The sequence below is a fragment of the Protopterus annectens genome, chromosome 4.part1 (genome assembly GCF_019279795.1).
Source record: "Protopterus annectens isolate FY-2018-M chromosome 4.part1, PAN1.0, whole genome shotgun sequence".
Taxonomy (NCBI): domain Eukaryota; kingdom Metazoa; phylum Chordata; order Ceratodontiformes; family Protopteridae; genus Protopterus; species Protopterus annectens.
In genome coordinates, this window is record NC_056734.1 from 41,307,952 (window position 1) to 41,380,040 (window position 72,089).

Genomic DNA, 72,089 nt, shown 5'->3' on the forward strand with positions numbered 1-72,089 from the left:
AAACGTACGAATCACCGACACACACATCCCCGACCCCAAACAACCGACAACACACCACACCGACACCGCAACATACCGAACAACAAAACACCGACACAAAATACGCCAAATACACAAGCACACAACAACACATCCACTAACCTAAACCTAAACCCTAACCCTAACGTCCGACACTATCGCACACTTCACCTACCTGCACCCTAACCCTAACTCACTTACCCACCCCTAACCCAAGCACCGACACCATCGCACACTTCACCTACCTGCACCCTAACCCTAACTCACTTACCCACCCTATCCCAAGCACCGACACCATCGCACACTTCACCTACCTGCACCCTAACCCTAACTCACTTACCCACCCCTAACCCAAGCACTGACACCATCGCACACTTCACCTACCTGCACCCTAACCCTAACTCACTTACCCACCCCTAACCCAAGCACCGACACCATCGCACACTTCACCTACCTGCACCCTAACCTTAACTCACTTACCCACCCCTAACCCAAGCACCGACACCATCGCACACTTCACCTACCTGCACCCTAACCCTAACTCACTTACCCACCCCTAACCCAAGCACCGACACCATCGCACACTTCACCTACCTGCACCTAACCCTAACTCACTTACCCACCCCTAACCCAAGCACCGACACCATCGCACACTTCACCTACCTGCACCCTAACCCTAACTCACTTAACCCGTCCCAAAACTACAGTCCCTCACTATCACACACTTACCTAACCCGAACCCTACCTCCGACACAAACACACACTCACCTGTCCCACAGCCTAACCCGACATCCCACAATTTCGCACACTTACCTGACCGCTCCTAACTCCGTCACTGTCGCACAATCATCATGTAACGATCGCACATTTCCCTTGTCGGTCTTTCTGCTGTCGGCGAATCTCCCTGTCGGTGAACCTACCTGTCGGTCGTTTAGTCTCCTCTTCCCGCGTGTCGGCGAATCGTCGGTTCGGTCTCCCGAAGTAGACCCCCCTATGTATATGATGTATATATGTGTGGGAAATATCAAAAATGGATAGTCAAAATGTACATCAGACAAAATTGCATGCCAGCAGTATTGTATGATGACGTCAGCAACAGGGAAAATGTATCAGCTGTCATGTCGAAATTACAGTATGATGTATTTGTGCAAGCATAATGTATCATATTATGTGTGCTTCTTCCTGCAAACTGCCACACCATACACACTGAAATATTTAATGTCTATAAAAGTACACCTGTAATTGCAGTATAGCATCATATTGTGCATCACATTTAACCTTGAAACCATGAACCGAGCCTTGTTAAGCACACTAGTAATACCTGTATGACAGTACAGTAGCATAAATCACAATCAGATGAAACAGTAATATGTATTAACAAGTGAACTGTTGAAAATTTACATTTCACATACAACAACTATACACTGGCCTGTAACAAATGTTGTTAACCTTCATGTGCAGGTCAAAACCTCCTCTGCGCGGATGATGGCAAAGCCAACCTTCCAGAAGCTAATTCTATTACTTTCTGAAGTAGAACAAATGACAAAAAAAAATTCATAACATTGATTACTTAATGTGCTTGGTGCTAAGCAATCAGCATCTACTACATCATTATACTGGGCATACTCATACAGAAGTATGGCAATGACTACAGTAACATCAACTACCTACCACAAAACCACAAGAAAGCATCATAACACAAGTCTGCTCACACTTTGTGAGAAATTTGCATCATGATACACATTATGAAACAATTAATAAGACATTATTGCTTTTAAAGCCCTATATTGTAAACAAAATAATAAAATGTGTACATAAATATTTGCATGAAGTCATGGAATACAGATCAATATTTTTGGAAATAATAAATAATGCCTGTAAGCATTGTCTGACTTACTCAGCAGTTACATCTTGCCAGACTTAAACACATGCTTGAGGCCAGACCTCAGAGAGAGGTATATCAACCACTGATACCACAGTAAGAAGCATATCTGTTGTGTCATGACAAACACACTTGAAGGAAGTATATCAGTATCCTTTTGGAATGGTTATGGCTCCCCTAACAAGGAATATGAGACCTAATAAAAAATGCAGCCCTGTTACTGTGTCATAACACCACTTTCTGGTTAACTACTCCTGTCTGTTGCAATTGTCTGACAAACATTACTTCCCAGATTCAAACCCCTGATTATTATGTTCCGTATTCTACAAAGAAGTATATTAACTGATAATGCCACAGGGGATAGCAAAGTACAGGTATCAGTAAGGACACACTTCAAGGTATCAACTAAGAAAAGGTTTTGATGATCATGTAGCCACTCAAAATTATTCTGAGGGATTGAAAGGATGTAGCAATGTTACTGTTCACACAAGTGTGAGTTAGCCATATCACTATTTGTTGGGTAAGTCACTCTAATCTGTTAATATTATTTTGCACATACACAATTCTAGATTTGAAGCAATGTCTATCTGACTATATATGCTATACACGTCAGCACTAATTGCATATGCCATGTGATACCTCTTACCATAAGGATCACAGAATGGCATGAAATCATAAATTTGTGGAAAGGACTATGTTAGACCTAAAAGGGATAGAAAGATTTTGATGCATTGTCACATGCATCATTGTTCCAAGTCACTACACTCACATTATGTTGTTGTTTGCAAGATTTGAACATCTGCATATGTAAGTCCACATTCTACAAAATTGTGCATTAAACACGTGTGCCACAGGCAAACTACTACCAAAAATGTGAGACAGAACATATATGAAGGCATGACATCATCATTGTGGTGTAAATCAGTTGTGTGGGTTGGAAAGGACAGAAACAAACTGAGGACCCATTTCCCACTGTAACTGTACACATTAGAAATGTGTGGACATCATTCATCCCTAGCACTAGAGTCACAAATAGTCATACTATGCAATCACTGCTGGTTTTGAACACTTTCCTATCTTATTACACAAGCTATATGATATTGTGTTGCACACGCCACAGGAGAAATATTACTACAAATGTGAGACAGAGCATAACTGACAGCATGACACCATCATAGTGTTGTAAGGCATATGTGTGGCTTAAAAAGTGAAACAGTGTTGTGAGTTGTCTCTTCATGTCATCCCTGTGAAAAGTATACACACTCACACACACACACACACACACACACACACACACACACACACACACACACACACACACACACACACACACAATACTTAGAGATTTTCAGATTAAATCTCATGCCTAACTTAAGTGTACAAGCTAGAGATATTTGTATAATTTCCTGACTCTACAGGAGAAGGCTTACTACAAGGGTGAGATTAAGCACATTTTAACACATGGCCTGATCAGTGTTTAACAAAGCAGTTGTCTGGACTAAAAATAGTCAAAAAGTAGTGAAAGATCTCTCAATGGCTATATAGCAAATCTGTCAGTGATGGCATTCCTACCTTCATGTAGATTCATATACACACTTTTACATTTGTGTCTATGAATTAATGTCTTGAGTTCAATCACCTACCCATCTAAAATCTCAGGCTAGAGAACGTTTCATGAATCACAAATTCCACATGAGAAATTTCACTATGAGAATGTGCACATTTAAAGAATGACATCACCATTTATTGATAAAGGAAGTGTTTGAGCTAAAAGGGACTAAAAATGGTTGGAGAGCCATCTTCTAATATAAAGGTAAACATCAGAGTTGTGGGTGAAGCCATTCTGACCAAGCACTAGAAACACATACACACACTCATAGCAGTAACTCATTTCTGGATTTAACCCCCCTATCTGTCTAGCTACACCATCTAGAGTACATAACATTAACCTCCAGAAATGTGATTAAATCTGAAAGGATAACCTCATCAGTGTGTTACAGAGATGATGTTTAGGTTAAAAGGGGAAAGGATTGATGGGGAATTCCTCTCCCAGGTTTAATGTTTCTATTGAGTGGAGATGTTTACTTCTGATCAGTAGGTGAAGCCAGTCCTAGCTAGTGCTACACACACACATGCACACACACACACACACACACACACACACACACACACACACACACACACACACACACACACACGCACAAACGCACACACACACACACACACACACACACACACACACACACACACACACACACACACACACACACACACACACACACAGTCTCTCTCTCACACACACTAGACAATCACTGCTGAATTTGAACACCTATCTATGTAATTACATAATCTGGAGTACATTGTATCAACCACAAGCACCACAGTAAAAGTTTGACTTTGAGTGTGGGATAATGCACATTTGTACAGATGACCACATCAGTGTGATAACAAAAAGATAGTGTGCATCACAGGTTTTGGTGAAAAGGGATATGTCTTGACAGGCATAAAAAACAGCAGTATTTATCACAAGTAATTGCACATTATTCAGATAAGTTATTTACCCTTTCAGTCCTGGACAATGAGATAGTGTGAGCAAGATGTAGCTGTTTCACATTATGGTGTTTTGACCATGTCAGTTATGGATAATAATCCCACTTGTGAAACAGTGGAGTGACAATCAAGCATTCCTGACTGTTTAGCTCATGATGACTATATGCAAATCGTCATCATTGTGTGTGTCATTCTCAGTATTTCCTTTTTCTTGGATAATGTGCAATGCAAATAAAAGACATGCAGGTGAAACATATGAAAATACATGACTCAGAGAGCATGCCTGCAAAGGTCCTACACCACTCTATATCATTTGAAAGTATAATGGGGTGGACTGTGAATAAAATTTACCTAATGCAGTGTTTAGATTGCATCACAGGTCAGGAATAAAACGATACATAACAAAGAGCTACTAAAACAAGCACAAGTCATATAAACCATTACTTGTAACAAGAATTTGATGAATTTGGATAGTCACCACATGAGGGTTGTGTGACAACAACTGAATATTGTTGTATGACTAATTGGACCATATCAAGAGTGTCTAGCAGATACATTAATGTGTAACGCTATGTATGGGGTGTGACTTTTTGTGTGACAGGTGCCCATTTCTTTTTTTTTTTTCTCTTGTTAAAGATAGAAATGTTGGGGAAGGTGATTAGGTGTTTGTGGGTTAGGTAGGTAGGGTAGGTTAGGCAACAGGTACAGACAGACAGGATATATGAACTAGACAGGGATGCTGATGGACACAAAAGGTTGGGTGACACAGTGACTGGGGATAGGTGAGGGACATGAGAAGTACATCTGTGTCCAGCATGAGCACAGCAAGAATCTTGCCACCACCTTCTCCTGTCACAGATCATTGGGTCAATGCTGGATGGGGCATCAACTTGGCTGTTTGACTCAGGACTTTGTCTGACCTGCCAATTCACAAACTGAGGCCCTATCCATAGTGTCCTCCACCAGCTCTGCCAGCTCTTGATGGGTGACAAAATCACCACCCTACTCCTGTGGATACCACTGCACCAGCCAGGGGCAGAACTACCTGGTCCAGGTGGAACAGGTAGTGCAGGAGTTGTGACAGTAACATTGATGGATTGTGACACAGATGTGCTGGGTGTCTGTGCTGTCTGTGGTGGTGCCATGGAGGCTACCTATGGAGTTATGGTGGGCCAAACCCAAGCAGTCAGTATAACTCCCTGTGCTGATGGTCATTTGTTTTGCAGTAGCAATGTTTCCAAAAGAAAAGAAAAAAGAAAGAGAGATTGGATTGTTGGAGAGAAACCTTTTATAATAACATCAATTCCATGTCATTTTAATATTTCAAAATAGAACCAAATTTACACATGCATATGGTAAACTTTGGCACATCCAAATATGATGTGAAAATATGAATGTGTCATAAAATAAATCAGTCTCAATGCTTATATACACACTAGGCAAACAGACTTCTGTTTACAAAGATGGAAGGTTTAATGTTATTTAATGACAATAGAAAACAGATTTAAATATTCTGTTACAAAACCTGATTGATCTTGCTTGGAACTGAACCCACACCTCACACACAGCTAAGCTGATTTACACATATCCTAAGGAAATGATCATGTGCTATTGGAATAGGTATGTATGCTTGATATACAGGTAAGTGATGCCTACCCATGTGTGTGTGTGTGTGTGTGTGTGTGTGTGTGTCTCAAGCTCTATGTTTTGATAGCCTGAAATTTTATAAAATTAACAAAATTTCAGATGTATTATGATTTTGCTTGGATTCATACCTGAGTCATACTTACCCCATGCCTCCCTGTGGTATGGTAATTGCTCCTGTTGTGTCTCCCAATTTCTAGCAATTTCTTCAGCAGATGTACAGACCAGAAACAGAGAAATAGAAGCATAATAAAAAAATGTATATATGATATTGTATTAGTGATAGGTCAATAAACTAATGCAAATCAACCTTATCCTGAGACCCAGTACAGTCTTCCTGATAAAGCTTACTGCTATTGCACTTTACGAGGAGAGCCACAAAGATCCTGGACCACTTTTGACACCACCTTTGGGCATTAAATGGAGCACCATAATCAAATGTATAACTTAAACATGAGGGAGAAAGGATTCTTCATATTCTGGGTGTCCACAGACAACTCAGATACTGTCTTGACAGGACTAAAGCCTTCATAAATTCTGACCAGTTATTAATTTCTTATGAAGTTAAGAACAAAAGACAACCTGTGTTAAAGCCGACTGTTTCTAAATGGCTGCCACATGCTATCTCTGTTTGCTATTCCCAGGACAATTCAAATCCAAGAAGGGTCAAAAGACATTTTGTTTGGGACTTGCCATCATCAGAGTTCTTTTGGTCATAAGTTGTACATTTCACTTTAACAAGTTACATATAGAATTTGGTGAGGGACAGATGTACAATTCTTTGAATGAAGGAATGAATTCTTGTGCATTGATATTTCACAACATGGTGGCATTATACCCAAGCCAACGACTCTGCAGTTCTACATTATAGTTTGTTAAATGCTTTTGCTTTGTGTATCTTGGTTTGTATCTGTGTGGTTTGTATTTGTTTTTGTATCCACTTCAGTCATATGTTTATCCATGTATCTCAATTCAATTTGTATTTAACTATCACTCTCCAAGGATAAGCCAGAAAATGCTCAGTGCTCAAAAATGACATAAACCTAAGTCTAAGAATTCAAGAAGCATAGGCTTTCCTGTGAGAGAAATATTACTAATTAAATGAGAATGCCCTGGCTAAAACAATGGGATCATTGTCAGCAGTATATGACTTTTAATAATCATGACTAGACTTCAAAGTCCTTGTAGTGGAGCAAGGGTCATGGGACTATGAAGATGAAGAAATCAAACATTCACATCACAAGGCAATCACATTCTTAACCCTGTGCCTACAGTTTAAGAATAAACTCATGTAGCTGATATATCCTGCACTGCCCCCCCCCCCAATGTTACAGCCAAACATGTTCAAAAACACAGACTTGTATGCAGTGTCATGATGTAGTCAGACATGGATGTCCTTCAAAGCTGAATGTGGAGAAATAGTGTCAGATTCCAAAAACACCACTGAGATGCAGATTTGATAAGACTTTGAAAGTTTGCATAAATGTTTCTCTTTCTTCCTTTATCCAAACAAATTAAGGTACAACCCTTGGTTGAAAGTTTTGGTCTTTACTGAATCGTCTTCTTCATATATTTAATTACTTTGGCTGTTATTAGCTTTTTGGTTTTTATTTTGTCTTGTTTCATTTATTATCTAGTTGGGCTCAGGCTTATTGTTCATATTAGAAATAGTTACATTGTTTGTTTTTATAGCATGATTCATTTTATATATATATATATATATATATATATATATATATATATATATATATATATATATCATTAGAAAAGACCGTAACTACCAAAAAGGGAGGAGGGGTTGCAATCCTCCATAAAACCACACTACAAATTGGTACCTTTGACCACAACCCACCCTTAGACAACAAAGCTGAAATTCTGATCACTAAACTTCAGGTCAACCCTAATAAAGCCATTAATGTCATCTGCCTATACCTACCACCTGGTAACAATATTAACACCCTCGAAAATATCCTGAATTGGCTTACTATCAACCTCCCACTGGAAACTATAATTCTAGGTGACCTTAATATTGATTGGCAGTCCTGTAATAGTTCACACCCCTCTACCCATATCAACCTATATGGCTTTACTCAAACTATCAACTCCTCCACCAGAACTCACAAGCCCAACAACAAAGAAACTATCCTGGACTGGATACTTACTAATAATCCTCTACATTCCTACAAAGTAGGAACCCTCCCAGATGATCTAAGTGACCACTCCCTAACCTATTTTATTAGATCTAAAACCAACCTTACACATCCCAATACTGCCAGAACTGTTTGCTCCAAAAAACAATTTAACCATGATCTATTCCTTACAGAACTTAAACAATGCAATTGGACACCTCTAAAATATTTTCCACTTGATGAAGCAGTATCATATTTTAATTCCACATTCTTATCCATCCTGAACCACCATGCCCCACTACGTTCTATTAGATGTAAAGCTAAACCAGCTCCCTGGCTCTCAAACACTTCAAGGCATAAAATCCATCTGAGAAAAAAAGCTTGGGTTAAATGGCGTTCTACAAAAAACCCATTAGATCACTTAATTTTCAAACAACTAAGAAATGACACTAAAAAAGCCATTGTACTAGATAAAAAGAACTTTTACCTCCATATACAGCAAACCCATGTTAGTAAACCACAAATGTTCTGGAAAAGCATTAACAAACTTCTTCATCCAGGACAATCAGTCACCCCTAACCCTCTAGGCTCGAACCCAAATAATCCCATCGACAATGCCAACTCCTTTAACTCCTTCTTTACCAATGCCATCCAATCTCTTGCTAGTCATCTTACACCAGACATTGCAAACCTTCCTAATTCATCAATAAATCCTCCACCTTCCTTTCTATTCCATCCAGTGCCCACATCCACTATTTGCTCTCTACTACATAACCTTAAACCTTCCACCCCCTCAGCTGACCAGCTCCCAGCAGAATACCTTCAAATAGGTGCTAAATCTATAGCCTACCCTATATCCATTCTTATCAATAGAACCATTAGTGAAGGAAATATCCCGTCCATCTGGAACATTTCCTATATCATTCCTCTACACAAAGGTGGGAACTCTAATGATTTCTCTAATTTTTGTCCCATAGCCTTGCTATCTCCCCTCGCAAAAAATATGGAAAAGTGCATTCAGAAACAACTACTCAACCATCTGCTCCAAAATAAACTTCTGGCTAACTGTCAACATGGCTTTAGACCTTACCATAGTACCACCACTGCCCTGCTATCTTTTACAGATTGTATTAACAATAATCGTAACAACGGCCTTCATTCCTCAGCAGTATTTGTTGATTTATCCAAAGCCTTCGACATGGTTTATCACCACCTGCTCTTACACATCATGCAATCTCTGTCCTTAGACCCATTACCTATGAACTGGTTCAAATCTTACCTTGATAACAGGAAACAAGCAGTACTCTGGCACAATAATCTATCAAATCTCCTACCTATATCCCTTGGTGTCCCTCAGGGCTCCATATTAGGACCACTCCTATTTTCCATCTACACTAATGATCTTCACTCAGCAATTCCTTACTCTACCTGCATTCAATATGCAGATGGCTCCACCATTATCTGCTCAGCTACCTCTCAAATTGAACTGCAAACCTTGACCCAGAATGCATTTAACACTGTGGAACAATGGTTTACTAACCGTGGCCTCCTTTTTAATCCCAAGAAAACTAAACTGCTACTCTTCTCCCCAACACGTAAGTCCACCCCCATACAATTTTCACTTACATCCAACAATGGTACTGTTATCTCTCCAGACCCAACTACCAAGCTCCTAGGAATAACTATTGACAACAACCTCAACTTTGACACACATATTAACACCACAATAAAAACTGTCAACAAGAAACTTGGATCCCTCTATAGAATCAAACCTTTTCTCACTACAACAGCCAGGACTGCTATAGCCAGAACTCATCTCATCTCTACTCTACTCTATGCCTCACCCATATTCACAAACCTTTCTAAAACCAACATTAACAAGCTCACTGTATCATATAATAACATTGCTAGATTTGCTGCTGCCTCCCCTTACCATGCTCATCACTGTCTAAACCTTTTACAACTTGATTGGTTAGAATTTCATCAGCATCTTCATCTTTCTCAGCTTACTATTGCCCATAACAGCCTGTATCAACCCACAAATACTCCTATTATCTCAAGACTACTTACCCCCTACCATAATCCTAAAAACTTATGCTCAGCTAATAAACCACTGTTTAACACCTGTAGAGTTCATAACCTAGCAGGTGACTCCCTCTTCTGTAACACCGTTGGTAAACTATGGAATCTACTACCTACTGAACTTACAACTCTCTCCTCTCATACACTTTTCAAAAAGAAGCTCAAGCTTCATCTCAAAAAACACTGGTTATGTTCCTGTATTACCCCTGACTAATTGCTTTATCCTCTAGCATTAACCTCCTGCATCAACTTCCATTCACTTTCTAACCTTTTATTTATATTTTCGTTTTTCTGAATCCTGGGACTTAAGTCTTCACAAGTCTTCTTAAGTCTTCACATATATTTCCTTATTATCAACATTGGTAACTGCCTTCCACACTATACATTGTATATATTCTATGATGACTTTTTTTTTTTTCAAAACCTTACTTAAAATGTTTTTATCATATTATTCTCTAGACTTTTTACATGACCTTATTTAAAAATGTGTATCTTTTATTTTTATTATTATTATATTTCTCTTCTTTTCTACTTTGTCATTTTATATGTTGTTATTGTTTTTTATCTATATTGTTTTGCACATGGAGCTTTTCTCCCCGGGCCTCTACTGAAAATCGGCATGTATCCAGCTAGACTAGCCCGGTCAACAAATGTAAAATAAATAAAAAATAAAAAATATAGTTTACCTTTATAATGTCGATGGCCACAAAGGCGAATGTACACAATGCCAAACCATTTCCGTGAAACCCATACTGCCAAAACCTCAAAAAGTCGACAAAATATCAAAAGTCGAAATTTCCAACTGTACCACACCTACAAACAAGTGCTAATATGGATCAAAAAGAAGGTGAGATTTTCTGGTTCGATATATCAGTGTTCGAGGTTTTGTGAAGGTGCAGTTTGGAGTTTGGAGAAGTGGATTCGCCGTTATGGCCATCAACATTATGGAGATAAACTATATATATATATATATATATATATATATATATATATATATATATATATATATGTATATATATATTCAAACATGATGATGCTAGCTATGAGAATCACAGCTGTCAAAAGCATATGACTAGAATACCTATGCATGCAGCATGCATATGTCAAAACTACAATGGTGCAGTGCTGTGACAGTGTTTTAGTGCCATGCTGCAATATGATGAACTTGTATTAACATCAGGTTACAGTCCAAAACTGTGCAACACATGATTCATGAACATGCAACTCTGCAAAGAGGCCTACCATATTTTTCCTTGAGCAGGCCTGAGTAGAGTGGCTATGGCTACTTCAATATCTGAGGAATGGAGGGATCACGTATAGTGTGCCACAGGGAGTGAGGCTTTCTCATTCTCCTATATAAGAAATGTATGCAGCACCTGCGTGGCAGGTTTGATTGCCTACTGCTTATGGTGGATGCTTAGTTTAAGATCAATCATATGTTGACTGATGGAACTGGAATCTCTCTTCTTGAGAGCAGTGCCAATATCAGAACAGTGGCTTGTGGGGGTTATTCCCAACCTGTTTTGTCAGTGCTAGGCAAAGGTTCAGTATAGAAAGTCTGAAATGTACTCTAACCTTTTTTTCTGTTGTGCTGCCTTTTATTAACCTAATTACTCTGCATGCATACTTAGGAGAACAGTCTTTCTTTGCCAGTGGAGGATGAGTTATAACTAAATATGGTTGAGTATCACACAGGATGGGAGCTCCTTTACAAACCTTGGGGTATATATGACATCCAAGCTTCTCCACTGTGCAACTGTAATTGTGTTTGTAGGATATATGTACAATTATTTTTTCCCATTGTGTCATCCATCCACACGTCCAGTTGTGTAAAAAGAGGAGGTGCAGCTGCATTCACTTCCAGCTGTGCCAGCAGATGCCTTCAGTGGTAAGTCACTTGTGGCCTCCAGGTCTTCCTCCCAGCAGGGATTTATGTAGGTGACCTAGTGCATCCTTGTCTGCCAGGAGGGACAACATTCCTCTTCTGAAAGTGGACCACAGGGGATTCCATTTGTTTCCAACCATAGGTTACTAAGGTTTGTGGCTGCTGAAGTGTGCTGGAAACAGGATGCCTGCCTCAGAATTGTGGATCACCTTTTGGCACAGACTTTGGAGTCATCTGAATGACAAACCCCATCTATCGGGCCATGGGGGGGGGGGGGCAACATTTCCATATCATAGAGCATTCTGGTGAGTGATGACTGAGTTTTCACTCTTTTGGCATGCCTATCATCCCAACATACTGAGACACTAACTTAAACCATTCTGATGTTTCCCCTTCCCCATATGCATTTCCCTATTCTCTGTTCAGTGTTTAACTATCCCCATCAACACTTGATGACCCTCTGTCCATCTGTATTCATCCACTTTCCAGCCTATCTTTTGAGTATTAACTGCCACTGTCTGTCTCAGTTTGTACTCTGATTTAGTTAGACTGCCCTTGCTACTTGCCCTTCTCATTTTATCCCATCTACAGCCATCCATCATGATGTTTCATACCTACCCTTGTTTAGTGACTTTTGCAAAAGATACTTTTGCATGCAAAAATTCCTTTCCTTCTCCCAGCAATTCATCTATTATGGTTCCATTTGTATGTTTCTTCATGCTTACTGTTACACCCTTTCTATCTTTCCCATCTATCCCATTTATATTATGAACAGGGCTGGCATTTTGCTATGCACACCAACAAAGGTCTACCTGCTGCCCACTGTACTGCCCTTTCTATGTTGGGTGACCTCGACATGTAGCTATGCGGTCATATTGCTAATGTACCAGTACTTTGGCCACAGAACAGTTCACATCTCTTTAACTATGCCATCCTTTTCTAACACTGTTAATGCTAGTAAGTGCCTAATGCAGTTGTAGTGAGTAAGCCACACAATAAACAAGGTAATGCTTCAGACTGGGTTGAAAACAAAAACTCTGTTTCTACTATATCATTACTCAGACAAAGAATACAGTTTTGATCTGAAACACAAGCTTTGAACAATGTTGTGTATGATGGCATTAAAGAAAATCAGGTTACTGTGAAAATGCTGCTTGATAAAATGCCCTACACCATACTATGTACATGTGCACTTACGGCATGGAATTTTGCAGGTATTAAAAGGTAAGGAGAAACACATCATGATTGAGCTCTCATTTAAAACATGCCTGACATTACAAAACATAGCCACAATATTTAGCTGTCCATTTTCCCTCTGGAATGCTGTGAACCAATCATGTCTTTAACTTAGGATTCCTCCTGGATAATCAGTATTTGTCATTCATTATGCTGGTGTGCAGTCAGTCAACAGCAAGTCCTACCTGCTACTCTTAGAGTTATCTGCCTTGAAAGCAGTATGACATTTCAAGGAACCCACCTTTGGTCCATATAGTCATCCGCAGCGACTAAATCCGAGCAGTAGAACTACCTTCCTTGGCAGATCAACTCAAAAAGATAGAGACTGACTGGGTGAAAATTGCATTATCACATTTATACTTTTGTGTTAATATAGTGTAAATTATTTATATGCATTTTTTAATTGAAGATATACAAGCTTCCAGTTTAACAGTTTTTTATCAGCATTCCAATTTTTTAAAACTTCACAAAAATTGTCACTTCTCCGTTTATTTCAAAGTATGAAATGTTTTGAATGTACAGTAAAGCATTTTCTTATCAAAACAAAATAGAGGGTTATGTATTGTACATTTACAGAAAACAGGAGAATGTTTATTTAATAACATTTAAAACATTTCTGTAGGAGGACTTTAAATAAATATTTAATAGCAGGTATTTTTCTCAAATCATTACAGACTGTCATTTGAGCTGTTACTTTTCAATACTAAATGTACCCATTAAATAAACAGGCTTCTTTTTCACTCAAATTGAAAACCTATGATATCATCATTAACAGTTTCCACAGAATAATTGTCTATATTATATGAAAAATGAGTAGTGCTTTGTAATATCATATCTGTTTCTAGAGACAGCTGCCACAGAACATTTAATACCAGCAATGTGGTAGGAATAAATGTAAAAAAAAAAAGAGCATGATTGTTGCATTTCACTTGTTTAATCAATGCTTGATCTTCTAACTTTAAAGCCATATTCTACATAGTATCTGGACCAGTCTGCATATTTATGCAGTTTAATTTTCTTTCTTTTATAAATTCTTATGTCACATTTATTGCCGATCTTGTACTTTGTAAAAAAAAAGGAAATTTTGTCTTAAACTCGGATTTCAAAAGCATTTGTAGAGAACAATGCTTTGTATTATTGTGAGATGCTCTTCGGTTATATTTAAAAAAATATGAAAGCATAGTCAGCTTTATGTCATGAAGACATGACTACAGTCTAGATTACCTTGATGCAGTTATTTCCCCATAACAGGGGGAAATCAACCAAAGACCATAGGCATTAGGAATCATCTGCTGAAAAATTGAGGTTTACTTTTGTCTTGTAACATTAACTTTTACAGAGAAAATGAGGAGAAGTGCAAAGTATACATACTGGGAACATATGCTTGCCCCTGCCAAATTGTGATGTACAATATCTAGACAGGCACTGGCCAAAGGTCAAGAGCAAACCTTGTACCATGTACATGGGAAGTGAAGACCGTAACGGTTATGGCAAGTAGGGATTTTTGCAAGACATGGAAATCATCTCAACCATCTCTCTTCAGTCTGGAAGAGCAGCAGTTCTCTTCTGAAATCTACACACAGATTCCCATGCTCCAACACTGATCACAGAGAGGGACGTTTTCTGCAAAGCAATGTCATTTCTACAGTTGGTATTCAGTCTTATCCTTTGGTCCCTATAAAATGCAGAGGGTATAAATCTATGACAATGCACAAACAGTCCAGAAAGCTAAGAGACGTTCCTGTGACAAAGCTCTAGCCTCATCTCTCCTGTTTTAGATAACACTAGAGTATTGCTGCTGCTTAACCCAGTAACTGTGCACTCTCCTTATCCCCTCATTGCTCACTCCCAAACAGAACTGCAAGATAATGACATTCTTCCCCCTGAGGTGATTGCTCTCCCCTCAGCCGTAGGCAGCACTACTTTCTTTTCTGGGCAATTGTGACCTATGATCTAGTAGTGCTGATTTCTGTTTCAGTTGCTTTGTATTCATTGATGAACTTCTGCACTGTATGAAACCATTATCTTAATGTTGAGAAGACATCATCTGCAAACCAGAAAAAAATCAACTCTTCCATATCCAGATTGAAGAGTCCCCAAACCTCTGATGAACCTCAGTATCTTTTCCATGGAACTGATAAGCAGGAAGACAGAGGCAGTGCACACTCTTACCTAAGTAGTATAATTAACTTGAAGATATCCAATTCATTTCAAATGTGCAGATAGAGCTGCTGCTCTAAACATTCAAGTCCTGAATAACACAGGAAAACAATCCCAGCACCTCATACTGTCAAAGCAATTCCCACAAGACATTTCAAAGTCCATGTTGTTATCACATCTTTAAGGCCAAAGGATACATGCAGACAGAACAGGAAATCTGTGAATCCTCTAATATTTGTGCAACCACAAAGAGATGATCCATTATTTCCATGACAGAACCATTTCTACATAGGCTCTTTCTGAATCAAATAGTCATTAATTATGGAATGACCTATTTTTGTGTATCTGGACATAAAGCTTTCCAATAGAGCTTAAGGATTATGCATTAAATAAAACATACTCACATTTCTCCTTTTTTTAGAAAATGGAAAGCACTGTTCCAGATTGCCAAGCTTCAGGTGCTCTTCCCTTTTCCAAGCACAACACTGAAAAGGTGCTTTAACAACAATACCCCATACACTATCCATCACCTTTATCATTCTTGTTTGGTTCTAATCCACATATCTGTAATCACCGCAATCACTGCTTCTGTAGAAATTGAATCAATCCTTCAGGTATTTCTGGTACTGATTTTTCAAAGCTGGTCATGTCTGCCAGGTGCAGGAATTGCTGAAAAATGTTTTGTCCATCTCCTAAAATATTTCAGTCAAAGTCAGTGTTTCACCATCATTGTTGATAAAGATCTGAGTAGTGTCCTTCTCCCAGAGTTGACTGATTATTTCTCCAAGCCTAGCAGACCTCAGACAAGTTACTCTGTATGACATCCCCAGTTTCATCTCATAGAAAAGCTTCTGCTTCAGTGGTTTCAGTAGCTGCATCCTTGACTTTTCTATGTCTCTCTGTGAAATGCTGAGACATTTCTCATTTACATTGTATGGAAGGCATCATCTAAGGTTCAACTTGGCCACAACTGCTTACTTAATTAGTGATGTTTCAACAGTGTCCATTCAGAATACACATCCCCATCCCTCTCCAACACATAGAAGAAGAACTCTTGAATGTGAGTACTGACATCATAGCATACAGAAACATCTGGCAGACATTTCCAGCATGCCCTCACTGCATATTTGGCTTTTCTGAGTCCATCCTGTTAATGTCATTGCTATATAATCCTATTCACAGACAAATGGTGTTCAGGTGACAGCCTAATATGTCTCTTCACTCAAGCACTCATAATATGCAGCCTCAAGTCTGATAACATGATAACAAAGTTGGTCAATGTTGTTTGGTCCACGATGCCCACTTATGCAAAGCCATATGTTTGAATTATTTCTTGGATGAGCTTTGAAATTTTGCAGCACGACTAGGGTAAGCCTGTGGTACCTTGTTGACAGTCTCCCTGTTGAAAATGCAAGACTCAGTGTTGCATGTCCTGAGACATTGAGAATTAAATTGTCATTTTAAGCAAACTACTGAATTTTGATAATGCTTGCTTTTACATTTTAAGAAACTTTTGCTGGAGAGGTGGGGGGATTAAGGGTGGTGAGGGCTTCACCGTCCTTCAGTGTCATGGGGACTGTGCCGGCAAATACTTTGGTTACTCCAAGACAATTGTACCTCAGAAAATGGGGAAATACAGATACAGTAATATCAGTTAGTATCTCTCCCTTTAATTTCACTTAAATGCACACTGTTCCAACAATCATAATTATTGTTCATAAACTTTCAGTGGACACTTTGGTCAAGCAGAAGATCTACAGTTTCTGAAAGTTATGAATATCCCAAACAGGTGTTAGGAATATATTCACATGTAGCCTCACATCATTTCTTTTTCTGTGTCCCCAAAGGACTGAGCCTCATTGGTCCTTTACATACATTCAGTTAGCCCATTCATTCTGTGTTCATGGGTGATGGGAATTCCAAGGCAGACATGAGTCCTCTAGCCCATTTCTTCCTGCCAAGCAATCACTCATGAGCATATCTGCTTTCAGTGGGAGTCAGGTAGGAGGGAGTAGGCCAGCTTTGGTAATACTGTGGGTGGTCTGCCCCCTAACTCAGTGGAGCACTCCCTACCTGCAGCTGTACTTCTAAGCTCTGCCAAGGTTGCCCTCTAAGGGTTGCCCTTAGCTCACACTGAGACTAGCACATGGCAACATGGGGTCAATAGACTGAAGTTCCATTGAAAAGACACCTATTGGTCCTACTAGTTGCCACTCATGTGGGGAGCCAGAACCATCTGTCTTCCTCTAGGATGGTTGAGCAGGCAGCAACCAGTCACTATCATCTTCCCTGGCAGCTACTACAGGCAGATGAGCTGCTATTTGCACTAAGGTCAGTATAGTCAGGGCTTTATTTCTATATGCCTTGGAGTGGCTACTCAGACACTTTCTTGATGGACTACCCTGGAGTAGGATATGATAAACCTGAAACCTGGTTCAAGGCTCCTGAGAGCACCCCGGCACTATCAGGTTTTACCTCATATCATGCGTTCCTGCCCCAAAACCCGGACCACACCACAAAAGGAGGGGGTGTATCCATATTCATCAAGGATACCCACACCTCCAGGTTGGTGGCAACGCACGAAGCATCGGAAACCATCCAGGTGCAATTAACCATAGGCAAAACTGCTCTACAATTTGTAGCATGCTACAGGCCACCCTCTCAAACTCAGGAACCCCACACAGCCTTCCTGAAGACACTGGAGGGTATAAATGTATCTCCAAACACCATTATATTGGGTGACTTCAACTACCCGAATATAGACTGGGAACATTACTCAAGCCCCAACTTTCTAGCCCAAAGGTTCCTGGAGTTCATAAATTCAAATGCCATGGAACAACTAGTCACCATTCCCACAAGAGGAGAAAATATACTAGATCTCATCATCACAAACATGGGGACAAAATGCTCCACACCGGAAGTATATCCCTCATTGGTGAGATCAGATCACAAACTTATCTCACTGGAAATCCACATTCCCCCCCCACCCCAAACAAAAAAGACCACAGTGAAGAACTTCTCTAAAGCAAACTTCACACTATTCAAGACTGGTGTGGTATCCTTCAAGGCCCCTGAGCCAGTGGAAACCACAACCCAAGCTGTGGAAGCCCTTACAAATGCCTTCTACGAACACCTCCAGGACTGCATGGATCAGGCAAACCCTAATAAAACCAAGACTCTTTCCACCAAGGGCAAACGTCCAGTCTGGTGGACCCCAGCCATAAACAAACTTTACAATAAGAGGAGAAAGCTGTTACATAATAGAGCAAAATCCATAAAAGAGAAGACACCCTTGATCATTATTAGTAAAAAAATACGAGCACTCATAAAATCATCCAAGGCCAAATTTGACAGAAAAATTGCAATAGATTCAAAAGACAATCATAAGGCCTTCTTCAGCTATGTTAGAAACCTGGGTGGAAACTCCCAGATATGCACAGAATTAGTCCAAAATGATACAAAAATCACTGAACCCACAGACATTGCCAACATACTGGCAGACAGGTTCAGTGCAAACTTCACCCCCCTCTCCCCCCCAAAAGGAGAGAGAACTATCCCAGTGGAGTGTAGCCTCCCAGACATCTCTAATGCGCAGGTGAAAGCTGCTCTCTCTAAAGCTAAAAACACAGCATCAATGGGACCGGATGGTGTCCCCGGCTGTGTGCTACATGAACTCAGCAAGGAACTAAACCCGCATATAAGGCAGCTGTTTAATCTTAGCCTTACCACAGGATACGTGCCCAAGGAGTGGCGTACGGCAACTGTGGTCCCACTCCACAAAGGCGGTACCTCTACGGACCCTGGAAATTACCGCCCCATAAGCTTAACAAGCCTGGTCTGCAAAGCTATGGAGAGGATCATAATGGAACTCATAAACAAAGACATAGGGGACTTGCAGACATTGGACCCGACCCAGTTTGGCTTTGTCAAGGGCAGATCATGCCTTTTGAACTTGGTCGACTTCTTCGAAACAGTCACCAAGGCCATTGATGAGGGAAAGGCAGTCCATACAGCCTACCTTGACCTTGCAAAAGCGTTCGACACAATACCCCACTCGGGTATTATAGAGAAACTTACCAGCTTAAATGTAAACCCATATGTCACAAGATGGGTTGCAAACTGGCTAAAGGACAGAACCCACAGGGTTAGAGTTGCTGGCGCCATGTCAGACTCCAAGCCGGTCACAAGTGGGGTCCCACAGGGCTCAGTCCTTGGCCCCCTGTTGTTCGGCATCTACTTCTCAGAAGTACAGACAAACATAGGAGGACTATGGCTGACAAAGTTTGCAGATGACTGCAAACTGGGCCATAGTGGAAAGTACATCGGACACAGATATCCTTCAGAGGGGTCTCACGGAAACTGATAACTGGTGCTAGAGCCATGGCCTGAAGTTAAATGCCAAAAAATGTATAGTCATACCCTTCGGAAAAACAAGGTAACCCCAAGCTACCATATAGGTGGCAATCCATTAAGCACAGAAGAGGTTATCAGGGACCTGGGGACCCAGGTTGACAGTGGCCTTTCTTTTGACACTCACATTGCTAAAGTGGTTAGAAAGACCTTCTACATTGCCCACCTGATCATGAAGGGATTCACATCCAGATCAAGTGAGGTCATTGTTCCCCTGTACTCTTCACTTATCAGACCAATGATCGAGTACAATGCCCCATTCAGGATGTATCTCACCCGACACCTGCAGCAATTGGAGAGACCCCAAAAATTCCTCACCAAAAGGATAAAGGGACTCCAAAATCTGTCATATGCTGCCAGACTGAAGAAACTCCAGCTCTATTCAGTCCATACCGCCTGCTCAGAGGTGACCTGTGCCTGACATACAAGGCCATGTCCAACCCGGAATTAATGGACATGCTCCACCTCAAAAAATCCAAATCTACCAGATCCACTAGAGCAAGCGACTTAAACCTTAGCACGGATATAAATAGGACATGTTGGAGGGATAGATTTGTCACCCAGAGACTCCCTATGCTGTGGAATAAAATCCCAGTCCATGTGAGGCAGAGCACCTTGATGGCTCTGTTCAAGAGAAATCTTGACCGGTGGATGGGAGATCATAGGTTTACCCCGGGAATCATCTCTGTGTCACTGCTGGAGAGAGGCACAACAAACTAATGGGCACAGTATTTTTTTAACAAGGGGTGGCGTAAGACACAAAACTTTGGGCTAGGCTTATAAATGCCTTAGGGCAGATAGCCTAGTATAAACCTATAAACCTATAAACCTATAACCCTATTCAAGATGATGGGTTCAAAAACTAATCTTAGTCAACAGGTCAGATCAGATATGCATACCTGATACATTCCATCCACTGTTATTATCTCTGACCTTCCACATCAGTAAGGTGACATTTGATTCCACATCCCAGGAGCCATTTTCTTTTATTTCTCTAGTGTGATTTTGATAAGTATTGTTCTCTTTGTCTTTCCATGGTGTCACATATATCTCACACCTAGCTAACTTGATTGTGGCTAAATACATGTTATTTTATGGCTGAATCTATCTGATGAAGTGGCTGATCTGTTGTTGTTGAACAATCTCAGATTTTTGGAATAAAAAGAACATTCTGTCCATTCTGCAAATATTATATTTGCATATGTAAAAGTAATCTATTGTATTTCTGTGTATCTATTTTAATTATTAATTATGATAACCAGACATTCTCCTGTAAAGAAAATATCTAAAATTCAATATTGTTTCATATCCAAGGTTGTGCTAGCAACTTTGACATGTGAATTGCAACTGATGACCTGTTTAGTATATTTACTGACAAGTTACACATCTTTGAATCATAGACACTATGTACCTGTACATATTGGGAAATAGGTGTTTTTCTTCCACTGAAGCCTTGCTTCTAGCTGACTGCTCATGAGTGTCATGTGCAATCTTTGAATCTGCTGCTTGGAAAGACAGATGTATAGTTAAATGGTTTCCTCTCAGAATGCATTCCCATCACCAGACAGAGTGAGCATTGTAGACATTTAGGATGTAAGTAATCTGCATTTCATTTCATTGCGTGCATGTTGTGAATCTTTGTACAGTTCTACTTTTTTATATATCAAGCTAACACTTTTTAAAGATTTAAATTGCAGAGAGCAAAGTTTTATTTCAGCTATCACAAATTTTTTTAATTATCTGTCCATACTGAAGTAGATGCTTTAAGATGAAGTTTGCTGTATTTTTCTCCCATTTGTTCAAAGTTGCAAAACTATAAGGTTGTAGTCTAAGGGACCACCTCATAATTTACAAAGATGGGTTGTATTTGGAATTTCTTTCTTATTTGCAATGGTGATGGACAGGTTGACAGACGAGATCAGACAGGAGTCCTCATGGACTATGATGTTTGCAGATGACATTGTGATCTGTAGTGAGAGTAGGGAACAGGTGAAGGAGACCCTGGAGGGATGGAGATATGCTCTAGAGAGAAGAGGAATGAAGGTCAGCAGGACTAAGACAGAATATATGTGTGTGAATGAGAGGCAGGATAGAGGAATGGTGAGGATGCAAGGAGTAGAGGTGGCAAAGGTGGATGAGTTTAAATATTTGGGGTCAATAGTTCAGAGTAACGGTGAGTGTGGAAGAGAGGTGAAGAAGAGAGTACAGGCAGGATGGAGTGGGTGGAGAAGGGTGTCAGGAGTGATTTGTGACAGACGAGTACCTGTAAGAGTGAAAGGGAAGGTCTACAAGAGGGTAGTGAGTCCAGCTATGGTATATGGGTTGGAGACAGTGGCATTGACAAAAAGGCAGGAGTTTGAGCTGGATGTGGCAGAATTAAAGATGTTAAGATTTGCACTGGGTGTGATGAGGTTGGACAGGATTAGGAATAAGTATATTAGAGAGTCAGCCCAGGTTGGAAGGTTTGGAGACAAAGCCAGAGAGGCACGATTACGTTGGTTTGGACATGTGCTGAGGAGGGATGCTGGGTATATTGGGAAAAAGATGCTAAGGATGAATCTACCAGGTAACAGGAAAAGAGGAAGGCAAGCTAAGGTTTATGGATGTGGTGAGAGAGGACATGCAGGTGGTTGGTGTGACAGAGCAAGACGCAGAGGACAGGAAGAAATGGAAACAGGTGATCTGCTGTGGCAACCTCTAATGGGAACAGCCGAAAGAAGATGATGATGATGATGATGATGATGATGATGATGGTTGCATTTGGAATTGTCGTACAAAAGTTCAGGTGGTTTGAGGTCTGTGATTAAAGTGAACTTGTACCTAAATTAGGTACTGTTGGAAATCCTAAGATCTCCATTATGGCTTCACTCTCTACATTAGAAAAATATATTTTACCAAAGTTACTGACCTGCTAGTGAATGCAATGGTTGTTGAACAAAATACCATCCTACATACTGAACTTGCCTCTACAGCAAGTTGTAGCTATTTTCTTGATGAATATTTGACATTACCTGATCAGAAACTGAAAAGCAAACTCTGCAATGCACTGACATGCCTTTTAACCTAAACTGGCAGTAAATTTATTTGTACAGTTTTTAATTTGCTGAATTCTTTTAAGAACCTAGCATTGTAGTTACCAATGCAAAGTCAAATGTTTAAACCTGTTGGATCATTAGATGGCATTATTTTTATTATGCCCAAAACTTTTTTGTGTCAGGATGCATTCTCTGTTCTGAAAATATGTGTCTTTAAATCTCTATAAGTGCTGCACAGATATATGTCTTTATTTAACATCAGAAGAATATGTTTAGGTCTTTATAGTAGTTTTCATTAACTTCTTATAATATTTTGTATGTGTTCTGTCATCTACAATAATGCCATTATATCTTTTTTGCTTAGCATTCTCTTCAGCTTCCAGTATCGTTTAGATGATAGATTAAAAAAATCTCAGCTGCTGAGTTCACTACAAATATGAAATGTCTATACTTTCTTATGCCCCATATTAGTGGGGAATTCAATTTTGTTCCAGCTGTCTGGATGGGATTATAATTGGTTATAGCCAGATATGAAGTCTATCTTGCCAAATATTTTGACCCTATTCATAGCTAATATGAATCTCTCTCCATTGCAGGCATAGTGTATAGTATCCTTTTAACTGTTTTGTCATTATTAAAACAATATTCTGACTTCAGCTGGCTTTTATGTGTAGGAAGGACTAAAGGTGTTGAATACTGTGTTGGATCAGAAACTTATTTTATTATGTCTGCTTATAATAAATTAGCTAGCTAATCTTTAGCTTTGGCTTTTATTGGGAAAGATAGTTCCCTATGGGTATACTAAATCAAACCCAAAGAATAAAGATGATGTTTGAAAGCTTGTTCATTTTGTAAGTATTGGCTGTTTTTAAGGAAGACAATGTATATTAACATTTTTCTAATATTCCTTGTAACTCTAGATCCTATTTGACCCTTGGGTACTTCAAATGTTAAATTTGGCTGTGAGCCTGATATAATAATGTCACAATTGTATTCTTATGTAACTTGAATTGATACATTTCAGTTTGTTTGTGCCATAAAATGTCTGCAAATCATTGTACGACTTGACTGTATCTGATTTCTTTTATAAATTGCCAGCGAGGCAGTTATTATCACTAAGCTTCATTTCTTCAACAGTAATAACATGCAGCGTTGACCTCTAGTTCTTGGCCACTACATGCTGTTACAGTTTTGATATTTTTAACTGGTACTGCTGTTTCCAATATTCTCTTCATGGAATACTACTACAGGGAAAATATTAATTTTATTGACTTTTGAAAAATATTTTGGATGAAAGAAGAATGCTGCTTCATTTACAATCATATTTTTGGCTACAATGTCTATAAGAAATGAAAATGATTTATTTGCACACACAGACATTTCAGTTGGGCTTGACCTAATGTATTAGAATTGGCTGCTGCAATGTCATTTACTATTATTTTGCCTTATTCTTAACAATTATTAACTGATTTTTTTTTTTTGCTTTTTTTTTTTTTTTCTGCTAAACATGTCTCATATTTTATTTATTTATTTATTTGATTGATTGACTGACATTTGATTACCATGAAAAGTCTGACTGTTGGAGGCTTGGGGAGAAAAATTTTAAATTATTACAAAACATTTTAAAAAACAATAATTTTACAGTCTTCAAAAATGAAACAAAAACATGTGCAGTTTAAATAAATATAACAAATTAGAAATAATATAAAAACATTGTTTAAAAATTGATACAAGGTATATGACAATCATTTGATATTTAGGGAAATTTTAGACAGTTTGTAGAAAAACTAAAGGTAAGTTAGTGTAATGCAAATAGGAATTGCAATATGACGTGAAGGAAAATAACCTTATGTTATATTTAAAGAGAAAGTCAGAGAAGAGAATTAGATAACAGTAAGGAAATAAGTGAAGAAGAGAGAGTAAGAAGGTCTAAGGAATGAAAATGTACTTGCTTACATTTAGGGATATAAGTTATCCTGGTTCTGAGCAATTTAATATTTTCAGTGATTAAAACTATTTTATGGAGTGTAATCTATATCACTTTATGTCATTGTATATTATGCCACAGGCATGACTTTGTTTTCCTCTTACTGGGCATATATCCCTATGAGGACATGTACCCCAACAATTTGTACATGAAGACACATTTACTGTCTTTTTGCATTCATCTTGCTTGGCTGTTGTGTAAATATTCTTAAGTGGGAGTCATTGCATTAATACTTTACTTATGTTTCTGTTTAATATCTTTAGTTTACCCTTCCAGTATCTATAAATACTTGCAATGCTCTAATAAACTGTAGAGTATAAGATGGGTCTATATTATATTTTTGAAAGTTTCAAACATCAAATACCATATGGTCGACACCATATGAGCGATGTTTGAAATTTTGAAAATATAATAAAAAAATAAAAATACAAAACTATACTTACCTAAACCCTGTAGGTGGGGGGGGCCCACCTGCACCCCCATATGGGGGCTGTGCCCCCACACCCCCACTACTTAAATATTCCTACTTCGAGATCACACTGCATTGAAGTAAAAGGAAAATATTCCCTACAGCAATTTCCTTGTTACGTGCGTGATGTTTCAATGTTTCGACCAATCAGGTTAGCTCAATACGCATTCGCCATTTACAATTTCTGATCATGCGATAGGAACCCGTATAAGATCACTATCTCCAAATGTCTTTTCTCTGAGTTTAGTAGAAATGCTGCATTGAATGAATTAGCAATACGCATCAATCCTAGCAGCTGTAAAACTCCTGCTCCTGCTCAACACCAGGCTGATCACTCGGTACATCTACTTTACTTCAAGCATCTTCATTCCTACAATATTGCCTCTATGTGTCATTTCTTTGACTGTTTTTTTTTTTTTCTTTTGGAACCTCTCTCTAGCTTATTTCAGTATTCTTTATTGTAATTGTTTAATTTGGTGAGGCTACCACCTCAACCCTAAGTAAAAAAACATAGATCTCTTGTTCTTATGTCATGTACTCTATTTCCAATATTTATAATCTGTAATATCAGGGACTAATCATCTTTTTACTGCATTTGCTTTACTGTTGTCTGTTTTTTTCACTCAATTCAATTTTATTACTGTTTACAATGTAACTTGGAAGTTTTCTCCCTGGATATCCACTGAAACGGGCCTGTCTGCGTTCAGCCGCACACTTCCGATAAACAAATGTAAAGTAAAATAAAATAAATAAATAAAACTGCATTTCTTAACCATCATAGTTAACTCGGTCTGGTGTATACCATGCGTTTCAGTGAAATTTCCACAATTTTTCTAAACAATAGTATTTCAAACTGAGTCATTTTTCTTTGGCTCAAAATAAAAAGTCATCTTTGAATTAGCACCAGAATGTATATTTGCTTAAATTTCCAAGATATCACATATGACATGCAAAATTTCATCAGCAATGTGCAAAATCATAGTTTAAGTGTAGTGTATCCAGTACAATTATTGCAGTCACACATTTCTTAAAGTACTGCATCCATTTGCTCCATTTTGGGCCAGGTATAATCTGTTCAATATTAGTATCAAATAATGACAGTAATGATTGTTGCATGGCTAATTTCAGAAGACTCTGTTAACAATTCCCTTTTAGCATTAAAATATGTTTAATTAACTCTGACTTTTTATGACTTTATGGTGATCAGCAAAGTAAATCTCTAGCCATCTTGAGACAATATAAGAATTGTCTCATGCTGTCTAATGATCACCTATTAATCAAACAGCACAGTGTGTGAGAGATGTATAAATATAATGCTCTTGGAGGCAAAAATCTCATGCATGGTAAACTCAGACACCAAAATTGTTAATAGTGCACCACACACCAAACCTCAGCAAGGTCATCACAAAACACATAATTCATCATATGCTGAGGTTCCAAAGATTAAACTGCCTAAACCTCAGTGACCTCTAAAACATGAAATGGGGAGAAACCCTACTCAGTAAGTTAAGCATATCATCTCTTATCACATGGAGTCAAAAAGTTGTGAATGCTGAGCCCATAAGGCAGGCATCTACCTATACAAACATTCTAGTTATAGGGGACTACACTGTGAGACATTCCCATGTACCTCTTATCAGGCTGAACAAGACAGAGTGATGGTTGGTTACTTGTTTGGTGCCAGGATCTATAAGATTACACATGCACTCAAGTGCGTGAACAACAACTACTTGTATGCCTCTGCCAAAGTGCATGTGGGTGTCAATAACTTGAGATGTACCTACCTGGTCTATATAAATAGAAACATGACAGAGCTCTCAAGTTTTGTGTCCCAGGCAGGTAAGAAACTAGCACTAAGCAGCATTCCACCTTCTACAAGAATGATTCCACAATATGAGCATACATTAATTAACTTCAATAATTGGCTAAGTTTTTGGTGTCATTCAAAATGCATCCAATATTTGTCAGCCTTGGAAGATATGATTAACAGGCCATGCTGTTTTACCAGGAATGGTCTACATTTGTTTACTCTGGGGTTTCGAATGATTACTGGCAAAGGCATTGCCACCCTCACAGTGCCTTTTTTTAGGCAATGCAAATCTGATAAACCTGACAACATAAGAAACCAAGCAAAGGGAAATATGAAGGTGTTACTAATTAATGCTAGTAGTCTAAACAGAAAACTCCATACCTTACAAGCACTGGTCACCCTGGATGATGCAGTCATCTGCATAGTGATGGAGGCATGATTTAAAACAGCTGTGAGCACTCCAGCTGTGTAGGGATATAATACCTTCCACATATTTATACCAGCTACTGCCCCACAAAGGAAAAAAGGTGGAGATGACTCAATCTTCATCTAGATGAGACTCACATCATAGCTAGGAACGCAGCATGATGCACTAGAGATTTGTCATGTCAAAAAGCAATCAGAAAGCCCTCTGCCATATATTATCTACCTACAGATCTCTCTCTCTCTCTCTCTATGACCCAACAAAGGCACAGCACCTATCTACAGGAACTGGAATAACTCAGTATTAAACCCAATGCCATTTTCCTAGGTCATTTAAGCTATCCAGCTATAGACTGGAAAACCTATACAACTGGTGTATAAGCATAGCGATTCCTGTACTTTGCCAGTGCAAATAGCCTGGAACAATTGGAGTAGCCACTGGAGGAACAATATATTGGGTCTTGTCCTTACTAATATAGGCATCATACTGTACTAGCATGTAAACAGTACCTTGTAGGGACAAGTACAGAGCAAAACCCAGAAAGAAAGGGTGTGACAATAATAATTGAAAGCTTTACCATAAAAAAAGAGAATTTTGACCAAACCGAAGAAGACCAATTCCCAGAATGCTAGATCCCTCATCACTGAAATAAACAAACAACTCAGGAGCTAAATAAAATCTACCAAAGTCATATTTCAGGTGAAAATAGCCACCATGGCCAAAGGCAATCACAAGGCCTTTTTTAGTTATTTTTGTAGTCTCAGAAGCACAATGTAGAGATGCACTGAGTTGATTGTGATTGTGAATGATGTTACCTACACTGAGGCTGAAGGTATAGCTAACCTTATGGCTAATAAATACTTTACCCTTCTCTCCCCTCCATCTATCCCACAAATTATACCTGAGACTGACTATCCTCCAGCTATCACACAAGACCAAGTCATGAAGGTGCTATGCATTGAAAGGTCAAGACAATATCGCTGGATGCATCTTAAATAGCATTAATCATGATTTAATCACCTAACAACACTGCACAATCTTAAACAAGTTTTGTGCAAAGTGAATGAAGATTCAAAGATTCAAAGATTCAAAGAAACTTTATTGTCATTTAAGAAACACAAGTGCTACTTAAACAAAATTTCCAAGTGTCAGTTATTTTATAGCAGAAAACAAACACAAACAGGCAGACATGATAGGTATTAAAGAATAAGCAATAACTATAGTGCTAAACTAAATATTTTAGTAGCTGTTGCACATGCTTGTACACTATTTATTAGATTGGACAACACAGACTATTAGATAATTAACACATGAAATGAAAAAGTACATTGTACACAGAAGTAATATTGGGTGATATTTCACATAAAGAACAGATGCAGTGATCTCCTTGAAGAAGGAAGGACCTTCCTCAGACCCATGATATTACATGTCCATCAGTCTGACCAACCTCATACACAAAGCCATGGACAAACTTATCATGGAAATACAAATGAGGACATAACAAACCTCCAAACACTGACCCATCTCAGTTTGGATTTGTGAAGGTAAGGTCATGCTTACTCAACCTGGTTGACTTTTTTGAAAAGGTCTCCCAAGGAAGGGATGAAGGTAAAATTGTACACGTCACATATCTCAACCTGGCCAAGGCTTTTGACGCAATCCACCTCATGAGCATAATAGAGAAGCTGCGTAAACTGAGAATAAGCCCCTGCTTCACCTGTTGGATTGCCAGCTGGCTCATAGGTAGGATGTAGGAAATTATAATAGAAGGAATTACCTGCACAAAGTGACCAGTAACTTATGGAGTCCATGAGGGTTTGGTGGTGGGACCTCTCATGTTTGACATCTACCTCTCTGTAGGAAATGGCAATAACAAGGGGCTCTACCTGTGTTTACAGATGAGTGCAAGATAAGAACATTTATTGAGTCACCAAATTGCTTAGCAAGAAGGTTTGACCCAAGCAAGTAACTGGTGCTAGAATCATGGACTGAAACAAAATGCCAAAAAATGCATTGTCATATTGTTCGGGAAGTTGTTTACCTCAGGGAACTACCACATTGACAATATGCCCTTGAGATTTAACCCAGTTGTTCTAGGTTTGGGAAATTATGAGGCTAGTGATCTAACTTTCAATCAAAATGTCCCTACAATATAAGTTTTGCAGTTATTAGTAAACCCGTAACCTTTGCTGAGTAGATTTAATTTGCATGAAAAAATGTAACACAATTTAAAAAAAAAAAAAACGTGAAACAGATGATAGTTCTGTGTGCACTGTCTTCCTCATGTCCATGGCTTTGGTGACTGTCTCAAAGAGGTCAACCAAATTTAACAGGCATGACCTTCTCTTGATAAAACCAAATTGTGTGGAATTGAGTGTTTGGGGGTTACCAGTGTCTTTGATAATGAGGTCCATGATAATACGTTCCATGACCTTGCATATCAGGGTAGTTAGGCTGATGGGTTTATAATTTCCTGAAGCGGTGGGCATTCCATCTTTGTGCAAAGAGATGACAGTGGCTGTCCTCCACTTGGCTGGGATGAAGCCAGTACTCAGGCTTTGGTTGAATAAGGTGCCTAAGGTGCGGAAAGTTCCTGCCTGAGTTCATGTAGGATGCAGCCTGGGATGCTATTGGGTCCCATGGAGGCTGTATATTTTGCCTTTGAGAGGGCAGGGATAACTTGCTCCCTAGAGATAAGAGAAGGGGGCACGTATTAGGGATGTCTTGATTACTGATGGGGGGTACAGAAGGGATGAAGTTTTCAGTGAACCTGTCTGTCAGCAGGTTGGCTATATTGAAGACACTTGGCATGTGGTGTCCTTGACCAAGTTCTGAGCAGATCTGAGTGCTTCCTTTGAGATTGCAAATGTATGTGAAGAAGGCCTTATGATTGTCTTTAGTAAATGTGGCAAGTTTGGACTCAACATTTGCTTTGGACAATTTCATTAGTGCTCTTATTTGTTTGTTGAGTCTAAGGAGAGATTGCTTCCAGTTAGGCACCTGCTTCTACTTGGTCCTAGACAGAATTCCTTTTATTATAGAGTTTATTTATTGCAGATGTCCAACAGACAGGTTTACTCTTCATTGAGGAGGAGCATTTTGTCCTGTTGGGTATTTCTGATTCTATGCAGCTATATAAATGTTCATATAGTACTTTGGTGTAGGTTTGGACATATGTGCCAATTCCTATGGAGGGGGAGGGGGGGCTGATAAACTATTTATACCTTCACTCAGGAGTTCTAATCAGCTTTGGATAAGTTTTCTTGTTTGACCCTAGCTGTGGGGGGCAGGGGTAATTGTGACTTTGAAAGTGACTTCTTTGTAGTTGGATCTTACCAGGGAGGATGACACTGTAGGGAAGCTGCATTGGCTATTCAAGTTGGTTAATACCAACTCCAAATAGTTTCATAGGTTCATAGGTGTTTACTAGGCTAACGACCACAAGGGCCTTTTTAAGCCTAGTCATGCATCCCAAATCTCTGTTACCCTTAATAAGTGTTAAGCATGGGCTTGGGAGATAAACCATTTACAGGTTATCTGTGTGCATTAGAGACATAGGTACCAAACCAGGGATGAATTTCTGGCTTCCCATCCAATTGTCTAAGTTGCAAGATATTATCACCTCATGTGGGGGTGTCGGCTAGCTGGTCCAAGGCATTTGCATTGATGAAATCAAGGAATCTGTTGGCATTTGTTTTTTGCCATGAGTAGTTCTTCCAATCTATGGTTGTATAGTTAAAGCTGCCCAGGATCAGGCTAAAGAGTTGAATCTTGATAAATTCAAAGAGGTCCAGAAAGGTGGAGTGGGCATCTTAAGTCAATGTTGGGGGCCTGTAGCTTGCCATGATTTGAATAGGGATCTTGTCACCAGCATCTCCTGTGCATCACACTGTTTGACCAACCTGGAGGTGTGTATGTCTTTAATATATATTGCAGCTCGACCTCCTTTTGCTTTGCTGCCCATGGTCTTCTTGCTTCTAAGATAGCTTGTAATTTGATAAATTTTAACTGGAGATTTTTACACATTATTTTTTCCCTTGTTAAACTACCAAACATGAACAAGGAGCTGGTAGGGAAAGTGTGTTTTGCTATGCATAACAGAAGGCATATGCATACTAGAAGGCAAATAGTTATCATGCTCCATTTTAGATGGTTTGTTGTTAGTGTAATTAGCTATATAACATATTTCTTCTTTTATCTACATCTTCTGAAGGTAATAGTTTCTTCCTCTGAGAAGAATGGGGAGGGGGTTAGACCCACAAGGATAAAAATAGTGAGAATTGTATGTTTTATTACACTAATATTGCTGATGTTTCAAGATTGCTACATTAAAAACTGTTGGTTAATTATCCAACAAAAGGTAATGGATTTTACAAGGTGGTTAATATAAGTTTACTTACTACTTGCAAGACATCTAAGACCTCATTTAACTTTTTGTCATACTACTTTGGACTCCTATTATTTTACAGCATTCTTGTTGCACATATATGTTTTAGAGTACAGAATCTTGGAATGTCAGATGATTACAATCATGCATTAAAATAAATCTCTTTGTACATCTATTTTACAAATAAAAAGTACAAATTATTTTCATACAAGAAACATATATGTTAGATAGTCAATGGTATGACATTAGTAAAAAATGGATTATACACAATATAACTGCCAGCTCAAGTAAAAATAAAGTTGAAGTAGTTACCCTTAAAATATCCCTTCATATTTGTATTAAAAACAAGGATAATGACCCAAATGGGCATTGGTGGAATGTCTCAAGTAAATCAAATGCACCTACCAATCCAATATTGTTTTCAAACATCTAAGCCATTTCATTTCATATCATAAATTCATAATATTCTTAAGAAGTTCAAATATTATAGTATAATCTTAAGTGTGGACTGGAATAGTGTTCTAAATCCATAGGATGATGCTACAAATAAAGTTAAACATTTTGCTAGAAAAGTAGCCTCAGTTATTCTGGATTTACTAACTGAATATGATTTGTCAGACCTCCACTGTTGATTTCTCTGTTTCAAACTACTAAAGATAAAAATGTTTCATTAAATCATAATTATACATATTTCTCTCCTTGCCACAAATCATGGCCATGCATCAATTTCTTCTTGATATCCAATAACATTTTTAATATTTTTTAATTCTTTCAATACTAATTCCAGACCTTTGTTGAACCATTCAAAAATTTCACTAACCATGAACTGGGATTCCTTCTCTTCTAATACAAATTTCTTCTCCTACAACATCTGGACACTTAATCCATCACTACTGGACAAAGATGAAATAGTATAAGGGATTAATTATTTGCTTAATGAATTCTATCATAACCTTCTTGATTTTAATAATAAACCTGATATGCAGTGGGCTGCATTAAAATACAAACAACAAGAAATTAGTATTAAGTCTTCTGAACAAGAATTAGAAACAAATTAAAATAAAGATACATAGCACAGTTTAAAGATAAAATAAAGGTTCAACAATTAATCTCCTTGCATATGTCCCAACTTTCCTGGTATGAAACTAAGTTCCTTGCTCTGTGTTCTGAATGTAATCAAGCCTCCTCCAAGTTTCTAACTCAATAAAAATTAATAAACCACATACTCTGATCAGAGAACTTAAACACAATGAATTAATCTTTATATCCAATGAATGCTTATTCAAGATATTTGAAAAATATCATGCTAGCCTTATTATATCAAATTGGTACAGTCCAAAGAATAAGATATAGATGCTTTCTATGACAAATACATTTTCCAGCAGTATCCACTAATTAAAAGAAAAACTTAAAAAACTAACTTCTATATCAGAAATCTCTCAAACCATTCACAATATTTAAAAAAGGGAAAATCTCTAGGTCTAGATGGCTTTACATCTGAGTTCTGTCAAAAAGTGTCCAATATATTAACCAAAATTCTTCAAATACTTTTTTGTAGCTATAATCTATAATTTGTATTCTCACCTATCTAAATAGATCCAAAACAATACTTATACTAAAATCAAATTTACAGACCCTTCTAACTACATATACAATTCTTTAATTAAGTATGATATTACAAGTTTTATTGGAAATTGAGTTCAAGATTATTCCAATGATCTTATCTCTTTTGCAATCTGGTTTTACTAAATTAAGGCCAAAAAATGAGCAAAACCTTTCATTCCAGACACTTAAGGTATTAATTGACTGTAACACAACACATCTATTTTTGAGTTGGCTCTAGATGCATCAAAGCATTTAGTAGAGTTAATATTCTATTTCTTCAAAAATTCTAACTGAATCTGGTTTTCCGCCTTTCATACTTCAGATACTTTCCTCCCTATATCAGAATCATTCCACGCAATTACTTATAAATAAAAACTTTTCTAAACACATCATTATTAAACAATTTATTAGGCAAGGTGTTTCTCTTTCTCCTTTTTATTTAATCTTTACATTGAATTCCTCTTCTTGTTTTTAATTAAAAAATGTTATTATAATCTTCCCTATCTATTTAACATAAAAAACTCCTATAACATTTTTGCAGATAATAATGACATATATTTAACTATCCCAAATAATGACCTTCCAAAAATCTTAACCTCAGTCAATAATTTTGCTCTGATCTCAAATTACTAACTTAATTTACAGAAGACCAAATAATTTCCTTTCAATTCAAGTAATAATTTACATTACTACAACTACTAATATCAAGGGATTTCATTCAAACAAAAGAAACCTTTGAACCTGCAAGCAAATTGTAAAAAAGCCTGGCTTATAATCCTAGAAGACATTACCAGATATCTGCAAAGTGGCCATTACCAATACGAATATTTTTCTTAAATTATTTTTTATATGTCATCTTTTTTTCCTATACCTGGATATTTATTCAAATCCATAAATGCTAAATTAATCAGATTTATACGGTACCCCAAATCTGTGAGAATTAGTTATGAAAAAATGACGGCACCTAAATTAAATGGAGATTTGGTACTTCCTGACTTTCAATTGTACTATTGACTTGTAAATGCAATGAGACATTTTAAAATAATTAATTATAATACATTGATTACAGAGTGGCAATCTATTTGGGTTAAGAAATTCAACAATTATCTTTAAAAGAAGGATTTTAATATATACATCCTTCCTTTTCTATTTACTCAAAATCTCACTAATATGAAAACAAATCATTAAATGTGTTACTTAATTTCATAAACTGTTAAAGTTTCTAAACTCAGAAAATACATGCCACTTATTGCAACCAATTCATATGAATCCTTCTATTAAAGTAAATGCTAAAATGCTAATTTTTTCAAACCTTCCCTTATTAAAGAATAAATCAGTCTGGGATCGTCTGAACACTAATCTCTATTTATTAGAGAATATGAGGAAAACATTTAGTCTAAGTAAAGGTTACCTATCACATATGAGACAGATAACAGACATTTTTTCTTATGAAATGCAATATTAACTCATTGAGTAAATTTTATTTACATTTCATAGTAAGCTTATTAAATAATTACAATAATAAAATCTATCTTTAAATCTCATAACTTAACTCAAAAATTTAGATTTAAGGAACCTTATAATTTTTCTAAAACACAATACTATTTGTATCAGGAGTTACTCTGTAAAGATGATTTGATGAAGAAAGCTGTACATTACAGTCATAAATCTATACCTATTAAAAATATTTGCTATGCACAACTAATGATCATTTATAATGCTTACTTAACCCCGACAAAACTATTTCACTTTAATCTGCAACAGTCTTCAACTTGTAATTCCTATAATGAGTCTGATTCATATTATTACATGTTCTTAGTAAATGTCCACCGGTCAAAAACATATGGGATCTTTTCTCCAATAAACTTATCTTGTCAGAAATAAACACTATCCCAGGGAGCTGGCAACTCCCTTTCCATCATATTTTCCCCTTTGACTTAAACCTAACCACTATAAGAATTATTATTATATTTTATATGATGATAAAACAGTACTTAACTCAAAGCTGAACAGATATATCCACAGTTATCTTGGGAAAAAAAATTAAAACAAATGCCATTAAGTACATTAAAAGTATTTAAAATAACAAACTTTATTAACTTGACAAAACAACATAAATTAGAGTCTTGGTAACAAATCTTGAACATTATCCCCTGATGAAAAAAATTCCCATTTGTTTTAACTTATGGTTCTGAGTCAGTTATCTTAACTACAATACAGTCCATATATCATTTTCTTTCCCTTGTACATACCAGTGAATCTAATGACTGAAACACTAAATTAGTGAACTAATGGTATATATTGCTATGGTCTTGCTTCCTTGTTTTCAATTTTCTACTTCTCATCACCAACACTACTACCTTAGTTGCAAGTTAGACAGTAGATACTAGGCCCTTTCCATAGGCTGATCATAAGATAGCCATCCAGTTCTGTCAAGTCTTTTTATGAGTTTACACATGGTTGTATGGAAAATGTTTCATTATTTTTGTCTTTCTGTTTTCAGCCCATGGCTATTCTTACTGAACATTTTGAATGAACACTCATCAAGATTTGATATTCAATCCTCTTTAATTCACACCTAGTAATATCTATTGAATAGTCTAACATAATTTTCCTTCCTATTTTTTCATTTTCTTGTTTGTTTTCATAGTTGTTTGTTTAACAATAGAAATGTTTAATAAATTATATTTTAAAAAGAAAAAGAATAATGTCAGAGCAGTAATCACTGTAAGACTCTATGGACCATAGTGGAAGTGGGGGGGGGTCATGTCGCCTACTTTTTTGAGCCAGATAACCTTCTGCATATCTGTCTCCTCTCTATTTCTAACCCCTGCACCATGTATCTTTCTGTGTCTGTCTTTCACTGTCAATACTCTTAAATCTTTCCTAATTCGTTGCCCTACCAAATCTTACCTTTATTTGAAAAAAGGGAGTCTATCTCCACAAATTAAATAAATAGAATAAAAAAAGCCCATCTTCTCCCATATCCTGCTGCGCAACCACCTTAGAGCCTTCCTGATGTGTTTTTCTTGTCTACTTTCTTCACTTTACTATTTTTCCCAATTACCTGACTTATAAAAAGCAAAAGAGGGTGTTTGTATAAGGATACCTTCACAGTGAAGTGAAAACCTGTAAATGTTCTGATATGCAGGTGGGCAGCATTGCTGTGATAATATTAGTGCAAGCTCTTGTGAAAGGTTCTAGTGCTATCAAATCAACTCACCACTCACTGCTAACAGCATTCAAGAACTTAGAAACATATGCAGCACATACACAGAAGTGTGACTGTTCTGATGACCTTTACATTCTTTCTAACTAACTTTACACAGATTTAGCTCTGGCATATTGTACTGGTCCTTTCTCACAGGCCTCAAAATTTGAAACGAGTGCTGCTCATCTACAGTTTTCACATTTACTTATTGGCATAGTGACACAATTGTCAGATTTGCTGTACACATGTATCCAACCTTGAGTAATAAATGCTACCCATTATCTTGTGTATTATTGTTAGGCAGTTACCACTTCTCCTCGTGGCATTATTTGTCAATAGTGTTTTTTTTTTATATTGTGACGGTTATATATTGTGCTGCTCTGTGGCTGGCCTAGGTAGTGTCTAACAGAGATCTTTGCACTAGTTAATTTATCTTGCCAACAAATATAACATGAATAATTGAAATGAGAGTTTTATAAGAGAAAAGCTACTGTAAGATTCTAATAGGATTAGAAGGAAGTTTATGTAGTTGGTTTTATTTTACTACATTAAGGATATAACCTAACATCTTATCCATTATTACTGTAGCTTTCATAGCCTAGTCCTAAATATATAATGTAGACATTGAAATCAGACTCAAATACATTTCCTAATTTATTTAAATTAAGTTTACAGACCCTAATACTTCACCCTAGGGTTTTTACTAAACACTGGGCAGTGCTAAGGGCTGGCATAAGCCTTACTGTCCAAACTGATGCAAAGCATGCATGTAAATTAGAAAGGAATTCACTAGCCATTATTTTAATTCATCTTTAAATACAAAAACAGAAACAAATTAAAAAAAAAGAAGCAAACAGGCTCTGGAATGTGCTCATATGGTTGTGCAGGGCTGCTGCTTTTACCTGGGAGGAGCCACATGATGCTGTTTTCATCTGTGAGGTGCTACATGATGGTGTTTTCTTCTGGGAGGTTCCATGTGAGTAGTAATAGAAAGTCACAGACCAGGAACCAAAACCAAAGTAATTCCAAAGGCAAAAGAACCTCAACCAGCAGGAGTACTTCCAATATGCGAACTTTAATAAAGGCAAAATGCAAAAAACATGTAATAAAATCAAGCGCTTTTGCCTGGTTCCTACCAGGCTTTATCAAGATAAAAAAAGTTTAAAACAATGTCTTAATATATGCTTACAATAAATCACATGATTTCTAATCAATCAATTAATTAATTAAAGCACTTCAATTTAATGGCACTTCTCTTAAAGAACTATACATCACATTAAATCTACAAAACCTAATACTAGCATTAAAAACATTTTAAAAGTTTTCTATATAAATCAGAAAACCACATTTCATTAAGTTAATATAATTTTCTGTAGCTACCAAATAAATAAGTGTAACTAATACATAGCCCTACTAAATACATACAAACATTGAACATTAGCCTCAAGCCTATAACATGTCCGATTCCTTTAAAATATATAAGTAATCAATGTGTATTTGGCTTATAGCCTGGCCCTTCTTAATCTAAGAACACTGGTAATGCTAACGTTATCATTGAGTCCAGGAGATTTTGAGGCATTAAGTTTTAATTGCCACAAAAGTTCTTTGTACTCAAGGAGTGTTTCCCAGTCACCCCCTCTCTGATCCTGTACAACTTGTTCCAAAACCAAAAACTTGAACTGCATGCTAGGACATAAAGTCAAATGCTTATAGAAGGCATTAGTGTCCTTCTTGTTTTTAACGCTAGTATTAGGTTTTGTAGATTTAAGTATAATGAAAGAAAAGGTGAGACTCCGCTGGATGTTCCACTGCTTTATTAAAATACACAAAAAGTTGTATCCAAAACTGGTAAGAAACTCCAACAAAATAAATATCCACTGACAAGCGCTTTCGGGTTAAAACCCTTCATCAGATCACATACTAAAAACAATTCCTGATATTTAAAATACATGTCAACCAAAGAAAGTTAGTAAAAAGCCCGCCTTTTCTGCAAGGCTGGTTTTAAAGGTACACAGTCATTTAAGCCCGGAGTTCTGTGAGCCATCAATTCCAAAATCCATTTGGACTCCATAGATTCAGTTAATAGTTTTACATCACCCCCCCTATTGTTCATAACAACATTAACCACTGCTTTAAATTTAAAATTATGTGTGGGGTGGGTCTCAATATGCTTATATAAAGCATTATGTGCATCTTTATTCCTAATTGAAGACATATGTTGCAATATTCTTACCTTAAACATATTGTTGGTCTTGCCAACATAAAAACATATGCATTCAGTGCACTCCGCTATGTAAACTAAATTACTTGTCCTACAGGTGGCTTTTGCTTTAAAATTAAAGACATGTCCACTGACTGGATGTGTAAAGGTGTAATCTTTATTTATAAATTGGCATGCTTTACAATATCCACATGGGACACTGCCAATTTTTTCTTTTAGGATACAAGTTTGGGTTACTGTTTTCTCTTTACAAAGGATATCTTTTAAATTCTTGTTTCTCCTATAACCAAATTGTGGATAAGCCCCCACTATATTTCTTAACTTGTTATCTCCCCTCAAAATATTCCAGTTTCTGTTGACAATATCCCTGATGTCTCCTATATTACTACTATATGTAAACAATACCCTTGTTTAGGAGCTCGCCCAAAACACACGCAAGGTCCTACACATTTTTTGGAGCAGTTGCCAGCTCCCATGAAGAAACGAGGAGTGTGGAAACGCTCATTGAGCGAGGGGATAGACCCGAACAAAAGAAGGAAGATATTAGATTGACTTTTAACCATGATGATGGTATTGTTTTTAATTTATCTTCTTATATTCTGAATAGCGAAGAATTATATGTCTTGAACAAAGGCATGACCTTTGTACCGGACAGACTTAGTGCTTTTAATGAAGTTATGCTTGATATCATGCTTTTTTGTAGAAATTTAGCATTGAAATGTGCTTTTGGTGTTAATAATGAATATAACACAACCCTTAGACAGCCAAGCTGTTATATACCACCTTTTTCTCCAGCTCTTAATTTATTTATAGGTAGCTGTGAACATGACTTACAGGAATATTTTAAGAATAGGGTGTTTAATGAATTCCATAATTTGACACAAAAACAGAAGAAAGCAGTGTCTGATTTAAGTAACAACAAAAACTTAGTCATTAAAACAGCTGATAAAGGGGGAGCGGTGGTAGTACTAGACACTATTATGTATGTCAGAAAAATAGAAGAATTGCTATCAGATAAACATACATATATGCAGATAATTCCTGTGGGTGTAAAAATTATAGTAGATAAAGTACATAATTGTTTAAAAAGATTGCTTTTTGAAATGAAAATCAGTGATGATACATATAAATTTTTATTGATAGATAAGGCCGTCATTCCCATCTTCAAAGGTCTACCAAAGATACACAAGTCTCTTCATGACCCACCACTACGACCCATAGTTTCTGGCAGAGGGTGGGTGATGGAAAATATTTCCATATGGCTGGAACATACATTACATCCTTTTATAGATAAATTGTCCACCATACTTAAAGATACAGGGGATTTTTTGCTTAAATTGGGTGATGTGAATAGAGAGAGGACACAAATAAATAGAGATTACTTGATGGTTACCTTGGATGTTCAAAACCTATTTACTGTAATTAGTAATGACTATGGGGTTCAAGCTGTTAGTGAGGTATTGGCAGATCAGAATGTTGATGAGGAGAAAATAATATTAATCAGTACTTTATTAACCCTGGTTCTAGAAAATAATGTGTTTGTAGGAGCACAACATACATATAGACAGGCACAGGGGGTGGCCATGGACACTCCCTGTGCCAATACTTATGCCAATATGGTCCTTTGGTATTGGGAAAAGGCTATGATTTTTAATAAGCCAGAATGGATGCAACATATACATTTATATACACGTTTTCTGGACGATATTTTCTTTTTGTGGAAGGATGATGTTACATCTTTGGATGGCTTTTTAGACTATCTACACTCCACTACTACATTCCTGAAGTTTACTAAGAAATGTTCATCCACAAATATTGACTTTTTAGATGTATGTATATCACAAAATGAAGCTGGCTTTTCATCAAGCCTATGTAGGAAGGAGTGCTGGAAAAATACAATGCTTTGTTTCGATAGCATGCACCCCCGATATATGTTTTCAAATATTGTTCAGGGCCAGATTGGCAGAATTTCCAGATTGAATCTGGATGATAAGATGTTTGAATGTGAAATGGTTAATTTGAAGAACAACTTTTTAGAAAGGGGCTATAGAGGAGAACTGGTTAATAGAGTGGTTGATACCAATCACACAAAAAGAGATAATAGATTTAAGCCATGGCTTAAGTGTAATAAAGGGGAAATAAGAACCACTAATACCACACACAAACTCAATGAACCAAGGGTATTGTTTACATATAGTAATAATATAGGAGACATCAGGGATATTGTCAACAGAAACTGGAATATTTTGAGGGGAGATAACAAGTTAAGAAATATAGTGGGGGCTTATCCACAATTTGGTTATAGGAGAAACAAGAATTTAAAAGATATCCTTTGTAAAGAGAAAACAGTAACCCAAACTTGTATCCTAAAAGAAAAAATTGGCAGTGTCCCATGTGGATATTGTAAAGCATGCCAATTTATAAATAAAGATTACACCTTTACACATCCAGTCAGTGGACATGTCTTTAATTTTAAAGCAAAAGCCACCTGTAGGACAAGTAATTTAGCTTACATAGCGGAGTGCACTGAATGCATATGTTTTTATGTTGGCAAGACCAACAATATGTTTAAGGTAAGAATATTGCAACATATGTCTTCAATTAGGAATAAAGATGCACATAATGCTTTATATAAGCATATTGAGACCCACCCCACACATAATTTTAAATTTAAAGCAGTGGTTAATGTTGTTATGAACAATAGGGGGGGTGATGTAAAACTATTAACTGAATCTATGGAGTCCAAATGGATTTTGGAATTGATGGCTCACAGAACTCCGGGCTTAAATGACTGTGTACCTTTAAAACCAGCCTTGCAGAAAAGGCGGGCTTTTTACTAACTTTCATTGGTTGACATGTATTTTAAATATCAGGAATTGTTTTTAGTATGTGATCTGATGAAGGGTTTTAACCCGAAAGCGCTTGTCAGTGGATATTTATTTTGTTGGAGTTTCTTACCAGTTTTGGATACAACTTTTTGCGTATTTTAATAAAGCAGTGGAACATCCAGCGGAGTCTCACCTTTTCTTTCATTATACTTATTTTTTGGCTGTTTGGTGAGTCTGAGGCATAGCAAAGAACATTATCTGGACGTTTTGTAGATTTAATGTGATGCATAGTTCTTTAAGAGAAGTGCCATTAAATTGAAGTGCTTTAATTAATTAATTGATTGATTAGAAATCATGTGATTTATTGTAAGCATATATTAAGACATTGTTTTAAACTTTTTTTTATCTTGATAAAGCCTGGTAGGAACCAGGCAAAAGCGCTTGATTTTATTACGTGTTTTTTGCATTTTGCCTTTATTAAAGTTCGCATATTGGAAGTACTACCACTGGTTAATGCTCTTTTGCCTTTGGAATTACTTTGGTTTAGGTTCCATGTGAGCTTGGACTGTGCTGGCACATAACTGTGAATCACTTACTGTAACACCCTGTCACACTCAGTCTTCCCAGTCATCCTCCCACACACACCACCTCACCCACTCTACCGATTGTCACCAAATATACCTCCTTTCTCATTTTCTCATACATATCTGTCTTCTTAGCTTAGATGACTGTCACTTGGTCAACTTTTTCTGTCATACAGTCTGAAGAGGAAAATAATCTGAAATTACAATAATATTAATAATAATAGCTCATCTACATGTGATAACAAAATTATAGACGACTTTCTTGCTAATAATATGGAAAAGAAACTATCCAAATACAATATTAACAACACAGATAAACCCTTTTCCTTCAAAGAATTAAAAGAACAAATAAAAAATCTTAAGACAAAAAAGGCACCAGAGCTGGATGGTCTACTTCCAGAATTTTACAAACTCTTACCTGATAGCATCTTGAAAATCTTACTCAACACATTCCAAGAAGTTAAAATTACAGCAAACATCCCTCCCTCATGGAAATATTCTATCATCTCGCCCATCTTAAAACCAAATAAAGAGCCCAACCTTTGCACATCATACAAGCCAATTTCTTTGCTTAACATTGATTACAAGATATTCATGTCTATCTTAACAGGCAGATTAAATAATAGTCGTTCAATATTAATTCATGAAGACCAAACTAGGGTTATCAAAAACAGAAAGGTACAAGACAATGTAATTAGATTACTGTCCTTAATAGACTTAGTAAACAAGAACAAAAGAGCTTTCTATTTTAAGCCTTGATATAGATAAAGCTTTCAGCTCCCTAAGTTGGTCATATCTATCTAAAGCTCTGCAAAAATACAATTTCTCCCCAAACTTTATAGGATTAATTAAAAAAATATGAAAAGTCCATAGCCTATGTAAAGACTGTATCTTATCTATCTAGCCCATTCGAAATATTAAGAGGTACTAAAACATGGGTGCCTCCTCCCCCCATTACTGTTTGCCTTAGCTATTGAGCCTCTTGCAAAATATGTTAGAAATAATGACAGCATTCAAGGATATAAAGTGTCAGACCAATTATCCCTCAAGATACAACTGTTTGCTAATGAACAACTAATAACTTCTAATGATATTGAAAATCCATTAGATCACCTATTACATAATCTAGACTTCTTTGCAAACATCTCTGGTCTAAAATTCAATTACAACAAAGCTCAGACACTTCTAGTGAATAAAAATGTTACTATGAAACATAGATCAAAAAGAGGCGTAAACTGAGTGGGCACACATATTAAATATCTCAGTATCATTATTGAATCTAATTATAAAAAAATCACTCATCTAATTACCAGCAACTTATAAACTCAATTACTAGTCTAATAGACAGTTGGAATTGACTACTCTTCACATTTGAAGACAGACTAACTTTAATCAAAATGATACTGTTACCTAAAATCTTATTCATTGGCTGAGCTCTAATAATTCCCCCACCTGTCAAAATTAAACAGAAATGTAATGACTTATTACTCACCTTCCTTTGGTATCCAAAAGAACAAGAATTTCTCTTCTCTGGCACACCACAAGCTGGGATAAAGGAGGTATAGCATTTCCAAATATTGATTTTTATTTAAACTCCGCATTTATTAACATAGTGTGCTTTGGAATAATACTTATACATAACATTGGAACTCAATACATGGAGCCTTACTTCTTAATAGCATTTCTTGAACCATATACTCAAATACATACAAACATCTTTATATGGATTTTAAAAATATATATTCAAAGTAAAAGGTCAAAACTTGTTCTCATACCTCTTATAAACCAAATATTGCAGTTTAAAAAGCTTATGTTTTCTAATCAATTAATTAAGAATTTATTAATAATTATGTTTCCTGTTGATTACAACACAAACAAATGTTTGCTATCTTATGATACTCAGAAAATGTTAGAATTTAAGAAGGGTGACCTATTATTTTGGAATCAATTTCTCTCAGCTAATAAAAGATGTTCTGCAGGCTATTTGATCAGCAGATATAATTTGCAAAACTACAATTGGCTGGACATCCCGACTTGTAAGGATTTTATACATACTAAGCTCTTACCCTCATTAGAGACATACAATCTGAGCAACTTAAAAATCTTGTATTTTATCAAAGCAATTATTAATAACTCACTCAAGAACACTTCATACATATTTGTTATTTATACAACTCCCAGAAATGAATTTAGCAAAACAGATGTTTGTTTTTGGAATTATTCAAGTGAAGTTAACAGACAAGTATCCTCAAAAAAGATTTAAAAAATGTGTTTAGTCATTTAAAGGAATCCACATCTTCCTTGTTCTGGCATGTATATACATGGAAATTTTTACATAGATGTTTTTTCACCCCACATAGACTGGCAATAATGTAAAAAAAAGATGAAATGAAATGCTGGAGATGTGGACACCCTGATGCTGACTGGATACATATGGTTGTTAATTGCAAAATAATTTCCCCATTTTGGTTAGACTTTCAATATCTTTGTAAAGCTCTATGGAGTGACAATCGTATAATTTCTGACTTCCTTATCCTTTTCAATGTTCCTGTTTCTGAAGTCATTCTTAAAAATTGAACATTTTTAGTATGGTCTATCCGCTCTATAGCAATCAAAATTGTTACTAAAAATTGGAAATCCCAATCCACTCCTGTCTTTAAAGTTGAGTTTATTCATCTTGTGAAATACATTTTTAAGAATGAGATTGCTACTCTAAAGGCAAGGACTAACAGCATGACTTATCATTTAGTTGCTTGGAAAGAATTAGCTGCACCACAGATACTTGAAAAAGAAAAGAAAATGACCAGATAATGATCCAATACACAAGGATTTAATATAAAAATGCACTCTGACGTCTCGGCTTCACAAACCTTCAAGGAGTATAGCATTTACAATCCATAACCTGCCTAAATGTTGTTGTGTCTTTTGGCTTATCCCAGTTAGGGGTCAGCACAGTGGAACTCCGGTCCGCTAATGTTTGGTAGTGGATTTTTACATGCCGAGTTACCAGCCCTGACGCACAACCTTCAACGAAGGCATGCCCATTCACACATGCCTCCACACAGAAGACGCTCTAGCTGAGAATCGAACTGGACAACGTCTTGCTGTGAGGTACATCTTTAAATTAAACAATTATACCTAATAACACAATAAAACAATTAACTACAAACTTAAATAAAACACTTCCAATTAACCTCACTATTTAACCCTTCAGGTGATAATGTATCAAATTTTAAAAAGTATGTTGATTCCTTAAAAAGCAATTTATTTTTTAAATCATTTTCATCACAATATACATTAATTTGTTCCAAGATAGTACCCTTAAATCTTCACTGTTTCCATCATGCATTTTATTAAAATGTGTTGCTATCGCACTTTCTTTCTTATTTTTAGCTATGTCTCTGACATGTTCTAGCAACCTTATTTTAAATGGTCTCTTTGTTTCACCTATCTAATATTTCTTGGAAAGAATTGTCTAATCTGCTAGAAAAATATTGTGTTCTCCTATATATATTGCTTTTTTAGTTGTTATGGACGTTGTATATAGTTTATTTTTTTTTCTTGTTACTATACTCTTAACGTATTGCATTATAAACTGAATAAAATCATTTTGGAAAAAAAATCTGAAATTTAGTGCTGTTATAAGCTTCTGTAGCATACCAAAGTAGCTTATCTCACAAGTGAGGAATTCAAAAGCATCATTCCCACTATGCGCAGCAGTAATAAGACCCATATGAGCAATACCATAGTCTGTTTACAAAGATCCTAACGGTACAACTTACACTCCTGTTCTAGATAGCCACACTATCAGAGGTAATAAACATTCAATTCATAAAATAATGCATGCACAAGGGAAGCAATGGCTTAATAGGCATGTAGACAATACTATATTTCTCAGCTTTTACTGTCTCTACTACCCAACTGTCTCTGCACTTACACGTACGTCTGCTTAACATAAGGAGATAATAAATGTCTCTGTCCTTTCTTGCATTTATTGTGAGTAGTATTGTATTTGTTGGTTATGTTTATTCCTTTGTATGTGTTGTTTCACTTTCCTTTGTAATCTCAAGAATTGAGCTAATGCACAAAATTTTGTTTAGGCTACAACTGTGTAGTTCTAAATGACAATAAAGTTTACTTTGACTTTATCCATACAAACTATGTTGGTAATATTGCTAGGCTACAATTACAGTGTCTGAAAATATATACACACACACACACATATATATTTATATATATATATATATATATATATACACACACACACATATATATATATATATATATATATATATATACACACACACACATATATATATATATAATATATATATGTGTATATGTGTGCGTATATATATATATATATATATATATATATAGATATGTATATATATATATATATATATATATATATATATATATATATATATATATATACACACACATATATATATATATATATATATATATATTTATATGGATCTACTTCAGTAGATCGACTTACCAGAAAAACAAAACTATTTGGTGTCCTTATCTTTTCAGTCTCTTTGTCTCGGGTATCTGGGCTTTGATTTTCAGGTATGTCGGTCTACTGAAGTAGACACATATATTTGTGCGTGTTGTGTGTGTGTGTGTGTGTGTGTGTGTGTGTGTGTGTGTGTGTGTGTGTGTGTGTGTGTGTGTGTGTGTGTGTGTGTGTGTGTGTGTGTGTGTGTGTGTGTGTGTGTGTGTGTGTGAGTGTGTGTGTGTGTGTATATATATATATATATATATATATATATATATATATATATATATATATATATATATATATATATATATATATATATATATATATATACATATATATATATATACATATATATATATATATATATATATATATATATATATATATATATATATATATATATATATATATATATATATATATGGGTCCTAGTATGAACATCGAAAGTATGTTAAATCTAAACATCAGAACGGGCTGTGGAAGGAATTCCAGCCAGTCGTATTTGTAAAAACAGTTGAGTTCAAATAAAGTATAATAAAAGTGTCTTTAATATAATATAAAAACTAGCCTTACAACACGTCAGCATATGTCTATATAAGGCATTATGTTTATTTTTATTATTAATGTTGTTGATGTCTTCATATATCCTACGCTTAAGTTGCCTTTCGGCTTTTCCTACATAAAAATTGTCATATCCTTTACAGCAAACTAAATATACAAGCCCAGAACTATTGCAATTAGAATATCATTTGGAATATATAGTCTTATTCCTTGAAATGATGTTAACTTGTTCTTCTTGCATAATATAAGAGCACTGGTTACAAACGCCACACTTATAAATTCCCTTTCTCTTATTAGAAAAAAAAACATTCCAGAAATTTGCTTGTTCCAGTAGATTTTTAAGTTTTTTTCCTTTTCTAAATACTACTTTCATGGGTTTGTTTTTCAAGTTAGGTAAATCTGTAAATTCTGTGAATTTTGTATATTCATTTTCCACAATGTTTTTAATAATGTATGCACTACCACTAAAATTAGTTTTAAACACTCTATTATATCCCAAGGTGTTAGTATTCATATGACCATTTTGGTTCTGAACTCCGATCCCAAACCTAAAATAGGTTTGTAAACATCTTTTCTACCAACAGTGACCTCTTTACATATGTTGGTTATCAGGTCAATGGGATATCCACACTCTAAACACATATTTTTTAGGGTGGTACATTGCAGATATTATCCTATCAGTCAGGGAAAAGAAATGCGTACAAGGAAGCAACTATATTCAGTATTGAAATATGTATACCAGATTTTTGGATGATATCTGCATTTTTTGGGTAGGAGGTTTAGAACTTCTTGAGGAATTTATCTGTTTCCTTAATACTACTACAAACTTTCTCAAGTTCACATATCATATTTCTTACGACAAAATAAATTATCTGGATGTTTCATTAAGTAAACTGGAACAAGAATTTAAGTCTACTATATACAGGAAAAGTATTTTTTCCAACACATATATTCATTTTTCAAATGCCCATCCCCTTTTTCAAAAGAAGGGTATTGTAAAAGGCCAGTATGTTAGAATTAGCTGTATGACATCATTGGATATGGATTACGGCTATGAATGTACCATCCTAAAAAACATGTTGACGACAACCATAGGCATGATGCTGGAGGACCTCACTGGATTAGCATGGAACTGACTTCATTTCGGATCTTTAATTCATCAAGTTGATAGGACTCAAACATGAGTAGATGGCATCTAGAAAAATAGAGCCTTTAAGAGAGCAAGATAAGTTATCTCCTTTTTTAGAGGTTCAGTAGGGTGACTAGAGGCTTACCTTGCATTTCTTGGAGGTGTGGCATGCAACAGTCCTCTTGAGTTTAACATGTGGAGTATACCCATAGAATTAGTGCATTGGAATGAATTACCAGGACTATAGATCTGAAACTAGGACCCAGTTGAGGCCTACAGTATGGGGCATCTGAATGGTGCACTGTTTTCTGATGTGACTGTGTCCACAACTTTCTTTTTATTTTTTAACTCCAAGTCAAGCATGCTATTATTTTAATGCCCGCTGTGAAATTTTAAATATACCTTTGTTTGAACTTATACTGGTATTGTATGCCACGGTTAATTACAGACTCATTTTCTTGCTAGGGCTTAATAGGGGCACAACAGCTAGTTGGTGGGCCACTTTGGGCATGTTGGAAAAAAAACACAAAACTACCATATCAGTTATGAATAGAATACATGATACATGCTAACTCATCCATAATCCACAGTTAAAAATAAAAGACCATTTCCATACAAAAAAAAGTACTGAATTCCATAACATTACCAGTCCTGGCACTGTTCATAACACAGAAAAAAAAAAGTGATTAATTTGTCATGCTCAAGCATAATAGCTTGGATGAAGTGTTGGTATTCTCTAGTGTGATAAGTCAAGTACATTTGCAGGAAAATGTCATGCACATTTGTTCCTCAGTAAAAAAGAGAATTCAGTAGAAAAAGACAAATATCATTAACACAAGTTCAAGAACAAAAAGCCGGACATATTTTGTTCTGTGCTGCATTGTAAGGAAAATATTTTTAAACAAATACAACACATTTTGCCAGTGTTTAAGATAAAACAACCATTTTTCCCACTGCAGACACTGTTGAACAGAAAAGTAGTTTACATGCCTGTTAATAGTTCTTTGAATTAGAAGAAAGAGTGGTCAGTTAACAGCTCCAGGGTTGCATTGATAATTTTGATACCTCAGGAAAGAATGTAGGAGAGGTTCTGCCAGCACTTGAACTGAAAATTGGAAGCCTACATATAGTCCAGCTAGTGTATTTTGTTGAGCATTTACAACTCCTATTAAAGAAGCAAGAGCTGATGTCCTTCTTTCTATTTATCTGTTGCAGTATTCATAACATGAGGGAGTTCCCTGCCAGAGACAACCCGACTTCAGTCAGTATACAAATGAATTCACTACTCTAAGGTGCATGGTATATCACACATAGGCTGCGATCGGATGTTGGCCATAAAAGTGATGCACATGCACACCACCCTCATAACTTCCCTGCTGCCAGATCCAAACACCATATTCCAATGTACTCTGACTCCTAGTCATTTGCAATTCTTTTAAAGTCAGATAAGTGTCCCATTGGGGATTTTTTTGACTTTTGCTACTGTCTTTAGTTGGGGTTCATGTCATCCAAGAGGGGCAAGTGCCAACATGGACTACAAATTCCACACACGGATAGGCACCTCCAGTGCCTGTTCTGATTAGGCCCAAAGCACAATCACAAAAACTGCTCTATTTATCAGGCATTTTCCCCAAAGACTTTAAGGAGTAGATTATCCTCACTTGCCATCTACCTTGACAATCGGCGCTTAAAGCTGCTATCCAAAAGTGCACTGGAGGGATCGCTGGGCCCTGAAGCTTAGCCAACTTTGCAGCAGAATGCCAAAAAACAAAGGCCTGAACCTTCTGCTGCACCTCTGGATAGCAATATCTCTCTCTTGAGGTGGAGGACAGCCCAGAGACATGCCCAGTTCACAGCCCAGATCTGCAGGCTCAGCCTGATGTCCAGGCAACCTTGGATCCAAACTTAGTACATCTGCAGAGGCAGAGCAGGCATCCATGTTGGATGTCCAAGGAGAACCACAGTTTATGATTACTGAAGGCTGTAAGGGGATTCCAAAGTAGATTCTGACTTGATCAAATGTATGCTTGAATCTGGCTGTCCAACCCTACATAAAGCAGACCTGAATGGGAAAAGAAACAAAAAAACAGGCATTTGTCTCATCCAAAAGAGCCTGCTAGTGATTGGCAGCAATTAATTCAAGGCCTTTTCAATGCCCTTATGTCGCTTAGGCCTCCTCCAGGCTTTACAACCCCCTCCCCCACACAGTACTGTCTCTCCACTTAAAGGAACTAGGGAAGAGGATACTTCTGAGGAAGAGGCATCTTTGGGGGATGAATCCCTGGCCTACTCTTCTCAGATCACTCCCCCCTTGGATTATGCCTCCCATGATGAGGAATTAAATGGAAGACCTTTGGAGAAACCAGAGCTAAGATGAGAGACCACTTTAAATGGGCTTAGCACCCAAGTATCTGTAGGACAACACAAATATTATGACCTACTACAGACCCTTCTGTAATGTTTGTGGCTTCTGACAAGCCATCAAAATTACTACCATCCAGTACCCTCTCACCATCTGATCAGGATAGCAGGATCCTTGATAGATTAGGCAAAAAAGTATATACTCCTGCCACTCTGGTATTCGAGACCATAAATTAGCAAACACATATGACTAAATTTACATTGGAACTTATGTCCCAACTTTCACAGGTAATTACAGGCCTACCTGACTCTGATAATAAAACCCTGGCAACTTCATTGCTTGGTGCATCTTCCCAAGAAAAGTATCACTCCATAAAATGCAGTTATGATGCTCCAGAGGCTTCTGCCAGAGCAGCAGCCTCTGGATTAATAATAAGAAGATGTTCTTGGCTTAGGCTTCAGCCCTTACCTGAAGGCATTAAAGCCAAACAAATGGATGCTCCTCTGGATAATTCTGCTTTGTTTGGTCCTGCAGCTGCTAACCTATTCAAATGTCTGCAGAAAAAGAGTAAGGAACTGCAATAATTGATACATAATTTTGTTTCTCCAGTTCCCAAGTTCCAAAGAAATTACTCTGCAAAGCCTGTATTTGTGCGTAGACATTCCCATCACACCCAACCCAGAATAAAAAAGAGTGACAGGAAACCACAGCAGCCTAGGGCCACACTGGCAACCCCACTATCTAAGTGTCCCTTTCCAGTTAAGCCATCCTCTCTTTGACTGCTTTCCACCTCCCGCTCACATCCCACTTTCTCAACGCCTACCCCTATCCCTGCCAGGCTGGGAAAGCATCACTGCAAATTCCTGAATCCTCTCTATTATGCAAAAAATGTACTTCATGGCATGGGATCAACCATCCTCCTTCAGGGGCAACCCTCAACCTCCAGGGAACAACTTGCCTTTTTTCCAGAAGTTCTGTCAGAATTACTGAACCAAGGAATGATTCAGAGTGTCTCCAAAAATGAAATAGGCAAAGGATTTTATTCCAGAGTACTCATGGTGCCCAGGATAGAAGGTCCCTGGAGACCCATCCTCAACCTGTCCCATCTCAATACCTTCCTAAAAGTAGCCACTTTCCACATGCTGGCACTCCAGACTCTGTTCACACTCATTCTGTCCCAGGCATTCATGATTAACCTGGATATGCACATTCCCATCCATCCCAACTACAGGAAATTTTTGTACTTTTCGGTATCATCATCATGGCATTTTCAATTCTGTGCCTTGCCCTTTGGACTTCCTACTGCAACAAGACTCTTCACCAAATGCCTTTCTCCCATGATTGCCCACTACAGACTCCAGGAAATACACATCTTTCCATATCTGAATGATCCTATCCTTCTAGCTCCCTCCAAAGAGGAGGTGGAATGAAACATTGGCTTCAAAATCAGTCTTCTACAAACTATGGAGTTCACCATAAACTTAAAAACAAATCAGTTCTCACCCCTTCACAGGATCATTTTTCCTGGGATGCAGGATACAAACAGATCTTATGAGGGTCTCCCTTCCACCACAAAAAGTGCAGGATCTCACCTCTTACTTCAAAAACATTATGCTGGATTACCATCTACCAGCCAGTGAGTTTCTTAGGGTCTTGGGTCTCATGGCATCCACAATTCCCATGCTCCCCTTCCCCAAACTCCACATGAGAAAATGGCAATGGTATCTAAAATCAGTTTGGATGCAACATCAGCACCCCTTAGAGTTCTTAATTCCCCTCATCCCCTGTCTGAAGAGGGAAATTCAGTGGTAGATACATCAAGTGTCATTCAACCCAGGACTACCCTTAGACCCTCCTGCTCCTTGTTAAGAAATTTGCACGTATGCCTCAGACGTAGTTTGGGGAGCAACCTTCGGCCACCTGAAAGTGCAAGGGACCTGGTCTCCCTGTCAGTTGAAGGAACACAACAATGTAAGTAAGATGAAGGTGCTGCTACTGGCAATACAGATGTTCCACCCCTTATTCCAACGAGGACCTCTAAAGCTGTTTACAGACAATATTACAGTCCTTTGGTATGTGAAAAGGGGGGAGCAAATCCTATCTGATATGCAGACTGGCTCTTCCAGGTAACCCTTCTAGCAGTGTACATCCCATCCTCTCAAAACTGTATGGCAGATTACCTGAGCAGGTCACAAACACCATCCCATGAATGGATGCTTCAAAGGGATGTGTTTCTAGACATTGTCCACCAGTGGAATATTCGTCAAACAGATCTTTTTGCCTCTCCATAAACAGACAACTTCCACAGTTTTGTGCCAGATAGTCCCATCCTCTGGTCTGGAAAATGGACACCCTTTCTGTCTCTTGGAAGGGGATGTTTCTATATGCATTCCCCTCCCCATACCCTCATACCAAATATCCTGTCCAAAATTCAGTAGGACAAACCAAAAATCTTGCTGGTGACACCTTTTGGACAAGACAGCACTGGTTTCCTCTTCTCCTGTATTTATCCAAGGGCAATCACCACAGGTTATCTCACAGAGTGGACTTCCTCACACAAGACAAATGAACCCTCATCCATCCCCACTTGAAGACTCCAGCTGACCCTGGGGATGATATAGCATTAATCCCTTTTAGATACTTATTCTCTGAGGATATGCTCATAGTCTTGCAGGAGGCCAGGAAATAATCTGCAATCATATTTAAATATGTTACCAATACATATAACTCCATACGAATTGCAGAAGGAGTCATTAGGGGGCACATTGAGGGTGCTGCAAAGAGCACTTCTGGCTGACATCTAAGACTGAAACAATACTAATTTCATGAACTGTAATCATACTTTGACTTAGGAATGGGGTCCATTCCTGTCATGGCATTAGAAACCCAAAAGATATGGAGAAATTATAAAAGAGGCCGGGAAACCAAATACTAGAAAATCATACTTAGCAAAATTTAAGAGATTTTCAATCTGATGTCTGAAAGGAAATCAGGATCTATTAACAGTGGAAACCCTTGTTTTGCCTTACTTGTGTGAATTGCTCAATGCTGGCTTGGCTTATACTTCAGTAAAAACTCATATATCAGCCATATCTGCCTGTCTGAATATATCTCCTCTTTTAGCTAGCAGATTTGAGACAAACCAATTTCTTAAAGGCATCCTACACATTAGGCATCCCAGGAAACCTGTTGCACCCTCCTGGGAACTTAACCTTGTCTTAGAGAAGCTGAATCTCCCACCCTTTGAGACAGCTTCCTCAGCTACTCTTCAGCACTGTTTCTGGAAAACTGTGCTACTCCTAACCTTAACTTCAGCCAAAGAGTGTCTGAGTTACAGACCCTTATGGTATCCCATCCCTTTCTTGTCTTCTATAAAGACAGGGTCTCCCTGTGCACAAACCCCTCATTTATGCCCAAGGTAGTCAATGATCTCTCTCTAAGTCAGTTCAAACACTTACCAACCTTTTTCCTTTCTCCCCAGATCTCTAGTGAGAGGGCACTCCATACCTTAGATGTCTACAGGCAACTTAGAGTTCATGTAGATAAAACCAAGGTTGTTAGAAAGTGAGATCAGCTTTTTTTGTTTATTACCACACCAGGATTTTGGGGTGGCTGTGTCCAAGCAGTATATTTACTCCTAGATTCCAAAGACTATTTCCTTCTGCTACACTCACCATGGCAAGACCCTTCATGCCCCTCTTAGGGCTCATTGCACCAGGGCTGTTGCCTCATGTGGGCTTTTTTCAAGGGACTGGACACTAACAAAATTCTTGAAGCAGCTACATGGACCTCAGTCCATACCTTCACCAAACACTACACATTAGATATCATTTCTAAATCTAGAGAAGAATTTGCCAGAGCCATACTGCAGGGCTTTCTGGAAAACTCCTCGGCTACACCTTCCTCCTTTCATGAGCTTTGGTACTCTCTCTCATGTTATGAATACTGCAGCAGATGAATAGAAGGACATAGAATAGTTGTGTAAAATTGTACAACAATAGATGTCCTTCTCTTCACTGTTGAATATTCCTATCCCTCACTCCTTCATCCTGGCCTTGCTTCTTAGATGATTCTTACCCTACTTTCTTAAGCTGGCATTCCTCCTGGGGCAGTCAGTTCTGAGAGTGGTGCATGCGTACATCAGTTTTATAGCTGACATCCGATCACAGCCTATGTGCAACATACCACGCACCCTACAGTAGTGAAGTCTTTTGTATACTGGCCAATGTCGGGTTGCATATGGCGGGGAACTCCCTCATGTTATGAATACTGTAACAGAAAAGAGAAGAACATCTATCATTATGGTAAGATCTTACACAACTATTCTTTCTGAGAACACAAATCAGAGTAATTCAAGCAAAAAAATGGAAAGGAAAATAGGTTCCAGAAGCTGTATAAGAGGCCTGTGTCTCAGACTACTGGCATTATTTCAACATAGAATTGAAAAAAAAAAGATTTTCTTATATTTAGCATGACTTGTACAAAGGTGTTTTGCAGTGGATTCTGAGAAAAATACTTCAAGATACTTTTATAGTGGCAGTTCCATTGATAAAGAAGAGTCTGATGCATTAAAATGCTCAGAGTACAAAAATAATAATGAAATTAATTTTGGTTGCCACTATATTTCAGTTATTTATTTATTCATACATGCTTTTTCTTGTTGGCCAGCTTAGTCCCTTTAGGCCAATGATCTCCTTTCAGGGGAGAACAGAAATGCTATTTATACTGACTAAGGGAAACTAGGACAAGACCCTGGGGAACTTCTTCTACTCATTTTGATAATGGCCATTGGATCTTTTACATTCACTTGTTCAACCACCAGCTCAAGTAGATGTGGCCTCGATTTAGCATCACATCTGAGGGGCCATACACTCAGGGGTGCAGTACCCCCTTATGCTGCACCGCAGTGTCAGTATTGCAAAAAGCAATCCATGTAACTGGCACTAGCATAGAACCTACAGCCGTCTACACCAAAGGTAAGTATACTACCTGTTGAGCTACTGAAACTGCAATAACCATCTTAACTTTCTAATACTCCCAAGGAAAACAGCACTGAAAGAGAAAAACTGCACCAAGCAAGTAACAACATGAACCACCTAGTACTCTTTTTTTCTGGTTTGCTGAAATAGCAATTTAGGAATAATGTAGATCTAAGTGTTTTTGGTGTAGCACCATACCTCTCAACTTATTTAGTCAAGAATTCTGGACAAAGCCAAAAATAATGGGGGTAAAATCAGGAACAATTTTTAAATATTATTCTAATTCAGTTAAATGAATAGAATAAGTTTAGTATCAATATGCAAACACCTCTAAAAGTTTATTTACTAGTCAGGGGTCTGGGAACTCATGTAGACAGTAACCTATCCTTCGACCAACATGTGTCCAAGATAATAAGAAAATCCTCCGATGTTGCTCAACTTATAAGCAATGACATGGCATCTTGGTCCAGAGAGGTCACCATTACACCATACTCAGCCCTCATCAGACTAATCGTAGTATATAATGTCCCCTTCAGTATGGACCTGACCAGGCACATGCAGTAACTGTATCATTTACAAAGGCTCTTTACAAAAAGAATACAGGGAGTAAATACAATGTCCTATGCTGATTGCCTCAAAACCCTGTATCTTTACTCAGTATCATACAGACTTCTGAGAGGTGTTTTTTGCCTGGCATAAAGGGCATCCCAAGGCCCTGTTTTGATGAAACTTTTGCACATTCACAAAACGAACAGCATTAGAATTAGTAGATTAAAATACTTACATTTTGATGCAATGTTAACAGAATAAGTTGGAGAGACAGACATGTTTTACGCAGAATTTTCATTGTCTGGAACATGCTACCCATACATGTGAAGCAAAGCCCCTCCCTATCCCTATTTAAGCACAGCTTGGACTAATGGATGGGGTGCCTATATCTCTGATGGGCAGAGGCATTTGTTAAATCACCCCCATATAGATAAAATTTGTGGGTCACATTTGGGTTGCATGGCTAGGTTTATAAGGACCCTAGTGGTATTAGCCAAGTATACACCCATGAACCTATAAATATAAAAATCTAAGGACTGTAGTTACTGATCAAATGTCATAATTAGTGATTTACTAGAAAATCTAAAGTACTATAAGGAACAGGATAAACATTTGAGGAAATATGGGTGATGTTTTGCAAAAATAGAGGCAACTGTGAGCTATGGGTAGCATTCAAATGGGAATGTGTAATCACAATAACTCATTCCAGGATTTATTTTTTTGGACATGCAGGATTTTAAATGATAGAGCTATGATTTTCTGAATGTTATTATAACTGTCTATGAACAAGTTTCAGCAGGAGACTTTTAAGAATTTGTAATTTAAATGACTAAGATAATTAATCGACATATCCTTAAATTCTTAAACTGAGGCTTCTTCATTTTCAGACAGTTTTTTATGCTTTGACATTACCATAACCTCCAAAGCACCAATGAGAAAAATAATTAAAAGAAACTGCAACCATAGTCAAGTTTCCTTTTTCAAAGTATGGAGCACAATATTATCTCTCATAAACTGAAGCAAATGGACAAAATGTGGAACATTTACTAACAACAAGGGCGGGCAGGAGCTCACCTATGATAAACATATTATTTTCCTCATTTTACCACATGATCAGTTCTTCAAACATTAGATACTCTCCGGAGAAACATCTTAAGTTACAAAGTCCAAAGCTCTAGATGGACAAGCCAAGCTACTCATCCCACCCCTGAAAAAAAACACACTCAAGTCAGCATCAAGCACATCAGACTTGCACATCATGAGTACCATACCATAACAACAAGAATCAATAGAATTCAAGAAACTACCACCACAGTCAACCTTCCATCTTCAAATAGGGACCATCACGCTATCTAGCACAGTGTGGAACGTATGGTAAAATGTGACACATTTACTAACAATAGGAAGGAAGAATCGCATCATAGCAAACTGTGGACTTCATACTTAAAAAGGTCTTTAATACCCTAGTCTGTCTTTGCTTGCCAGAACAGTCACCCAGTTGCAACATAACATTTTCCTTTTACACTATTTATAAGACAAAAAATATACATTAGTTGCAATATATTGTGCTTCACCAAACAACCAGACCTTCAAACATTAGAGATTTGAGCATACGTTGAAAAAGTACAGAACCCCCCCAATACACATTCGCATAAGCAAAATAAGCAAATTATTCTTATATTCTCCCTTAACATTACTAGTAACAAATTCTGAGTGATGTGACTTTGACTTTTCTCTCAATCTCAGTTATTATTATTTCATTTTACCCACTACATTGCTAATACTTTGATCTTGGACCCTCACACACACTTGCATGCATGCACATGTGCACACCCATACACACAACCACATGTGCACACACCACACCCATCTATCCATCAGTTACAGAGACTTGTATGATTGTATACCTCAGATATTTGCTTGAGATAAAGTGAATGAATCAATTCATGAATAATGGTCCAGAAATGTATTACAGCTTGCTGATGTCAGAACGACACATTCACCCTTTCAGCTTTCTAGCTCAACTGTCAGAAACAAAAAACAAAAGCAGGAACAGCTTTTAAACATTTCTCTAATATACTTAGAACACTGATAGAATAACAATTTATTTATTTACATTTGTTGACCGGGAGTGTCCGACTGGATGTAGGTCCATTTTCAGCAGAGGCCCGGGGAGAAAAGCTCCACAGTTAAAATAGACAGTAGTTACATTGGATTACATAGTGATTAACAATTTAACATAGCAATTACTTACAACATATTTATAGATGAAGAACATAGTACATCAGTAGACAACTAGAATCTTTATCTGTGAAGTACATAACAGACGTTAACAAATGTTACAATAAGAAGTTCCTGCTGTATAATAAGTACTAGGCTTATGAGCATCTGAGCTTGCTATAATCAAGGTAGTGAGTGGAGTGGAAAGAAAGGTAGTGGTTGGATGGGGGGGTTGCATTATCAAACATTTAATGAAGGATAAAAAATCTGAAACTAAAATGCCTGCCATTAGTTAATGACCATAATCTGGAACAATTTGCCAAAAAGCCACACATAATACAAGAAGCAGGACAAAATAATTCTCAGTTTATTTTGCTCAAGAATTCTGAACAAATCCAAATATATTGGGGGGGGGGTGGCAAAGACCCCCAAATTATACATTTTAAATATTTTTTATGTATTCATTTGCCAGGTAAACCCAATGGAAAAAGTGTCACTTTACAAAGGGTAAACCAGAAGTTTTGTCTGAGTGAAGCAAATGAAGGTGAAAGGATCCAAACCCTGCACTTTTAACTACAGGAGGCAGTCTATTAATCGCTCAGAGCCTTAAGTGCGAAAGTACTATAATTAACTTAAAAGTTTACTAGAATGACAATAGCTATTCAGAAAATTTATGGCCATGCAGTTTCTGAAAGATGAGAACTATTAAATTCCATAGTGATTTACCCCCCAAAAAGTAAAGTATGGGAGGTCTGGCAGTTAGTGAGGAGGGCTAAGGCTCTAAGCTCTTAAACAGCAGAGTATAAGGTTTGATTCTTTCTACCTCCACATTTATCTACTGTGTGAATCTAAGCAAGTCACTTAACGAGAAAGATTTGACTGATGTGGGGCAGCACACTCACAAACACCTTTTTACTATTTACTATGGTGTTGCTCCATGCTGTTCTCCATTTCACTAACTCCAACAACAAAACTCCAATGGCAGGGTCACTTTACTCCACACAACAGGCTTGCAGTGGGGATTTCAAAATCCACACATGGAAGCACTTGTATGTATTTGGGAGAACTTACAGGGAAATATACTAGGAGAGTTTGCATCTTGCTAACTCCAACAACAATAAACCATGGTCACTTTACTCCATACAGCAGGCTTGTAGTAGGGATTTCAAAATATCTGTGTGGAAGTGCTCATACATATTTGGAAATGCTTGCTGGGAAATATGCTGTGTGAGTTTGCATGTTGCTGGATATGCTTGAAGAGTAATGCTCATGATTCTAGTGACTGTTGCACTCAAAGGGATGGACATTTTCACAGGGGGATTACATGCCACTATTTGCACCCCCCCTCCCATGTCACCACTGGTGTGTGCATGGGCAGTTGCCGAAGATTTGCCATACATTGTTCTTTACAAAGGCTCTACATGCACCAGAGCCTAAGCAGCTAAAAGGTAGATACCTCACTATGCCTCTGTATTAAACACAAAGTGTAGCAGAGAGATATGTCCAGCAGGTCTACAGCCATTAGTTCTTGTGAGAGACCTTTTGCTTCTGCCTGCTGTCTATGTGGAAGATGTAAGTGCTTCATAGCTTCCATGTGTGAAAATATTTCAAGCTGCTTCACTTTATCGGTAACTGATAGTACAATGATCCAATAAAACTCTATGGACTACAAAGAATTATGATCAAGCCTCTCTGACCAAAGCTCTTACTATGTGATCTCAGTATGGATTTCAAGATTTACCACCCAAACTCTGCTTTGCCAGTTGAATTTCTTGACTTCTAAGTTGAGCACATATGTTGTTATAATCAAAGACTTGATCATAATCCTCTCTGTTGCTAGTACTTATCATGTTGTTATAAAAGTATTGGCGTACCTGCTTTTTATATATTCATGCTGAGGGAAAAGCAAGGTGCTTTTTCTGTCAAGTTCTTTCAACTGTGCTGGTCTGTAGCACATCACAATATCTTCTATTGGAGTTGATACAAAAGAGGTTAACCTAATTAACTTACTTTTTCTGAAGTTTAGCTAACTGCTTCCTTTTTGTAATAAAGATGTTAAAGTTGTTCAAACAAGAAAAGCAACAGACATCTTCTCAAATGGAAAAAAAGCCAGTGTACAGCAATAAGGAATAAAAAAAGAAGGTGTCAGTAGGGTTTTAGCAACCAACAGTCAATATGTAAAGCTTCAGCTCAACATCTGTTCTGTGATTTATGTTTCAGTAACTTTAATGGTTATGCACATTTTCTTTATGACAGTGTTCTATGAAACAGAATGCTTACTTTTCTATATAATTTTTCTTCTTGTTAGAGTGTAGCTTCTAGTGAGCATGCCTACATGTGACAGAAATGATTGTAGTGGTGTTAAAGTACAATAGAAGGAATTTAAGTTAATTCTTCAACCATTAAACCATAAAAAATAAAAATAAATAAATAAGGCAGAACAGAAGGCACACTGAAATCATTGTCATATTTAAAGAAATTTCTCTGTAACTGAATGTGGATGAAGGTTTATTTATACAAATATAATTCTAAGAATTTCTGGACAAGAAGGCTGAAAACATAATGATCTAAGAAAAAAAAGTAAAACAGAGAAAAATGCCATTCATATCGTCTAATGAGGACCTAGCTACAAATGAAATAGTAGAAGGGATTTTAGGCAAAAAACACCTTTTGACAAAGGCTTCATCAATATGAGCTGCTAAAAGACTCAAAGTAGAAACAATGGCAAATTATTTGAAGTGAACGTCCATTGATCATGAACCATAGAGTAAAAGAAATCTGTGGTACCCCAAACAATTTGATAAAAATGACAGCAGTGGTGTCTTAAACTTGCTGGAGACTGAAGAAATTAAAAAAAAAACAAAAAAAAAAAAAACAAAGAGGACACTAGGAGCAATAAAGAACTATCAGTGTCAATGACCAGTTATATAATGAGATTTAGAACAGCATTACACAGCAGTATCTGAAGTAAATGATGAGGCAAAATTGATGGACTAATGGTACACCAGATCAGTTTAATATGTTTTGCGCACAACATTTAACAATGAGGGACTTATTCCATCTCTGCTTTGCATTACATTTGTTTTATTCTTTGAGTTATTCATTTTTTATTTGTTACTTTTCTCATATTTTACTTCTGTCAGTATCATTTTTATTATTCCATGGACTACAAGCCATTAATTGAGAATACAATTGAACACATTCTCAGGAAAATAATGAGCTTGTAGTAGAATAACTACAATTACCAAACCACAAAACATATCATTTTAATTACACTAATCATATCACGTTTAAGGTGAATACAAGGGTCATGACAATCATTTATTATGTGCAAAGCACCATAACCCTTTTCCCTATTGACATTTTGTATTGCAAGAATAAAATCACATTAAGTAAGCTATCTTCTTCAGAACTGCTAATTACTTTCTGTCACTTCATTGTCTTCTGTTAAGGGTATAAAAATTTAATACTCTGAAATATATAATTCATAGAACAAAATCTTTTTACATAAATAAAGAACAAGTTAGTAATCATCCACTTTATGTTTCTCTCTGCTGATGTTAAAAGTTCACTGCACTAAAAATACTTTAGAAAATATTTAAATAATAATCCTATTTGTCAACCAGGTAGACCCACTTGATACACAGTAAGAGGTGACCCAGCAGCAAGATCTAGTTAAATGACATGCTTTAGGTCACACAGCAAGCAGAAAAGCGATTAAAGGGATCAAACCTTATACCACAAGAACTAAAGCATGTAACCTCAACCTCTTCACCAACTGCCAGACAATGAGTGTACACAAAAATAAATGTCTGAAAGGCTTATTATCCCCTGCAATAGTTTACCACTAGCCAGCAAAATGTATCCGGTGAATTCAGAACATGCCATGAATCTGCCATTGTAATAATAATAATAATAATAATAATAATAATAATAGTAACTATTATTATTTTATTTTTATTAGTATTATTATTATTACTATTATTGGCATTATCATTATAAACAGCATCATTGTTATTGTCAATTTAGTATTCTTTCATTGATACTGCAATGTAATGCTGCTCTTGCATTTTCTTATTTCATCATTTTATTTTGTGGATGTTCACTTTAAATTCTTTCTGATATGATCAGATTTTTCAGTTTTACTCCTTGCTGTCTTGCTTTTGTGAGTCATCTTCTGTGAACATAGAAAACTAAAACAGAAAATCCAGCAGTAAAGCTAAAGAGGATTGTAAATGTGGATACTCTGTGAGCCTTGCTTTAAGATTCAGAAGAGGTCACATCTATTAGAAGCTGGTCAGCAGGTGTCAATTGCAGGTGAAAAAATACTCCAAATCTTTATGGATAAAGCCACTGCTGTTATTATATATATTCCCAGGAAACATGAATGTTGTGTAAGCAATTGCCTTTTATAAAAAGTAGTTTCAGATGTTCAGCATATTCACATAATATTGCTAAGTTCTTTCTGTTAAGAATTTCAGTGAGCTACACATCACAATGCTATCAAAACAATTAATGCAGTAACAGAAAAAAATCCCCTATAGAACTGCAGCATATGAAGAAAACATATGTGTATTTACTACCAGATTGTTAACCTCTTCCTTTCCAAAAAAGATTTTCAACAAGACTTCTGCTGAACACATTTGTTATGTATCTCATTTTCCATAATAAGGGTTATATTTCAGTAATACTGAGAGAGTTATACTCCTTCTGTTGCAGCCTTTCTAAATATCTGCCTCCCACATTACAAAATAATTCCTTACAGATCACAAATTTCTTCACATTTTTTCTGCTTGCGTTCTCTGTCTTATGCCATTGAGTGTGCTTCAACTATATTTTCATTTTTCTTTTGGCATCCGCTGTATGCATAAGGATTATTGTTAGCATCTCGGTATGCAATAACTTCTAAGCTAATTCTGCTATCATCTGTGAGAAATATCAGAAAAGGAATCAAACACGTTTTTTTTTTTAAATTAGCTCTTTTATCTTTAATAAATAAAACCCTTCATGATTTTGTTAAAGTATTTTATTGATGTATTAAACATGGTAGTGCGTGTTCTAGAAATACTGTGATTACTTTGCTGGTACTTGTATCTTTTGTTAGATTATTACAATATAGGCTTTTTGAGTGGTTTTACCCAGGTACGTTTAGCACCATGTTTAGTCCACTCTGTTTATGAAATGTATAAGTCCTATTCATTGAGATTACACAATACTGGATGTATAATGATTTTAAGATTTGCTACATTGATAGTGCTATCTTTCTTCTCCTTTCAGACTAGTCATGCTGCCTTGATTATCTGCTTGTGTTCTTTGATAAAGTGGCCTATATATACTTGGAGCTATACTCTTAAGAACAAACAATAATATAAATCAAATAAATGCATACTTATTTTCTGCCCAAGATCATTCTTTTGAATTTGATGCTGAATTTTGCTAGCAAGATCTTGATAATTTTAATCATTGTTTTCTGTTTCTTTTTAACATTGATATACCTATCACATCCTGTAATTTTTGGGGGAAGTCTTGTGACTACTGAGCAGGATGGCTACTTAACTGCACAGCTCTAGCCTTGGGCTGTTGATTTAAGGGGTCTTCATTTCAACGTTAAAATGAAAATGCAGGATTTGGGAGTGTGCTGCGGCATAAATGGATTGTCATTTGAACTGTAAACAAGAAAGATGCTATGGAGAAGTAACTGGACCAGATCCTTAGCCAAGTAGAGGGACTGAAAGCTGAAATGACTGCCCTGTAACTGGAAGTATTAGTACTAATAGCATTAACGTTCAACTTTTGCAAAACACTGTGAGGGAAAATGCAACAAACTGAGCAGAAACAAGCAGGGGGAATAAAATCACTTAAGTATTTTAAATGAAGCCTGGGGAGAAAAGTTCCAGAGAGTTAAATAACATCATATAAATCAATGAGTATAAATGTAATAATTTAAAAAAGCATATATACATACTGTTTTGATAGTGGAATACATAGGATACACTAAAGAATTAGGAGATACCAGTGATGCAAAATAAAAAGAAATTATAAATATGATGATTAAATATGACAATCAGTAGCTACAAAAGTATTAGAAGTATAGTTTACTATGTAAGGAAATAGAAATAAAAGAGATAGAAGTCTGCCCTAAGAGTGGGGAGAGGGCAGGTGTTGAAAGGTATAGATAGTATGATGAGAGGTTAGGTTAGTAAGAATGTAAAGTATTTGTTAACATAGATAATACAGGTGCGGTGCGGAGAGGGCAGGTATTGATAGGTATAGACAGTGTGATGAGAGGTTAGGTTAGTAAGAATGCAAAGCATTTGTTAAAATAGATCATACAGGTGTGGTGTGGTGTGGAGAGGAGAGGGAAGGTGTTGAAAGGTATAGACAGCATGATGAGAGGTTAGGTTAGTAAGAATGTAAAGTATTTGTTGATATAGATCATACAGGTGAGGTCCAGAGAGGGCAGGTGTTGAAAGGTATAGATATGATGAGAGGTTAGGTTAGTAAGAATGTAAAGTATTTGTTAACATAGATAATACAGGTGCGGTGTGGAGAGGGCAGGTATTGATAGGTATAGACAGTGTGATGAGAGGTTAGGTTAGTAAGAATGCAAAGCATTTGTTAAAATAGATCATACAGGTGTGGTGTGGTGTGGTGTGGAGAGGGCAGGTGTTGAAAGGTATTGACAGCATGATGAGAGGTTAGGTTAGTAAGAATGTAAAGTATTTGTTAATATAGATCATACAGGTGAGGTCCGGAGAGGGCAGGTGTTGAAAAGTATAGATATGATGAGAGGTTAGGTTAGTAAGAATGTAAAGTATTTCTTAATATAGATCATACAAGTATGGTGTGGTGCAGAGAGGTCAGGTGCTAAAAGGTATAGACCATATAATGAGAGGTTAGGTTAGTAAGAATGTAAAGTATTTGTTAAAATAGATCATACAGGTGAGGTCCGGAGAGGGCAGGTGTTGAAAGGTATAGATATGATGAGAGGTTAGGTTAGTAAGAATGTAAAGTATTTCTTAATATAGATCATACAAGTATGGTGTGGTGCAGAGAGGTCAGGTGCTAAAAGGTACAGACCGTATAATGAGAGGTTAGGTTAGTAAGAATGTAAAGTATTTGTTAATATAGATCATACAGATGTGGTGCGGAGAGGGCAGGTGTTGAAAGGTATAGATAGTATGATGAGAGGTTAGGTTAGTAAGAATGTAAAGTACTTGTTCATGCAGATCATACAGGTCAGGTGTATGGGCATAGATAGCCATGAACAGGGACAAATTATATGAGAGAGAATTTAAATAAGTGGAGGCTAGATATAGTTCTGATTGAATTTTGGATACATTTCCATAGTTTGAATATGCAATGTAAGTATAAACTTTGCTCCATACTTTTTTTTGGTTTATACATTTCCAGCAGGTGTTTGTCTTGAGAGCAGAGAAGGTGAATTGGGAGATAGTGATGAAGTACTGAAGATATAAAAGGGTAGGTAGATGGGTTATGCAGTATTTTATGGGTTAGAAGTTGCATATGGGCTAGCTGATGTGGGATTTCTAACCAGTTGAAAGTACGTAATACAGAGCAATGTTGAGCTTTATGTGGCAGGTTAGTTGTAAATCTAGCTATCTTACTGTAACATTGCTCCAGTTGTGATTTAAGACATTTGGTTGTTAGTCAAAATAGGTGAGCCCTATTGAAGAGAATGTGAAAGATAAGTGTTAGCTTGGGTAATTCTACTAGAAGGAGTGAGGATTTTTTTTTTTTTGCTCTCTATAGTAGACTTAACTTTTGCTGAGCTGTTTTGTACAGTTTTTTACGTGAAGATCAAACTTTAAGTTGTTATCTATGGTGACTCCAAGCAATTTAGCATTGATAACTAGTTCTATAGCTGTATTGCATAAAGAGGTAATGCAGAAGTTACTGTTTGCACTGGAACTGGACTTTGGAAAAAACAGTAATTTAATCTTTTTAGGACTAAGTAAAAGTTGGTTTTGATGTAGCCTGAGTTCAAGTGAGTTGAAGGCTTTTTTCATGGATTATAGTTGTAGTGCACTGTCAGCTGAGCAGATGAGAGTTGAGTCATCTGCATACAGATTAAGGTAAGCATGCCAAGAGAAGGTATATAGGTTCTTGATGAAAATGTTAAAGAGCGGTGGACCGAGCATACATCCTTGAGGAACACCCAAATTAACTACCAGAAAAGGAGAGCAAGAGGAGAGCCATTTGACTGATTGATGTCTTTCAGATAAGTAGTTAGAGAACCCTAGAAAAGTTGGTTTGGAAATGCTCAAGAGGATATTGGAGACAGATGTTTCTCATGTGACACTGTGTTAAAGGCTTTTAGAGCTCTAAAAAACAGAAGAGAGTAACTTTCCTTGATCTCTGTAGCATTCTTGATGGTTTCAGAAACGTTGAGGAAAGCTGTAGTGGTGCCATGGCCTTGTCAGCAATGATGTTGTATCAGGGTAAGGAGATCCTTTTGCAAGAAGTATAAAAGGAGTTGCTTATATATATATATATATATATATATATATATATATATATATATATATATACACACACATACACACTTTTCTAGGATCTCAGAAAAGGAGAACAAGATGGCAATTTGCCTAAAATTAGAAATTTCAGAGAAGTTGCCTCCTTTATGGACAGAAATAATGAAGATGTTTTTTTTCTCAGGGCAGGGACATGGAAGTCATGAATAGATATGTTAATGAGAATTGAAACTAGGTATGCTATAGAGTCTGCAGTAAGCTCCAGATACTCAGCAGGGAGATCATCAGCAAAAGGAGAACAGGATTTAGTTTTGTGATGTGGTAGGGTGAATTTGTGAATTACAAGAAGTATTAGGAGAATGATTCAATGGCTGATGTGTATAGTAAAAGGTTTGTGGGTATTATGTGTTCTGTCAATATTATGAAAGGAAGGGTATTATTGAAGAAGGACTTGCTGAGGAGGAAGAAATTAATATTCTACAATAAGGAATAACAAAATAAAAGTATAGATTGTAAACTTAGAACAACAGAGAAGAGTAAATTAAGTCAGGAAGTAAAGAAGAATAAGTGTGGAGGAACGGTGACATAACATTGTAAAGGGTTTGTGGGAATGCTATTGGATAATGAGGTAGTAGCAGGGATTGGTGAGGCTTGTAGAAAAAGGAGGGGATAGCAATGAGAAAGGGGAGAGGGTATGTTCAGTATAAATTTAGAGAAGGAGGTGATGGGTGGGAATTGATGGTAGGGCAGGGGGGAGAGTAGCAAGCGCAAGCATTGTTAGGGTGAACAGAGATGGTTATTACTCTCTCACTGATGGAGATATTAGTCAAATAAAAACAATAAGTGAGAACAGAGGTAAGGGGAGATTTAAACATCATTGTGTGTGGTTCTGCTAAAATAATCTGAGTAACTCAACAGGACAGTGGAGCAGAGAAAGTTTTAAAAAGTTGCGCATGAGCAAGAAAGACATATGTATTAAAATAAAATGGCTTTAACAAGCCTGGAGTACCTTAACATACAAAGTGTCCTTTTTCTTTAACAGTAACACTGGCAGCAATTTCAGTGGTAAAGATAGTTTTAGCAGCTTACCTATCCTCATCAGTTTGGCACATTATACAGCTGGAGCAGCTGCCCACTTCAAAATATATGAAAGGGTACTGTTTTTTGGGACAGGGTGTAACAGGAAGTTATTCATATCTATGGATATTACTGCATGTGTTAGTCAGATGGTGGACTGTGGAGGGAGATAGTAAGCCAGCAAATGCAAGTTCAGGGCACCCACAGAAGTAGAAAAAGCAACATAGGTGTACAAAACAATTCAAGATAAAAGATGGAAAGCAATGAAAGACTCCAAATCAATAATATTAAAGGAGAGGATGCAGCAAAGAGTGGTCCATCAAAGTGGAATAAGGACGGTCAACAGGGTAGGTAATTTATAGAGAATGGGTATGATGTGAGTAAATAGGAAACACTCCATATAATCGGACATTCATCATCTCAAGTGTGTTTAACACCAGCAAAAGTGATTGAAACTCACTTGATCACTCCTGCCAGTGTTAAGTTTGTGCAAGATTGTGCACAGTGGAGATAGGAGAAATTACCCTTTTTCCACTGTAGAGTGATCTTGGAGTTGGCATTTTTAATTAGGGGGTATATGGATAAAGAAGGGCTTGCCCCCTGTAAAAATACAAATGTTTTGTTTTTTTCTCTGTTTTGGCTGGCTTTCGATCTTTTGAGATCCATCATTAGATATTTGAGATTTGTGTACTTCAGTGTTTACAAGTACATCCAGTAAATAAGGCACAACAAAGTAGGTAAAATGGGAATCAATGCAGTAAATTATAGACATGGGGAGGAAAGTGAATGTACAAGAAAAGGAATAGAAATCCACCACCCCCTAAAAAATTACAGAATGGAAAACAGGTATGACTAGGAAGAGGATTTAAATGGGTGGAACAGCATTAAGGAGGAATGTTCTTATCCAGGACCAAAGGCAAGATGCAGTGGAGGGTTCAAGTAGGAAGTGAGAAAGAGACAGAGGGAAAAGACTAGATGGATGGAAGGAGAGAGACAAATGGTGCCAAGTTTTAACTAGCTTCTGTAGCACCCAGTGCAATTACACAATCTGGTACCTTCTGACTCTAAGTTGAGGGAAAAAATGTCTTTTCATCAATGAGATGATGCTCAAATAAATAAATAAATACATAAAAGCATAATCTCTACAAGTTGAGGATGATAAAATGCCTTGCTCTTCTGAATGCTGGAGAGACGTGATCAAAAGGAGAAATGAATATGTTTGTCTTGATATAAGTATGCAATTTAATAAACAGAATGAGCAAACAATGAAGCTGAAATTACTGCATAAGTGGTTAAGGGATATAAAACCAGGAAAGACTTAAACAAGTAAGTAATTTTATAATTATGATTAAAGAGAATGTCAATAGAGTGACTGCAGATAAGGAACAAAAAAAATGGAAGTCTGTTACAGAGACTTTTTTATAAATAAAGGTATGAAATTCATGTTTGTCAGAAAAATGCATGTTTATAATGAATGTATTCTGTAAGCATACTTAAGGGACGCATACCCTCCTCAAAGCAGTTTCTGGGTAGTAAACATAAAAGGGACACATAAGAAATAGTGTATGGTGATTAGATGAAGGATTAGCAGAAGATGAGGATTCACAGAACATTACCAGAGATGAGTAGATATTAGAGTTTTTGTTATGAGACAACAGAATGATATAACACCATAATAGAATAAGCAAATATACAAATCTGTAGTAAAAGAGGTATCATAAAAAATGATTATGCCAAGTACTTATTGAACGATGTATGAAGTGGTCTAAATGAATGTGTGAATATTGATATGGGATGATGCATCGTGGGTAAACTGAAACAAATCAATTATTTAAGATACTAAATGATAGCACAGAAATAACAATTTGTTTGCTTTTTATCTGTGACTAATCTTGGTGCTATACAGCAAATCTCACAAGGTTACAGATGTACTGCAGATTAAAGATAAAAAAAACTAAATGCTCTACCCACTGGATTATTGAAAATGGGAAAAAGATGGGCAGGTGCACTTGTGCAGACAATAAGGGGTTACTTCAAAATATTAGATGGCAATGCACAGAGTTTGGGGGGTAATGAGCAGCTATTACATTGGAGCCACGTACAAATGACCACCACTGCTCATTGCTGATAGGGAGAGTGAATTGGTTGTCCATGAGGGGAAGGGGTGACCCAAGTGTCGCATAATATTAGCTCTAGTGGAGAGGCAAGATGGTACAATGAAAGGAAAAAAGGATGAAAGGAGAAGAAATGTATCTTGTGATAAAGAGGGAGGGAGTGCTGCAGAAGATTTGAAAGAGAGGAATTGGATATATTTTTCAATCAAGAATTAAAATTAAACTGGTATGAACTGAAAAAGATGGAAGAAAATAAAGGATATAGATTGTTGAGGCAAAACTATACAAGAAGACTAAAAGAGAAGGTTGGCAGATTGAGAAGAAGAAGACAAAGAATAGTAGAAAAAAGAAGAAATAAAAGGTCAAGAATTTATAGAGATCATAACGAAAATGTATAGGAAGGGAAGCGGGAATGTATTAAGTGCCTTTTATGGCCCAGATGCAGATGATGTGGAGGTTCCCTAGAGTGATTTAGAGGGCAAAAAGATGTGAGAGGTGTGAGGATACATCACTTATTCACGGGTAACTTAATGTGGCTATCAACCCACAACTAGACATACTTCATAGGAAAGCACAGTTTCATATTAAAAACAGAAGTATGCAAGAATTTGCCATGGAAAATCTGGAAATATTGGATGCATGGCAAGATCTAAAACCATGTTGATATTTTCAAGGAATGAGAATAGGGAGGCAAGTAGACTAGATAGCCTGTTGGTAGATGTGGTTACAATGGGAGAGATAACAGGGGGTGCATAATGAATGGAGGGGATTATCTGGCCACTCTACAGTTATTTTAGTCTGGGAGGGAGGGAGGTGACACTTATACAAGAGAATGGTGGTGGAACGCTGGCAAATTACAGAAGCCAGAACTTGTAAAATGGATGCAGCAGATTGCAAAAGAGGTCTAGATCTAAACAAACTGTAAGTAGATGAGGTGGGAATAAGGGAATGGGGCCAAATAAAAAAAAAGCACTGAGAATATGAATGATGATAAAAAAAGAAATTATTGAAAGATAAAAAAGGAAGGAAGGGTTAGGAAAATAAAGACGTGGTTACTGGAACTGCCATATGAAGGCAATGTATGAGAACTGATAGGAGAGTATGTAGAGCAGTTAGATATTGAGCTGAAATCTGAACTGAAATCCCCTTGTAAGAGACAAAATGTAAGCAGGATATGACGTTATTCATGAGGTTATTGATGGGGAAGATTAAAAAAACAAACAGATAGATGTTGGATAAGGAGGGATAAGATCAAAGGTAACCCAGATGATAATAAAGAGTGCTGGAGTAAAGAATGTTTTCTGAGAATAATATGCAGACTTGTACAAAATGAAGAGTATAATGTAAGGGGTATTCTGTATCTGAAAGGGAAAGTATTGAATGACAGGCAGCAGGAAAGACTGGACACATGTATATGAAAAGGGGAGGTAATGGAGGACAAAGACAACTTAGAAGAAGAAAAGTGGTTGGACCATGGCTCCATAAGAGATTTCCATTAGAGACTGGACCTGTAGGTGAATTATACTTCAGTAAAAT